Source organism: Nicotiana tabacum, chromosome 15, assembly GCF_000715075.1.
Source record: "Nicotiana tabacum cultivar K326 chromosome 15, ASM71507v2, whole genome shotgun sequence".
In the NCBI taxonomy this organism is placed as follows: domain Eukaryota; kingdom Viridiplantae; phylum Streptophyta; class Magnoliopsida; order Solanales; family Solanaceae; genus Nicotiana; species Nicotiana tabacum.
The window spans coordinates 73698944-73771032 of NC_134094.1; the positions used below are offsets into that span (position 1 = coordinate 73698944).

A 72089-nucleotide genomic window follows, 5' to 3' on the forward strand; every position below is an offset into this window, starting at 1 on the left:
CTAACCATAACGGGCACTATAAAGGTAGGTTCTGAGGTGACATATACAGGAGGAACATACCGCTCGTGTGTAATGGTGTGTGCCACAAGTATGTGTTGGGTCTGATTATTGGCAAAAGTAACACTTTCACAGGGAGGGGTATGAACTGAGTTGGTTGTGATTGGTGGGTTTTGCGGTGTCTGGATGTAATTTAGGACATAAGGGGTATGTATAGGAGGATTTGGCAGATTTGCGGGGTTACTTGTGGTATAACTTGGGTTGTGAGATTTGTAGTGACTGTGGTTAGGGTACTGTTTGTTTTTCGGGTGGTTGAAGGAAAGTGATTAGGGATTGAGTCTAATAAAGGGAAGCGGGGTGGTTGCAGAAGTGTTGTCACGTCCAAATACGCCAGCTCCCGAATATGTTGTACTTCTTCTCTTAGAGACTCTATTTCTTGTGCCATTCTAGCAACGTGCTCATCATTTCGGGTATCATTCTTTTCCCCGGATTGCCATGGGTTGTCGACTATTACTAGAGTGTTTCTAGCTGGTCGTCAGTTGCAGACATCTTCCCTTTTGATCTCCGGTTGTATGGTGGTTCAGCCAGTTTTATGTATCAACATAAACCAACCTTTGTTTTTGGGGAATAACAATAAAGTAATGTGAAAAATAAAAAGGAAAGAAGAGTAGATGTTAGTTTCAGCGATTGCACAAATATAAGCACATAGATTAGTTAGTTCACATTTCAGATAAATGTGTTTCCTAAAATGCATAGGGACCTCTCTTTGCCCGAGGTAGGCCTTTGTCGCAAATTTTTTATGAACAATCAGATCTTGACACGTTTAGATCCTGAGCAAACTTTGGCTTTTCATTGATAGGCTTTGGATTACAATAGGCTGGAGCGATGGTTACAACATTATCTTCCAACATCCACAAGATTACACGGGCTTACAGGCCTGCCCTTAGGAGATGAAAAAAGGTACAAGATAAAGGGTGCAAGATAGAGGGAAATCAACCAGCTACTAATAATCATCCCCGAAGTCATCACCTAAGCTTTCTTCTTCAGGCTCCTCATCAGGGTCCTCTTCAAATTCATCTTCCTCTTAGTCGTTGTTGTATTCAGGCTCTTCTTCAGGATCCTCTTCCAGCTCTATTTCTAATCAATCTATATGTACTCAATCTCTTGATCATTGTCCTTTGGAGGTGGTAGCATGTGGTCGACCGACCCTGGGACCACTAGCCGATGCATGGCTGTGGTAACAAGATAATGAGGCAAAATCTCGTGATATATTTGTAGAGCTACTGCTAAATCTTTTAATCTGGCCAATCCTTCTCTACTCGGTCGAGCTAACTCATCCTCCTCATTGATCCACACGAAGTATTCAGGAGTACACCAGGAATTCTGACCCATTAGCATCATGATCAAGTCATTCCACTCATCTTGAAGTCTCTTCACCCTTGGGATCAGGACTTGTAGTCATCTTCATATAGAGCTATCCTTGACCAGAGGGGTACATCTTGGATCAGACGAAACTACCTTAGAACCCACAGAGGCGCATATGGCTGAATACCTTCAAGTCCCACTAGCTCGATGAAGTATTTTTCGGGGTTCCTCAAAATTGCCCTGCCACTTAACCACGAAAGCTTCCAGTTCACCCATTCTCCGCTCAGGTGGGCCAGCATGTCTATCCATTCCTATTGCCCATCCGATGAGACCCAGTGCCTCATTCTCTCGTTGTGACTCCTGATCATGTTGCTGATTCCCACAAAATAGTCAATGGTCGCCTCCTTTTTAAAGAAGTGTTGTGTGTCCCATATCTGGAGCAGTAGGTTGCAGACTTTGAAAAAGTCAAATCACCTGGAACATGCTGACAGTGCTCGGAATGTCTCTGCTAAAATCATGGGGACCATGGTCACTTGGAGATTTCCCAGAAAAGTTTCCAAGACCTAGGGCAGCAAGTTGGTGTTGATTCGTCCTTTCCTTTGCGGGAAGACCGGCAATCCCATCAATGCAATAGAGAAGGTTAAGGGATAGAGACTCTCCCAGGTCACTTGATCACATTAAAACTTCTCCATGTGCCACTCGTAACTTTCCCGATGTCTGAACCCATCAAACAGTTGATCCAAGCTCACCCACCCATCTTCAATGTTTCTCAGGTTTATGTTTTTTGTCAGACCCAATGCATGAAGAAACCTATGGTCGGGCATGACAATTGGCAATATTGTCTTTCTCCCGGCGAACGGAAACTCCGTGAAGCTAGTGACTTCCTCCAATGTTGGTGCCAATTCACAGTGGACGAACTTGAAAAACACTTTGGTTGGATCTCAGAATTCTATCAACAATCTAGTAAGAACTTTCTCGGCCCAGATGTTTATCAAATTGGTTAGTTCTTCCAAGTGCATTCTGATCTCATCTCCATGATCCCAGCGAATGTTTCTCCACCATTGCTTCAGCTTGTGTGGTGCACCCATGACCATATTGATTTTGGGGAGGTTGTTGTTGATTTCCATTCTAAAGAGGTGAAAAAGGTTTGGTAAGTGTTTGCTCGGGATCTTTAGTGTCTCATCCAGATTGGTTCATCGTTCCACCAAAGTCATGTTGTTGAGTACATGACCCGTTGACATTAAGGTGGCATTACTTATCGTGAGTCAATACCAAGGACCGACTCACCTAAGGTTTATGCAGTATGACCTATGTTTGCTAGAGTAGAATGTTTCCTAATTCTTGGAGTTGGACTGAATATTGCGAGACGTTATGTCAGTTGACCTGACAAAGCCGTTCTCTAAAACTAGAGAATTTTGAAAGAAAGTTCGGAGGGGTGTAAAAGACAAACTTTGCATGCTATCATGTGTGATAGTGTACGACCAAGACTCGATAGGAAATAATATGATGACAGTATATATAAAGCGGTAACATATAGCTAGGATAACAGTAATAATACTAAAGCAGGCAAATAAGTACATGCTAAACAAGTAAGACAAGTAAGCACATATATGAAAAGTTAAGCACAGTTAAAGAAGTATATAGGCAAATATCCCTAAATTCCAGATCTAGTCTAAGTCTACTAAGGTCAAAACCTAAGGGTAAAATCCCCAGCAGAGTCACAATGTTGTTGCACCCTATTTTTCATAAGTCAAAACAAGATTCAACTAGTTGTTTCCCTGTTGTTGATGAAAAAGAGTCGCCACCTAATATTTAAAGATATACTAGGGTACCTATTTATTTATTAGATTATTATACTATTGGTCTGCTAACCGGTAAAATTTGGGTAAGGATTCTTATTCTTCTAAGAAAAGGTGTTAGGCACCCCCTAGAATCTACTTGAGGTAGCTCCATAGGACTTAGGAAAGTGGATGTCTATAATTTGATTAGTTTGGTGCTTAAGGTCCGTGGTCTAATTTTAAAAAGTCTACTTATTTTGAAGAAGTGATGGTATACTTTGAAAAGAGAGTGTAGGTTTCATAGGATTTTGTGAAAAGAGTCTTTGGAAACATTTATATCCACAAAAGTTTTGTAAAATATGGTTGTATTGTTTTAAAACATTTTGTCCTTTTTTAAATAAAAAGTGGCTATTCGTGTGAGTTAGTAAAATAGACATGTCATGAAAATACCTCAAGGTTAGTTTGAAAATGAAGTTGTTCTTTTAAAAAACTTATTAATTGCAAATTACCAGTCACGTTTGGTCTGATTTGTTGAAAGATCCGTTTTTGAAATATTCAATTCAGTTCTGTTTTCAAAGAGGAGAGCTCTAAAATCTGCTAATTATCAAAAAGACTTTGAAAGAGTTAGTGATAAATAAAGAATGAGACCCTTTTATTTATTACATGGGAATGATTGAAATACTCTAATAAACATAGTAAGTAAATTCAGGTTCTTCTTTATTTTACCTATGAGTTTGGTTTTGCCCGGATTCCTAGAAATGATTAAAGCATAAGTGAAGCATCCAATAATAGTGTTAGTATCATAATATGTACAGAGATTAAATGATAAGGTCAATTTTATTCTAAAAAACCGAGAGAGGAAAGGGACTGGACTCAAAATTGGGCCAAAGGGAGGGAAGGCCCAGCAGGCTTCGAAACGCGGCAACAACAGACTTCAGCAATGTAGATTCTAGGCTGGAACTTCGGCATGAGTCCTAGAGGGCTCAGCAGGACAAAATCCTAATATGCATGTAAAGACATAAAGAGAAATATTAGTGGTGTCGCATGAGGCCCAATAAACAAACTGTAATATATAAGTATGATAAAGAATACAATAAAGCTATCATGATGCCCAATAAGACAGGATTGTAGCAAATAGATACTGTTAGGATGATAATTTTTCCTTATTTGTATTAATCCTAAAATGATTAATGAAGGTCAATGCCTAAGAGATTAATATAAGACTTTAATCATGAACAAGGTACCCCTTGGAATCCTTGGCAGATCAGAGTTCACAAGAGTCTCAAGTAACCCGAGCATTACTTATGTCAAGGAAGGGGAACTTAATCACAAACTAAGTCCCATTCCAAATACCCTTAATCATTCACACTCATTCTTCCTTCAAGGTTTAGATATAGATAGGGTATTCACTCAATAACTATTAGAAAAATGGTAGTGAACATAGAGGTATAGATACAAGAACAATGGAAGCTATGAAAAATATCATCAAGATGCAGGAGCAAGAACACTTAAGACTGTACTACTACTCTTAGGATCAGAATATGAACACAAGGAGGCCCAAACATATTTATCAGGTCATCAATCAAATATCAAAGTGCAAAACTAAACCTCCACAAGCAGAAGACATCATCTAAACCTAGAGCAGTATCCATTTTAACAGGATAAGCAGGTGTTGGAAATTTTCTTAAGTGGTAATAATGGATTTCTATTCCAGATTCTTATATAACTCAGGTGGTTAGATTATTAAGGCAAATAAACTCAACTTGTTCCTCTGAAACCATTCAAATGTAGCATATAATAGCAGAAAATATGAGATTGCTTCAAGTGAAATACATGCAAATGCTTTAACACCCATTCAGACCATCTCCTAGGAAATCCAAAATCCCTATATAGTTGAATCTTACATACATTGCATATTTATATTAACAGAGTTAATCAAACTCTCTAGAGGTAGCAATAGACAATAAAAGTGCCTCTTAAACTTAGCAGCATATTTCTAACCTATCATGTTCTCAAACCATGTTCAGACATACTATTGAACCTTTACAACTAAGAGCATCCATTAAATATCGAGCAATGCATTCCCTTGAACCAAACACATAAGAATTTGTGAGTTTCCTTGAATCCACGGATGATGATAACTAACCTACACTCTTGATTCCCATACAATTATGTTGTAAAGTCATTAATGCAGGTAAGGTTCAACTTATTTCTATGAAGTAACTTTAAAGGAAAAGTGTAGCATCTTAGGCAAGAATCCTTCTGAAGGAACACACATGAAGTTCAGTAGTGTGACCAGGCAAACACATAATCATAAGAACTAACAAAAGACATTTCAAACTCACACACAGTGATGTTTTCAAAGAATAGCAGAGTTACAGGAAATATTTGAGGATTAGATATCCTAACAACAGAACTGGTAAGTTAAACTATAACATCAAACTTGCATTGTATCCTTGAATATGAACAACTAATCATGGTTCCAACATTGTAAATGTAGACAGGTAAAGTGTATGGCATAGGTCAACAGGTGGGATAATATTATCAACCCCAGGATTAGGGTGATGCAGATATGGTAGACACAGGTTCTCAGCAAGATATCAATTAAGCTTAGGTTATAGTTCTAGTCCAGCTAGCTAAACATGGTAGCATAGTTTAAATATGATGCCTCAAACATGAGTCTCTCTTAAATAGAAGACATAACATGAAGTTCATGAACAAAAATGTATAAGTGCAGGAGCTAACAAAGATAACATACATACAGTGATGCCACTAGAGATTATAAGATTACAAGATGTATCAGGTGAGTAGATAATATAATAGCCATGATGTAATGACCCGGCCGGTCATTTTGTGTGATTGCGCCCCATTACTCCTTTTTATGCTTCAGACTTATGTGTTTATGACTTTATGACTTGCGGGGTTGAATAGTTTTATTATGGAAAGCTTTCGGGTTAATTTGGACTATTTGATTCTTAACTTAGAAGTTTAAATTTGAAATATTGACCAAACTTTGACTTTTGTGAAAACGACCCCGGAATGGTATTTTTATGGCTCCAATAGCTTCGTATCGTGATTTCGGACTTGGGTGTGTGCTCGGAATTGATTTTGGAAGTTTGTAGGATGATTTGTGTTGATTTGCCGAAATTTAGCAATTTGAAGTTGAAACGTTTGACTGTAGGTTGACTTTTAGCTATCGAGTTCGGAATTTGATTTTGGTACTTGGAATAGGTCCGTTATGGTATTTAGAACTTACCTGCAAAACTTGGTGTCATTTGGAATTCTTAAACTTTACTTCAAAATTCATGCGTTTTAGTGTTCGATTTGTAGTTTTAGATGTTATTTTTGTGTTTTGATCACGCGAGCCAGTTTGTATGATATTTGTAGACTTGTATGGATGTTTGGTTTGGAGCCCCGAGGGCTCGGATGAGTTTCGGACATGTTTCAGAATGGTTTTGAGCTGAAATTGGACTGCTGGTGTTGTTGGTGCTGAGGTATCACAATTAGGAGCACCGGTATTACAATTGCGAAGGTGACAGTGGGGGCTCAGATGTCGCAATTGCGACTGCTAGATTTTGCCTTAGTTCGCATTTGCAAACATTTGTTCGCTTTTTGCAATGCCCTCAAGTTTGCAATTGTGAAGCCTCTATCATAAATTGCAATGATTTCTGAGGCTGGCAGGGTTCGCAAATGCGAGCCTTGGTCCGCAACCCTATGTCGCAAATACGACATCTGCAGCTGGTACAAAGGGCTGGGAGACGGATTTTTGAAAGCATTCTCTCATTTTTAAACCCTAGACTCGGTAGGAGGCGATTTAGAGAGGGGATTTTCACATACAAACTTTGGGTAAGTGATTATAATCTATTTCTAATCATATTCCATCAACATATCTTAGATATTAACATCAAAATCATGTCAATCAAAGTGAAAAATTGTGAAACCTTGTCAAGTTTTGAAAAATAAGAATTCACGTTTTGAGAGTCGATTTGGACTCGGATTTTGAAACTAATCACATATATAACTTGTGGGGTCATGGATAGTCGAAATCTACCATTGGACTCGGGTTTTGAAAGGCGAGCTCCGAGTTGACTTTTTTAGAAAAGTGTAAAGATCTTAGATTTATCTATTGTAATTGATTTCCCTAGCATTGTTTGATGATATTAAGTCAATTTTGGTTAGATTTGAGTTGTGTGGAGATAAAATTTAAGGAAAAAGCTATCTCCGAGTGTGGAATTGGCCTAGTTGAGGTAAGTATCTTGCCTAACTTTGTGTAGGGTAACTACCCCTTAGGATTGGTATTGATTGATTCATTTGTGCTACGTGAAAGTCGTATACGCAAGGTGACGAGTGGGTACACGGGTTGTACGTGGTATTTGACCGGTTTAGGCTACTTAGACTATTTGTATGCTTTAATTGAAATTCCATATCATGTTCTAAATTCTCATAGTCAATCTATTGTTGTTTGTGTTACTCTATCCTCACATTTCCTAATTGATTTATTTAACACCTGATCTACATCCTACTTGATAAATTGCTCTCATGCTTTAGTTGAACTTGTTGCCCCTTTATTTGATATGTGTTATCTCTTTCATTATTGATTATCATTACTTGAAGTCATTGAATGTGTTATCTCTTTCATTGTTAATTATCATAATTTGAAGTCACTGTTACTAGTTATCTCTTTCGTTGCTATTATTCTCATTTGAAGTCATGATATTCCTTCCATTGTGAGTTAATGGTATTTGGGTCATAGTTACACGGTATCTTTCTTATTGTTGAGTTATTGGTGTTGACGTTGTGGAAGCTATATCATTTGGAAGCGAAGTTGATAATTGTTAAGATATCTTTCTTGTTGAGAATTTTACATTCATTTTTATTGTTGATATTCTTGTACACGTTGTGGTGGAGCCATGGGATATTGTTGTGGAGACATTGATATTGTTGATTGTTGGCAAGTTGTGATATATGGGCACTTGTGGTGTGAGTTGTTACTATGATGTGCTATTGACGCGCATGCGGCGGTATAAGACTTGGGGGTTAATGTGCATGTGGTGGTATAAGATGGGACTAAGATGCGTGTTGCTTGTAGGGAAAAATATTTTCAAAACCTATTTCAAATGTAAGGCTCACGCAGCGGCATAATGAAGGATTGTGATTGAGATTGTGAATTGTGAATACGAGGCAGTACCTCAGTTGTGATTCTTGATATATATACACGAGGTGGTACCTTGGTGGTGATTCTTATTGTACACGATGTGGTACCTCGTTGTGATTCTTGTTGTTTTGTTCTTCCTTGTTTTTGTCAGTTATTGTCCGTATATGATCATTGTGGTTCTCCTTAGATGATTTTTTTATGTTATTTTCGTGCTTACAATTCCGGTATTAGTTCATGTTGTTAACTGTTTCGCAACAGTTATTTCTTTGCTTTCCATTATTTATCCTTATTACGTTTCATATTGTTTATGTATATCCTAGTAGGTGTCTTAATTTGGCCTCGTCACTACCCTATCGAGGTTAGACTTGATACTTACTGGGTATTGTTGTGGTATACTCACACTACGCTTCTACACATCTTTTTGTGCAGATCCAGGTACGTCTGTGCGTGTCAGTCATTAGTGATCATCTGTTAGCTGCTTTACGGAGACTTCAAGGTATGCCTGCTTGGCGTCCGCATGCCTTGGAGTCACCTTCCTTTACCTTTACTATTGTTGTATTTTTTTCATTCATACAGTGATGTAGTAGACACTCTAGTATCACTCTGTAGAGTTTATGACTCAGTTCAACCAGTCTTGCGGAGTGTATTGTTGTTGATTCTATTTTCGAAAGTTTATATCAATTATTCATCCTTGTTTAGTATTCTGTTAATTATTTTCGTCAAGTTATTATTAACTGTTAGGCCTACCTAGTCGTAGAGACTAGATTCCATCACGACATTCTACGGAGGAAAATTGGGGTCGTGACACATGAGTTTGTCACATGAGTCTAGATTGTAATGACATAAGAACTCTTAACACACATAGTTTCAGCCATAGATTATTTGTCCAAAGTAGACAAATTATAAGTGTGAAATGAATACTATGATGAGAGTCACTATATTGTATCAGACATGAGCTCTTAACAAGATATCAGGAGGGTCTGAGACATAGTTCAATTAAGTTAACTATAACTACATAAATACATATAGAATCATTAAAGGCTTTTAGCTAGTTACAGAGGTCTAGCAGGATTTAGAGCATTCATTATAGGAAGTATCTATTTGAAGTCTATCAGTATAGAATAGTCAACACTGGATTGATTACAAATTATCATGGGATGATTAACTCAAGCAGTAACAATAATATGTGAAAGCAAAGCATAATAATTAATCATAAAGCTATTAATGTGTATCATAAACGAAGGTAATTATCAGATAGAACATTTTAAACAAACACAAAATAGCATAGATAATCAAAGAGAGAGGGAGGGTCAATATACACTGACCTTCTATGGAGCAGCAAACCAAACAAAGCCTTTTGTTTTGCCATTGAGAATCTAAAAACTCAAGCTCGAACAAGAAAAGAAACTCAGAACCAGAGAGAAAAGAAAAGAGATCAATCAGTAAGATTTAAATTTTCTTAGATGTTGAATAGTATTCAATTGTATGTCAACTTGGTTCTCTGTTTTGTGAAAGCAATTAAAGCTTCAATTTATATTAGCATTGCCTAGGGTTCCAACCGATTTGAATTTTTAGTGGAAGATGATGATGGGATTGATGACAATAGGGAGGGAGTAAAATTAGTGAAGAACAGAGGGAAAAGCACAAAACGGTTTACCCGGGCACGAGGGGTGGCCGCTGAAGATGAAAAGCCATCGAACAAAACCCCAATGTTTAGAGGTCACTACGTTTGACCTCTGAACAAAGAATAATGATGATGATGCTGAAGAGACAATCATGAATGCCATGGATTTGAAATATCACAACGGAGACATTAGGGTCTAGGGTTTTTGGATTTGGGATTTCGAATTTGGGTGATGATAATGGAATTATACCGGCGGGATTCACGGCTTATGGGGAAAATTGGATGTTTTGAGGTCAAATCTTGTGACCTTGCATGAATTTGTGCAAGGTCTGATAAATGTTGATTCATGGCGTATGAGAGACGGGAGATAGGAAAGGGAAAGAGAGGTGGCCGGGTAGAGGGAAATGATATAGGGTTTAGGTCTATAGATTAATAACGAGAGATGGAACGTGAGTCGTTGGATCGTTTGATCAACGACTCTGATTTGTTGGTGAATTAATATTGATAAAAGGTTTAATATGGGAAAAGCAGTGACCATAGATTATTGTAATCCAACGGTTAGGATGAAATCTAGCAGGTGTTAAAATTAAAAAAAATGAAGATTAAATGTAGACCGTCGATCAATTGGATTAACGGTTCAGATGCATGTGTGTTTCTTATGTGAGTGAGATTGGAGAGCTTACTGGGTGAGTTTTGATTTCCAAGGTGGAATGAGAGGGGTGGATCTGGACCGGGTCACAGGTGTGGGTTGGGCTAATGTTTGGGCTGGAATTGATTTAATAACTGGCCACATCATTTTTAATTGGGTCTTTTGCAATTACAGCCTTTTAAACTTTAGACCCCCTTAAAATTAATTTAATTAAACTTAATTAAACCTAATTAAATATGATAAAAATATAATCATCAAATAATCTATAAATTACTATTATTAAAATAATTATTTGTTAAGATACTTAAATTATTCAAATTATAAAGTTAAATTTGGATTATTTAAACAGTAAGCGAATTGATTAAAAACAAGGATTAATTTGTTGAAATAATTATAAAACTTGTATATAAAAATATAGAAGTTATTTTAATAATTCAAAATAGTAAGAGTAACATAAATGTTTAATACCAAATTATTAATTTAGCGCTATTAATTATTAATTTCCCATTAAGTATGTAAAAATAGGTATAATTGATTGAAAAATATTTTCATCATATTTATTGTGAATTGTTAGGTATAAATAACTTAATTTTAAAAGGGAGGGTCAAAATTGATTGTCAACACCTGGGGTATCAAAAAGGTGAGGATATATTCCCTGCATCTCCTGCTCGGTTTCCCAAGTAGCCTCCTCGATCGGCTGACCTCTCCAATGAGCCTTCATCGATGCTATATTTTTCTACCTCAACTTTCAAACTTGTCGGTCCAAAATAGCCACCGGCTCCACATCATAAGTCAAATCCTCGTCCAACTGTACAGTGCTGAAGTCTAATACATGTTATGGATCCCCATAATACTTCTGGAGCATGAAAACATGAAATACTAGGTGAAATCCCGATAAACTAGGTGGCAAAGCAAGTCTATAAGCCACCTCACCAACTCTCTTCAAGACCTCAAAATGACCAATATACCGAGGGCTCAACTTGCCCTTCCTCTCGAACCTCATCACACCCTTCATGGGCAAAACTATGAGTAGAACATTCTCACCCACCATATATGCCATATCAAGTCTTCCGGTCAGCATAACTCTTCTGCCTGGACTGTGCTGTACGAAGTCGCTCCTAAATCAACTTCACCTTCTCCAAAGTATCACGGGCAAAATTAGTGCCCAACAACCTATCCTCCCCAGGCTCAAACTAACTAACCGGAGAACGACATCGCCTCCCATATAAGGTCTCATAGGGAGCCATCTGGATACTCGATTGATAGTTTTTGTTGTAGGAAAACTCTACTAACTATAGGAATTGATACCACTGACCCCCGAAATCAATGACACATGCTCGTAACATGTCCTCCAAGATCTGAATAGTGCGCTCAGACTGCCCGTCTATCTGGGGATGAAATTTTGTACTCATCTCGACTTGTGTGCCCAAATCACACTGCACTGCTCTCCAAAAATAAGATGTAAATTATGTGCCTCGATCCGAGATAATAGACACGGGCACACCATGAAGATGAACAATCTCTCGAAGATAAATTTGAGCCAGCTGCTCTAAAGAGTAGGCAGTCATGATTGGAATGAAGTATGCATATTTGGTAAGTCTGTCCACATTGACCCACACAACATTAAATCGCCTCAAGATCCGTGGAAGCCCAACTACAAAATCCATAGTGATACACTCCTACTTCCACTACAGAATATCAAGCCTCTGAAGCAAACCACCAAGTCACTAATGCTTGTACTTTCCCTGCTGACAGTTCAAACAACATGCAACATACTCAACAATTCTTTCTTCACCCTTCGCCACCAATAGTACTTCCTCAAATCACAGTACATCTTCGCGGCACCGGAATGAATGGAATACCGCGAACTATGGATCTCCTCAGGAATCAACTCTCGCAACCCATCCACATTTGGAACACAGATCCAACCTTGAAGCCTCAATACCCCATCATCTCCAATTGTAATCTCCTTAGCATCACCTGCTGCACCATGTCCCTTAGGACAAGCAAGTGGGGATCATCATACTAATGCACCTTGATGCGATCAAACAAGAATGACCATGATACAACACATGCAAGAACCCTGCTAGGCTGCGAAATATCCAACCTCATGAACCTTTTGGCAAAAGACTGAACATCCAAAGCTAACGGTCTCTCCCCAGCTAGGATAAAAGCAAGACTCATCATACTCTCAGCCTTCCGACTCAAAGCATCGGCCACCACATTGGCCTTTTTCGGATGATAAAGAATGGTGATATCATAGTCCTTTAATAGCTCTAACCACCTTTATTACCTCAAGTTTAGATCTTTTTGCTTGAATAAGTGTTGGAGACTCTTGTGATCCATGAAAACCTCGTAAGGCACGCCGTAAGATAATGCCTCCAAATCTTGAGTGCATGGACAATGGCTACTAACTCCAAATCGTGTACTGGATAGTTCTTCTCATGGAGCTTCAACTTACCCAAATCATATGTAATTACCCTACCATCATGCATCAACACACACCCAATGCCGACCCATGAAGCATCACAATAGACTCTGTAAGAATCCGATCCGGAAGGCAAAAAAAGAACTAGAGTTATAGTCAAGGAAGTCTTGAGATTCTGAAAGCTCTCCTCACACTCATCATACTACCTGAATAGGGCACCCTTCTGAGTCAATCTAGTTAATAGAGCTGCCATGGATGAAAACCCCTCCACAAAACGGCGACAATACCCACCCAAGGAAACTCCAGATCTCAGTAGCAGTAGATGGTCTGGGCTAACTTTGAACTGCCTCAATCTTCTTTGGATCCACCTTAATCCCCTCACAAGACACCATGTGGCCCAAGAATTCCACCGAGTCTAACCAAAACTCGTACTTGGAGAACTTAGCATATAGCTTCTTCTCCCTCAAACTCTGGAGCACAATTCTCAAATGCTGCTCATGCTCCTCTTAGCTACGAGAATGCACCAATATATCATCAATGAAACTATGACAAAGGAATCTAGATAAGGCTGAAATACATTGTTCATCGAGTGCATGAAAGTTGGTGGGGCATTGGTCAGCCCAAAAGATATCACCAAAAAGTCATAATGGCCATAACGGGTCTTGAAAACTGTCTTAGGAATATTTGAAGCCCTGATCTTAAAATGATGGTACCCCAATCTCAAGTCAATCTTTGAGAATACCCTAACTCCCTGAAGCTGACAAAATAAATTATCAATACACAGTAGTGGGTACTTGTTCTTGATAGTAACCTTGTTCAACTACCTGTAGTTAATGCACATCCTCATAAAACCATCTTTCTTCTTCACAAATAGCAACGATGCACCCCCAAGGTAACACACTAAGCCTGATGAAACCCTTATCAAGCAATTCTTGTAATTGTTTCTTTAGCTCCTTCAACTCTGCTAGTGTCGTGCGATATGGTGGAATAGAGATGGGTTGAGTGCCCGACACCAAATCAATACCAAAATCAATGTCCATGTCGGGTGGCATGTCCGGCAGGTCTGCAGGAAACACATATGAGAACTTTCTCACTACTGGAACTAACTCGACAATAGTAGTATCAACACTAACATATCTCACGAAGGGAAAATACGCCAAACATCCCTTCTCAACCATCCGTTAAGCCTTCAATTATTAAATCACTCTACTGGGAGTATGACCAAGAGAACCTCTCCACTCTACCCTAGGCAACCCCAGCATTGTCAATGTCACGATCTTAGCTGATAGTCAAGAATAGCATGGTACGGAGATAGCCAATCCATACCCAAAATTACCTCAAAATCAACTATACTAAGCAATAAAAGATTGACTTTAGTTCATAACCCCCAATGGTAACCACACATGATCGATATGCACAATCCACCATAATAAAATCACCCACCGGTGTAGATACATGAACAAGAATATCAAAAGAATCATGAGGCATATCCAAATAACGAGCAAAATACGATGACACATAAGAGTAAGTGGAACCAGGGTCAAATAACACTAAAGCATGCATGTGGACGACTGAAATAATACATGCGATCACGGCGTCGGAAGCAACTGTCTCTGGCCCGGTGGGAAATGCATAGAAACGGGCCTGTCCCACACCTGACTGACCTCCCCTTCTAGGGCGACCTCGAACCGACTGAGCCCCACCCCTAGCTAGTTGTACGGGTGGTGTAGCTATTGGTGCTGAAACCATAGGTTGTGTGCTATGCTATGGGACTCTACTCAGAAGTCTGGAGCAATCCCTCTTGAGATGACTCAAGTCTCCACACTCGAAATAACCCTTCCTCTAACGAGGCTGCTGACCCTGATAACCCGAATAACTACCTGTGCAGCCCTGAGTAGATAGAGCACGGTAAGAACTTTGTTCCAACAGCGCACTAAATGAAGATTGAACTGGGCGAGCATTGTATGAACTGTGGCTAACTGATGAACCACAAGGAATCTGACGAGCTTCTTGAGCGGGCCTAAAAGGACGGTCTCTAACGTGATGTGACTGGCCTCCAGACGAGGCACCACCAAAACCACCCAAACCACGGGGCCTCTTGGCCTCCCCCTCCTCTTACTCAAGTCTGCAAACATGCTCCAAACGCCTAGCAATCGCAACCACCTAGTCAAACCTATCATATGTCTCGGCCTCTCGAGCCAAACTATATCATAGTCCATAGTTGAGGTCATCAATGAACCTCCTGATCTTCTCCCTCTCATTTTGAACCAAAGAGAGGGAACCAACCAAACTGCATGATGTGTCAACTCCATGAATCTCATCTCATACTATGTCACAGTCATACCCTCTTAGCATAGATGCTCAAACTCCCTACGTAACTCCTCTATGCGAGTTCGTGGGACAAACTTCTCTAAGAAGAGGACTGAGAACTAATGCCATGTAAGTGGTGTTGCGCCAACTGGTCTGCCTGAATCATAGGTCTTTCACCACCTATAGGCTGGCCTTGTAAGCTAAAAAGTAGTGAAGTCGACTCCATTGGAATCCACAAGACCCACTGTGCGAAGAATTCGGTGACACTGATCAAGAAATCCCTGAACATCCTCCGACTCTCCTCCACTGAACTGGAGAGAACGAAGTCTCTGAAATTGCTCCAACCTCTTCTGCTCCTCATCAGTCAAAGATAGTCCAACCTCGACCCGAGCAGCAACAACTGGCTGAACTGGCAACACCACTAGTGTCTGATAACCCTGAGCTAGTTGCTCCGGTGTATGGGCGGCAGGAGTCTGGGCTCTCCCCCCCCCCCCTCTCCCCCAGCCTGTGAGGTAGCTGGTGAAACTTGTATCATAATATTTGGAACCTGCTCCTCCACTAGAGAAAATGGTGTCTCTACATGTGCTGCTTTAGCTGTAATGTGAGCCCCATCTCGGACTCTGCCTTGGCCCACGGCCTCTCGCGGCCCTGACTTATGGTACTGGTGCTTGCTCACCTAATCCGGGTGAATGTGTCCTCACCATATGTGAGAGAATAGAAGAGTAAGGTTCAAACTTCTGAATTAAGAAATCTGCACGACAAGAATGCAAGAAAGTGAAGTTTCCTAACAGTTCGGTAGCCTCTCGAAGATAAGTACAGACGTTTTCGTATCGATCCGCAAGACTACTAAACTTGCTAATGACCCGTAGGACCTATGAACCTAAGGCTCTGATACCAACTTGCCACAACCCAAAATCACCAATCGATCGTGATGGCACCTAACTTACTTGCTAGGTAAGCCAAACATAATAAAAGCATAGCAAGATAACATAAATAATGGATATAGTACAATTCTAAATCCAATAACATAAAATAACTGTGTCGATACATAACAATCCCACAGAACTGGTAATACAGAGTCATGAGCTCTAAAATAGAAGTATAGGTCTGGAATACAAAATAACAATACTATCTGAATGAAAATAACTATACTAAAATGAAAAGAAATGCCAAGACTACGATCGAGATGCAACTCTACCTCGTCTCTCGAAGATAATCACAGCAACAAGTCACAGCTACTGACGACTCGGTCTAACACCTAGATCTGCACAATTAAGTGCCGAGTGTAGTATGAGTTCAATCGACTACATGTACTCAACAAGTATCATAACTAACCTCGGCAAGGTAAGAAAATCAAGAATTATCAATGATACTCGCTAATAACCTATTCAACTCATAAACCTCACAAGTATAGAGCAATAATATGATCAAGGCATGAATCACAGATATAGCCACCTCGGTACACAAGATAATGTAACATGCTCTACTCAGTAAACAATCCATCATATAGAGAAGATATGCAAAATAAGGTATGTATACACTCATGATCTAGCATATGCGGATAAAATATGTATACAACCAAGGAAATTTCAAGTAAAAATGAAATGCAATAACCAAATCAAATGTTGGCCAGTTTTCCTCATACCGCATGTACACCATTAAGAGAGAAACATGAGAGGGTGACCCTAATGGGATGGATCCTTATCCACACGTTGCACGGATAACTCATGTGCCGCACGGACAACCACGTGCCAATAATATCAACCGCATGGAAAAATCACGTACCAACAATAACAACTGCATGGACAACTCATGTGCCAATAATAATAATATCTCGATCCGCACGGATAACTCACGTGCTATCATAACTCAACCGCACGGATAACTCACGTGCTAATAATCACAACTGCACAGACATCTCACGTGCCAATAATCATAATCGCACTGACAATTCACATGCTACCAGTCTAATCCATATCACACAGAAGGCAGATATTCAAGATTACATGTAAATGAATAATGAATATCGAATTTCACACTCATATATTGGTATATGTTATATGCTAAAGTGTATGCATGTGCAAAGTGTGCTACCATAGCTCAAATCAGGCAATTACATGACGAAAGTAGAAATTATCAGGTTCAATCAGGAGATTAACATCTATGTAACCTCAAACAAGGTTGAAATAGCTCACAAAAGGGTACAAACATAAGAAACAACACATCATGAAGCTTAGCAATCAATTCAAGATATATCATAGCCGAAGTACTACCCCGAGCATGAATAATATCCCGGTATACGCACATGGGCTCAACCCCTCACGTGTGCGCCACCCAAAGCACGTAGCCATCATAAATAACTCAGGCAACTAGTGCCTCAACCAAGTTTAGGTAAGATACTTACCTCAAGCAAGCCAAATCAATACTCTAAGAATTACTTCCCGTGTGAATCAACCTCCGGACGGCTCGAATCTAGCCAAAACAACGTAATAATATCAATAAAAGCCATAGAAAATAACCCCAAATAATAAAGTTATGATTTTCATTCAATTATGCAAACTCAACCCAAAAAGTCAACCCCGAGCCCCGACAAAACTCACAAATCCCGAACACCCATTCCAATATGAGTCCAAACATCTGTATTTCATCCAAATCCAACCTCAAATCGATCCTCAAATCATCAATTTTCACTCTCTAAAGCCATAGTCAAAATCTCCCAAATTTCACCTTTACTTCACACAAAACTAAGTGTAATAACCCATGGGTAATAAATATCAAACATCAAAATCAAGTAAAGTTTACTTACCCCTTCAATTGTAGTGAAATCCTATCCAAACATCACCTCTAGCCGAGCTCCACAACTTCAAATAATAAAAAATGACCAAACTCTCGAAATCATATGGTCTGCCCAGCGATTCTGCATTTGTAGTCCAAAATATCGCATCTGCGGCTCCGCTTCTACGGAGAAATTTTTGCTTCTTCGCATTCACTTAAAATCTTGACCCTTCGCATCTACGGTCCCTCATCCACATTTGCGGGATCGCTTCTGCACCTCCATCATCACAGATGCGGCATCGCATTTGCGCCAAAATTTTTGCATTTGCGGACACAGCTCCCAGGTCACCTCTTTCGCATCTGCGCACAAACTTTTTGCAGATGCGCCATCGCATCGCGCACCCCCCTCCGCAGGTGTGATTGCACCAGACCTGTCAACCATCAGGCAAGCTTAACCACCTTCTAAGTGGTCCAAAACCCACCTGAGCCCCTCGGAACCCCATCCAAATACACCAACCAATCCCAAAACATAACACGGACCTACTCGAGGCCTTAAATCATAAAACAATAACATCAAAATTACGAATCGCACCTCTATTCAAGACTAAGGAACTAATGAACTTTCAACTTCCAAAAACTCATGCCGAACCATATCAAATCAATTCGCAATGACCTCAAATTTTGCATACAAGTACCAAATAATACAACTACCTATTTCAACTGCCGGAATAGTAATCCGAACCTGATATCAATAAAGTCAACTCCGGGTCAAACCTTCAACTTTTCAACTTTCGCCAAATATAACCAAATCAATCTAGGAACCTCCAAATTCAAATTTGGACATACGCCTAAGTCCAAAATAACCATATGAACCTACTAGAACTATCAAAATACTATTCCAAGATCGTCTACATAAAAGTCAAACTCCGGTAAACTCTTACAGTTTAAGCCTCCAACTAAGGAACTAGGTGTCCCAATTCAATCCAAAATTCTCCCAAAATCAAACCAACCATCTCCGCAAGTCACATAATAAAAATTATACGTATCTAAAGCATCAAATAGGGGAAATGGGGCTAAAATACTCAAAATAACTGACTGAATCGTTACAATAGTGGATTTGGAAGCAAGGTAAGTCTCTTTCCTAATCTTGAAGAGGGAATTATCCTCGTAGGTATTTTAATTATTGTGTGCTATGTGTTATAGGTGCTATATACGTACGAGGTGACAAGAGTCCGTGCGTAACTAGATTTATATTTATGTCCGAGTAGATTTAGACCTACACCATGCCTTAACTATACTACTTGAATTAAACTTGTTGTTTGATTTCTTGAATTTATAACTGAGATTGAGACTAGAATTTATGTATTGACCGAGCCTCTTTACTTTGAATTTTTGTGGGATATGTGATGATCGGTAACAATTATGTTTTTCTCTTGCATTCCGATCCTCGTGTTATATTTATGTGATTGGTAGTTTCGTGTCTTCTCGACTCACACGTATCTTCGCGGGTGAAAAAGATTCTATATTCTTATGGAATCGGGTCGTTTGTCTCGGTAGTGTTGTGAAATATTCTTATGGGATCAGGTCGTTCAACTCGACAGTATTATAAAATATCATTATGAAATCGGCCCATTCACCTCGGCGGTGCTATGAAATAATATTATGGGATCGGGTTGTTCGTATCGGCGGTATTGTGTAATATTATTCTTATGGGATCATTTTGTTTGCCTTAGCAGACTCGTGCATGATATTCAATAGGGAGTCTGCGTACATATGTGTTTCCTGACTTGAGATTTGACATCGTACTTGATATTGGTTGTCCTTATTTTCTTGGTGGTAGTTTGTGGTATTTGATGATTTCGTAATTATTCTTACTTGAGAATTGTATTATTTACATCTATTTGTTTCATTGCTACTTGTTGTGTTTCGTACCTGTCTACTTTATGTACATTATTGCTGGATTACTAGTAAGTGTCGATGTCGACGCCTCGTCACTACTTCTTCGAGGTTAGACTCGATACTTACTGGGTACGCGTTGATTTACGGGCTCATACTATACTTTTGCACTAATTGTGCAGGTAATGAGACAGGTACTTCACGTTGTCACTCGGGCGCGTAGCCGCATTTGCTGGAAACTTAGTGGTGAGCTGTTTTTCATGCTTCGACCCGTAGCACCTAGAGTATCCTTCCCCCTATGTCTATTTTATTCTATCTATTTTTATTCCAGACAGTAGTTATAGTGGTTTGTATATTCTACTAGATGCTCATAAACTTGTGACGCGGCATTTTGGGGATTTTTTGAAGATATTTATGGTTGTACCTAATACTTATTTCATTACGCGTTATGTTTTGTTCATACTTTGTGACTTAGTAGCAATGAGTGTATCCTACCATGGTTTCTAAACTAAATTTCGCTTTATTAATAAAATTCTTTATTTTAAAAGTGTTATGAACGGATGATTGTGTTGGTGGTTTACCGTTGGCTTGCCTAACGGCAGCGGCGCCATCACGGCCTATGGTGGGAATTGGGTCGTCACATTGGCACTGGTGTGATTTTCTTATACTGTACCTGCTGTGATCGGTGACGTCTTAGTAAGAATTTTATTCTTCCTTTGCACAGCCTCAAAAGCTTTTTCCTGCATTCTAGCTTGTTCAATGGCATGACTCAAGGTGGTTAGTTTGAACATTTTGACAACATACTTAATTTCTTCTTTAAGGGCACCCATAAAACTAGAGAGAAAATGAGACTCATTCAAGGCTGGATTTCTAAGTATCATTTGAGCCTTCAGATCCTCGAACTTTGCCAAATATTCATCGACAGTGCATGTTTGTACTAGCTTATTGAATTCCTCCACTATATCTTCCATCAACACCACATCAAATCGTTTACATAATTCTTCTTTAAATTCAGTCCAAGTTACCACTCCATTACTTAAGGTATATAAATTGTACCAAATTTCTGTTATCCCATTCAGGTAAAGAGCGTCTGCTTCAGCCTTCTGATTTTTAGCAGTTTTATATAGATTAAAATACCTTTCACACTTTCTAGTCCATACCTTGGGTTCGTGGCCTTCGAAGCTTTGTAGTTCCCATTTAAGAGGTGGAATTGGTAATCCTTATCTGAGAAGCCTCACATCTAGTGCTAGTATCGGCAGCAACCCATCTCCAACTAGATTAGCATTCGCAGGTCCTCAAATTTGCCTTATTTCTGGTGCCGTCTAGCAATCTAAAATGAGCTCCAAAGTTCTCTGACTGCTGCCCACTTGTGTCTGACTCATTTCCCTTTAACTATTGCTCAGCTCTTCTATCACTTCATCGTGCTTGTCTATCCTCTCGTCCATGGTTTTCATCCTCGTCTCTTCCACCATAGCTTCTCACACAGGTCGCAGATTCGAGGCTCTGATACCAAATGTCACGTTCTAAAACAAAATTAAAGAGAATAACAGATTTTGGGATGATTTTCTAAAAACATTTATAAACGAATTGTAAATTCAAATTACAATCTAAATGAAACCAAAGTAACAAAAATGAAAAATAATTTCCAGCTGAGACTCCATTGGTATGCTAAGAATCTGCAGAGGAACAAAAGGTAGAAAGGATCAGAAGAAGAAGAAGAAGAAGAGGAGGAGGAGGAGGAGGAGGAGGAAGAAGAAGAAGAAGAAGAAGAAGAAGAAGAAGAGGAGGAGGAGGAGGAGGAGGAGGAGGAGGAGGAGGAGGAGGAGGAGGAGGAAGAAGAAGAAGAGGAGGAGGAGGAGGAGGAGGAGGAGGAGGAGGAGGAGGAGGAGGAGATGATGTGATAGAGTAAGAGAAGAATATACATTCTCAGGTCCTCAAATTTGCCTTGTTTCTGGTGCCGTCAAGCGATCTAAAATGAGCTCCAAAGTTCCTTGAATGCTGCCCCCTTGTGTCTGACTCATTTCCCTTTGACTATTGCTCAGCTCTTCTAGCACTTCATCGTGCTTGTCTATCCTCTCGTCCATGGTTTTCATCATCGTCTCTTCCACCATAGCTTCTCACACAGGTCGCAGATTCGAGGCTCTGATACCAAATGTCACGTTCTAAAATAAAATTAAAGAGAATAACATATTTTGGGATGATTTTCTAGATTTTTTTATAAACGAATTGTAAATTCAAATTACAATCTAAATGAAACCAAAGTAACAAAAATGAAAAATAATTTCCAGCTGAGACTCTATTGGTATACTAAGAATCTGCAGAGGAACAAAAGGTAGAAAGGATCATCATCATCATCATCATCATCATCATCAGAAGAAGAAGAAGAAGAAGAAGAAGAAGAAGAAGAAGAGGAAGAAAAAGAGGAAGAAGAGGAAGAAGAGGAGGAAAAAGATGAGGAAGATGAGGAAGAAGAGGAAGAAGATGAGGAAGAAGAAGAGGAGGAGGAGATGATGTGACAGAGTAAGAGAAGAATATACCAGAATTTTCGTGAATGACCCACCCTTCTGTCTCAGTTGGATGGTTTTGTAACATAATTGAAAGTGCCAGCTGGCGGAATCTGAACCCTTTATGCTTATTTATTCTAGTTTAATCTCACCCATCTATTTAATGATGTCCCTGTTATCCCTTCTCGGGTTTGAGTCTCAGTAACTACAATTTAAGTTTCAGCTCATGATAGGAAGGTTTCAGCTTTATGAACCAGCAAAGCAACAACAAAAATCAACATTTATCATTTTTCTCCGGACAAACTTTTTGTTGCTCCGGCAGCATCTTTAATGCTATTTTGACAAAATAGGTGTAGAGATGGAACAGAAAAGAAAAGAAGTAAAGCATTTGGGTTTTGCCGGAAAAAGTTTCCGCTAAAAGACTGCCAAATAAATGCTTTTCTGGTAAATTATTTTCACATAAATTTATTTATGAAAAATTAAAATTTAAGATGTAGGAAAAGAAATCAAGTGGATCTTAATTTGAGATTTGACCATGGATGAATATCACTATAGAGAGGAAATCTGTTGATTGTGTATATATGTGTTTCATGAAGGTCAAATCAATTTAAAGAGATAAAAGATGGTGAGACGTTGGAGATTAAGAACATGAAGCATAAGAGTTCTCACATGGTGTGGAATGAAAAAGGTTAAGTGGGTCACTAATGTTGACATTCAAGTTCAATAATTTAAATATTTTGATGGAAAAATTCTATTAGAGAGAATGAAAGTGAGGCAAATAGAGTTTGGTGAGATAGATATTAGAATATGGAATGGACTTTTGGTGTTTCATTGTGGTATATGGGTGTTGGTGGGTGATATGGAAGAGGGAGAAAGGTGATGGAAGATAAAGTGTAAAGAATGCAGAAGAAAAAAAAAGGAAAAAAGGAGAGAGAGTAAGAAAATTAGGTGTCATCTACTTTGAGCAAGAATAAGGGGTAAAAGGACGTCCGTAAAGTAAACTTCAACCGTGTAATTTTGGGACAAATTTGTATTTTCCCTTTTATTTAAAATATTTTATAACAGGTATCCCATCGATTATTCTATTGTATACCTTCTACTTTCCACCAACACAAAATGCTGGATAACTATGTGGTTGGGCAAATGGGAAGAAATCAACCGAATAATATTATCTGACCTGGAGAACTTCAAAAAGTAACTTTTTTTTTTTTAAATGTGGGAGACTCAAACAACTGAAGTTCACCTTGAAACATTGTCTTGAAGTTCATCTCTGGGCATTTAGCAGCTGAAGAAAGCAAATAAACAAAAAATTTACTCTGCCTTTACATATTTACACCACCGTGGCTTCTTCTTTAGTGTTCTTCGTCTCTCCAAACTTGCCGAAGCAGCTGATATCTAACAATATTCCTGTCACCCTTTCCCTTGGAGACCAAGTTCAACTTTGCTAGATTAGGAGAACCCCGGAATCTATCAGCTACTATTGAAGTCAATGGCGAATCCAATTCATCAAGCTCATCATCGCTGGTGTATGATTTCTTGAGTACTGATGAACCGCTTCGTTGTAAAGATTGGTTTCCTGTCTCCCCAAGAAAGGTTATAATGGACCTGACCGAAGGGGGTAAATATGATGTAGGAGACGCAGTGCATGGGACAGTCGAGACAGGCTCTTCAGGAGCATCTACCGCATCCTCCTAGATTAAGAAAAGAACATTCATGAGAAAACTGGTCTCTCAGTAAACTGGAAGCTGGAAAAGTTTCAATCAAAAGCATTAAATGAAATTGCAATGAGATAAGCAAAAACTCCAAAACTTCAAGCAAACACAACTAACATGCACTTGAACGGACTACCAACCTGAGAATCCAGTGCCCTGAGGACATCGGGTGGAACTGGGATCGGACAGAACTCATCTGGAACAAAACCATTGAGAACCCTCCTGATCAAAGTTGGACCAAGTATAGGACAAACCTTCAAACAGCACAGTAAGAACAAACTTAGAATGTAGCTTGAAACGCATCAATCAATGTTAATGCTGACGGACTCACCTCTTTTCTTGTTTGTGGATCAGCAAGCATTTCAAAGGGAAGCATCATTAGATCACTTAGAGCATTGAGGAGACGGAAAGGCTTGGCAGGACCTGGTGCCTTTTCATGAACAAGATCCTCACTGTCACCTGAGAAATCATTGTCTTCAATTCCAAAGAGATTAGATAGCCATCTAGACCAATCCCCAATCTGCCAACAACAAGTAATAAACCATGCTTATACACTATTCAAAAGCCAGTTCTTATTAATAGTTCTGGCATTGTCTAAGAAAAGGTGCAAAATCTCAAGCTTCCTTAACTATTTAATTTATTTATTTTTGATCAATTCCACAATTATTTAATTTATCACATGGAAAACGGCAACTAATCCTTATTTTAACCCGTTTTACATATGAAATTGATGCATATTTATGTTGCCTTACTGATTTGCTTTGCCGTCTCAGTGTAGGCAAGAAAATCTCTTAACATCTTTGGAGAACCTATTTGCTGGACTCTGTCAATAAGCATCTTGTTTTAAAAATATCTAGCTGAAGTATTGAGTCTATGTTAGGTTTCAAAATTCCACTAATTCAAGTGAAAGGAAGATTTTTCCCCCAACTCTGAAGAACGCCTCTATTGGGTAAGAAGAATAACATTGAGGATAATATCAGCATCTCAGATGGAATTACTCATTGAATGTTAACCCATCTTACATATGAAAGTGAGGCCCATTTATGTTGCCTTACTGAGGCTTGCATCTATGTAAAAGCAGCCAATCCGTTAACATCTTTGGGCAAAACTATTTGCAAATCAATAAGACCTCTCTCATTGAGCCTTTTGCTTAAGACATCTATCACGAGTAAGAGTCTCTGATAGATTTCCAATACAGGTAGATTTGTTTTTCTTTTTGGGGGGCCAACTTTGAGGAGATCTCATATTGGGTAAGAAGAATGACATATCAGTAATGCACTACTGAAATAAGCTGAAAACCATTGAAGCTTGACAACTCACAGCATTTTTAAGTTGTGCACCAGACCCAAAGCTTGATTTCCCCGCAGGGACTGGGAGAACCTTAGAATCACAAATGGGATCTGACACTGGATCTGTTGGCATTTCTTCAGCTGATTCACGAAGGATTGCATTGAACATGGCCACATCCAATCTACTCACCAACTGTTCCATTACCTATTACAACCCATAAACAAAGAGCTCAACAGTAAGAGCCAAGCAGCAGAATTGAGAAAGCAGTTATGAAAAGCTTGTTCAATGTTGCACGCGTCCAAACAAAGTAGTCCTAGTAACAAAAGTATAGCTTCTCATTTAACCGCAAAAACAGAAATTCCCTATTAACAATAATAACACCAAAATGCACATGTTCATACACAGGAAAAATGCTATTTCCATTAGAGACAATGCAGTGGAATGACTTAAGCCAGTTTCTAGTACATGTTCAAATAAGCCCTTCAAAGGAAGTGCACAATTAATCTGTCGAATGGGGGTGAGTGTGCAATCAACTTACCAATCTAGCCAGCAACGGCAAGCAGCCACACTCATGTCCTCCTGCCCTGACAGGGCAAAGCCTTTCACAGGCATCTTTGAAAGCCTTCTTCCAGAGCTCAATGGAGAAATTACCTTGCTCTTGATCTCCCAAACTACACCTACGCCCATAGGTTTTTTTAACACTTGTGCTCATTGATCTTCCACCAGAGTTTGCAGCTGTGTTTTGCATATGCGGAGTCAAAGTCTACAGGTCATAAAAACAAAATAAGTCACAGCAGCAATGTAGAAAAAGAAACATTATTCATTGAATCAAGAAACAGAAAGAGAGCAGCAGAAGCAAATTTTAGGATCAACCTGCCACCACACAGACTCAACAATGCGGGAGAAAATCCAAGCTTCGACTTGTTCCAAAGCAAGCATAAATGTTTCGGTATCCTCCCAGTCACCAAGTTCATCTGTTAGACTATTGTTGAGGTCTTTATTGGAAGAAAACTCATTCCTTTTTTTCAACGATCTTCCGTTTAAACTAGATTTGCCCCTATTGCTCTCTGCATATGATCTATCACCTTCTTTCCTTCCTCCAGCAGCTTGGCTAACAATTGCTCTCAACATGACTGAATTTGACAACCAAAAAGTCAACCTGTAAATCAAGAAACAGACAGTTGACATTTCTTCTGTGGTACAGAAGGGCAAGCACTTTCATCCCTCTATGCCTATTGCAGCTCATTAATGAAACTATCTTTATTCCATAGAAAAGCTAATTAATAACTGATAATGCAGTAGGATGACGAGACACCTGAATTTTGACAATCATGATTTCTGGGGAGACCCACCCATCATTATCGTTTCCATTTTTATTCCCGAGACAAAAGAAATTTGATATCTTTGACTAGTAACTGTATTAAGACACCTGAATTTTGATGTCAAGGCTTCTAGAGCTTTTACTTTTATTATTATTTCTTATAAAGTAAGATAATCAGGGCTTCTAGAATTATTCTTTCTTGAAAATATCTAGCACCCAACCCTCTCCCAAAACGAAATAAAAAATCAGGCAGTCGTCAGTCAGGTCCAGTGAGCAAATATGGTGATTAGCCTCATCAAAAGCTTCTCATTTAAGAAAGAAAAACATATCAGCACCCTTATCCAACATATTTATTCAGATATCAAAACAGTTTCTCCATTTCATTGACTTTTGTTACTGCCAGATTGTTTTAAGGCTTTACTTTGATGCTGAACTACTATTGGTGATAAATAATAGCGTTCAAGCCAATACAAAAGAATTAAGAATGCACTTCTCAAAGACAAAAAGGAGACTTGTACCAAGTTCTTTTACGTATTTGAAGATCACATACCTTGGAACATCATTTCCACAAGCTTTTGAAACCAAAACTAAACCTGAAACAGCAGCTCTTGCAGCACCAGCCTGTTTAGCTCGGGATTTTGCTGTACAAGCATGAGCATAAAATCGAGAAAGGCGCCGCGCTGGAGCATGGACCTTGTGTGCAGAACTTCCATGCTCAGCCACTACTGAATAAAGGCTAACCTCAACAGCTGCGGCTTCCCTTAATTCTTCCTCAAGTGTCTCAATTCTTGCCTTCCATTCATTTCTCCGGTCAGGAGATCCATTCATTGGTTTGTTACCTTTACCATAAGAACGAGCATCTTCCGAAACATGCAGTTTTGTTGCCTTTTCTGGATTCTGGCTGCTACCAGGAAGCCCGCTTCTGTTAGGTAAGTCAGTCAACTGATGAGACTTCACATGCTTCGATTTACCATTGGTGATGCTAGATCCCTGCAATCCAAGCACTTTATTCGAATTAAGAGCATCACCCTTCATAGTGCTGCGTTTCCTGCTGATTTCTGATTTGATTTCTGAAAAATGAGGAATCTCCTTCAAGATCTCATCCTCCTCAATCTCTAGATACTCCATTTCTTTTCCATTCACCACACCAACATGTGAATCTTTGAGTGCATTACTTTCAACATGGACCTTCGGTTTATCTTGGAAGTCTTGACGGCGATCAGAATTGGAACTGGCTGGCCTAGAGCTACCCTCAATAGATGCATCGAGATGGTCGATGGTGGATGGAAATCTATGGCCGCGACCATTTTCTGCTGAGACTTTGACATCATCTTTAGGAAGGCCTTTCTTGTCAGCAATATCTTCCTGAACATCATGCATCAGAATTTGCTGCTCGAGGACTGTCTCAGAGCTACTTGCCTTCCCATATTTACCTCCAAAATAATGGAATGAGGAAGAAGATCCTGTTAATTGAGAAGCAGGCTTCTTCTGTATTGACGTCATACTTCTTTCAGAAAATTTAGACAAAGAAGTGGCATTGTTCACTGAGTGCTCTCTGTTTAAAGATAAGCCGCCTGACAACTCTGGAGCTACATTACTAGCTGGTTTTCTAGAACTTCTTTTGGTAGAATCCATGAGCATTGCTGCAGAGTCCAGTCCAAAAAGTAGATCAGGTTCTGGATCGTCCCTCAGCAAGTTTTCAATTATGGATTCATGTGCAATCTACAGGTAGTCATGGTATAACGTTACTAAACAAACTGCCCTGACATACAGACATATGTAGTAGAACAAACCATACAACCTACAATACATCAGATTGAAACATAGAATGCTTCTACAGGTTTTCCATATAGTCTATTATCAAAGGGGAGTAGACTAGTAGGCAAGCAACTGCCGTACCGACTTCTACGTATAGCAAAACACTTATTAGTCAATATAGAAGGTGAATCCAAGACCCTACTAAATCAGTCATGGGGCAGTCAAGGAAAAAGAACAAGCTATTATCACCTAACACAAGTAAAGTAGAAACATGTTTCAAGCTCGAATTGCAAAGAATATTTTCAACTCCGTGGATATAGCCAAAATTCAAGAAATGACAATTTACAGTGTTATCTCTAGAGGCAGTACGCCGAAAAGGATGAGTCTAACGGCCTGTTAGGCTTGGATTATGAAAATTGTTCCTGAAGTAGGCATAATTATTGATTGTCATTTTTAATGACTGAATGAAACTGAGTAAATCAAACAAACCAATTAAGTTAGACGACATATTTTTTTTCTTTATAAGGAATTAGAAGACATAATCCAAACCAAAATGGCTAAATGGCCATTTTTAGTTTCTTGACGATGAAGTAATCATAAAAGTTTTGCAGAGGAACAGGAATGACAAAGAGAATATAAGTATTACAACTACCTTCCCTTGTTGAGATGGTGAAGCCTCAGAAACATTTTGTGATGAATGTGGTGACTCATCATCAGTAAAAGATGCAATCTCACTCTCATCATCATTTTTCTCATTCACCGAATCTGCAACAGATCCTTGCCCATCCTGTTCTATGGATAGACGTTGCTTCCCTATGCTAACATTAGGGGATGAATTTGAGCTACTCCTGTTATCAGCAGGATGTATGTTAACAAATAGAGCTGGTTGCTCAGAGTTCTTAGAACTCTTCTTGCAGTTGAGTGGAGTGTAAATGGATACAATCTCCTCGAGCAGTCCAAAATCCGCAAGATTTATTACAGACGTCCCCAAAAGTTGGCCTTTGGTTGTCTTATCCTTACGAAGCTCATACAGATAAAAGTCCAAGAAATTCTTCTGGAATTTGTCATTGGCCTTCTTTTCTCGACATAAAGTTAATGGAAGTGTGAAAAACTCCCTGAATTCAATGTTGGTATCCCCGACACTAGACACGATAGACCCAGAGTTCTGACCATCATTTTCCCATAGAAGTAACACAGACTGAACAGACTTCAGGGACTGTGATGGAGGCCAAGGCTTAATCTCGTCTACCTGAATAACGTACTCAACTTGCACAGAAGCACCCTTTTTGTGCCTTGACCTCAGCCCAAGAACCATTGCTTCAATTAAAATACAAGGCTGTTTGGTAGACAATGTTGAATTAGCTAGAATCAATTCAAAGGCAAGTAAAACCAAAACTTACTTTAAAGTCAAGAAATATAACACAATCCATGTTAGAAAATGACAACCTTGTACAATGTAAATGGAAGGTACTATATGACAGGGAACAAAAAGAGTGCAACCATGTATGTAATAAGACACATACTCTCAAATCAACAGCTTACCTAAAATCCATATATTAGATTGGTGAAGAAAATGGCAGCCAAAATTGATAACCTATTTTAAAAAATTATACAATTTCTCCATAAAAGGAATAAAAAAGGTTCTTAAGAGCAAAACCAAACATATTAAAATGCAGTTTGGGTATTTCCTAATCACTCGTTCAATTAATCTTTCAATCAACAAAAGTCAAAAAGAAAGAGACCCTTTTGATATCTTATAATCAAAAGCACAAACTCAACAATGGAACTAACAAGAGAGTAAGAATTTGATTAGAAACATGTAAAGAACCACAATTACAGGATCCAAGATTGGATAGTTCTTTTCAATGAGTTCTTTTCCAACTATAGAAGTAAAGAGCAACATTCTGGTATTTTTACCTACACCGCTTTGAGGACAATAAACACAACTCAAATGTACTAAAAACTTGATCCTTTTTTGCTTTTTAGATCTTCTTAGTCACTTTTTGCTTGTGGGTATGTTTGTAGAGAAAGTAAAGGTGAAAACTTCAATGGGAAAAGGAGAAAGATCTGTAATAATAATATTGAAGAAGATGCTAGGCGTGTATATATTAGTATATATTATTTGGAAGTTTACAAGTCTACTTCACTCACTTTCAAAAGAGTTTTTTATATTCTTCTCGCATGCTTTTTTTTATCTTTTAAAAAGATTCCTTAAATTATTTAGCTCTCTGGATTTATTGCAGGGTTACAGAGTGATCTGTTTCATTTTGTTTCTTTTTTCTTTTGTTTTTTTTTAAAAGTAAAATACATCAGTCCGGAAAATGGATACAGACAAACCAAAGACTTTTTTCTTTTTTGCATAGTTCTTACTTTAAACTTACAAAATTTATTGTGAATAAAATAAGCATGCAAGCAGATAAATTTACACTTACACTTAGGTGAAAATCATACTCGGTATCAATTTATGACATTGTGCTTATCGATGATCTGCTTTTGAAGTTAAATTAGACTAAACTATTTTTTAATGAATGTTAAATATTCTAAAATTATATGAAAAGTAATAATATCGCCATAAATTATATTTTTTTCATTATCAAATAAGAAAATAATACACCTAAAATGTTGGTCGAAAATTTGTAAAAAATAATCTTAAGGAGCAAAAAGCAATAAAACATCAAGCACTTTGGGACAAAGACTGCTATATATATATACGGTTATATATTTAAATTATCTAATTGTGTGATATCAAAAGCCATTATCATAAAGTTTGACTTGTAATCCTCTTATAAATGCACCAAAGAAAAAGGGAACAGTGTCATTGATGAAATATAAGGCAGATCTAACCATGTTACTTGGCAATTTAAAGAACAAAAAATGGTTTGAGTAAAAGAAAAAAAGAAACCCGAACAACATACAATCAAACCAGCAACTTCGATTGAGAAAATTGAAGTTGTAGGAGGTGGAAAGTTGGGTTTCAACTAAAATCGTTGAATATTCATATGAAGTAACATGCACATTACCTCTGTATAACAATAGTGTGCATGTTTTGTACACTTCTACTAATTTCTCATATATTTGTTGCTTTTATTATCATACCTATCAAGTAACTTTGCCTATTAATGATTTTGCTTCTGCTCTATTGAACCGTAATCTAACAATTTGTGTCTATATTAAATTTGAACCATTATATTTGAAACTTCTCTGAGCCGAGAGTTTCCCGGAAACAACATCTATGCCTTTTAAAGAGGCCTACGTACACTCTACCTTATCCAAATCCCACTTGTCGAACTGCACTGGATCTGTTGTTGTTGTATATTTGAAATTAATTTCAACTTAATTAATTATTGGGCCAAAAAGTCCCTGTGTGCAAAGGAAAAGGTACATTCTTGTAGAAGGAGATTTTTTAGTTCCTATATAATATTTCAAACTTATATATTCGGTGTCTAAAGTTTGCTATTTATCAAAATTAATTTGATTTTTTCTTCAAATTGTATACATTCTCTGTTAAAAGGCTCTCAATCCATTATTAGTGTTTTTAAATCAAGTGATTTAGTTACCCAATTTTTCTTTATTTTCTCTCCATCTTTTTCTGTCGCCTCTTTCACTCTTCTGATGTCATCTCTCCGTCTTCTTCTACCATCATCTCTCCTCTCTCCCTCTTTTTCTGTTGAAATAGCTTTGTTTTCTCCATATTCGTGGCAGCAATGGTGAGACGGAGGTAATTGTTGGTCTTGAATTAGCAACTATCTTCGTAAACAACAATTTTGATAACAACTGGCGAATCTATATATATTTGAGGGACATAGTCCGGTGATGTGACACTCTCCTAAGCCACGGTTTCAACTTATCTTTTTTCTCAACTTTTCTTTTTTCTCAGCTTTTTACCTTTTCTCAATTATTTTGCCTCTTTCCTCTTTGTTTCAGTTTTTTTGGCCTTTTGGTTAAACACTTAAAAGTCACGCCCCTTCATTAACCATTTTTATTAAACTTCCCTCTATTAATCATTATCTTAATTAAGAAGAAGCAAAACGTTTCATAAGAGCCCAACCGTCACATAGTTCAAAAGTCTTTTGCCTGAATAAGTAAGAAAAAAGTCAAACTCGAGTTTGGTCTTTCAATATTGGACAAACAACTTTTCTGCCGTTAAAGCTATTTTTCCTCAACCGTGAAAGATGGATTCAATGTATCACAGGTTTTTATTGAAATATTTTTCCTTCTACCACTTTCTATATATCGTAAAAGAGGTCAATTTTCTCAATCATCATAAAAATATTATATGTTGTCTATGCTGCTTCTATTGTGTTGCTAACTCGACATATCTTCTGATCATTAATAATGAATTTTTATATTGAAAAGTAAATCCTTAAACTTAACTTTCAATCGTGTGTACAATTTGCTAAATAGTTAAAAAAGCCAAAAGGACTTGGAAAATGAACAATGTAATATTATTGTTTTTGATAAATTCAAAGATTGGTAGATTTTTTTTTTTGGTTTAACAATAAGAATAAATATGTGATTTTACTGAACTTCAACTGTTTGAAACTTGATAAATCAGTAAATTATTATGGCTATATATACTAACAGTTCTACTTCCCTTAACTTTTTGCACAGAGAAAAAAAATTGCAACTCAAATATATAGTTTCAACTAACAGGGAAAACCTTCGTAAATTAAAGTTACGTGTTGCAAATTTCAAAATGCCTTTGTTTGCATGATGCATTATGTGTTGTCGAGTGATACACATACTCAAATTTAAGTGCATGTATTTTGAACCAAGTAGTGTATACAAGATACTCCTCTAATGTATTTCTACTTGTAGGCTCGTCCTGATGGGATAGATGAGCCATTTGCATGGCATAAACAAATAATTTTGAGAAAGCTATGTATGTAAGAGATGTTATTTGGTCAAATTATAGGACTCGGTTGCACCCTTTCCTTTGTTTATTTTCCCTTTTGAATAAAGATTTGGTAAAAAATTAGTCACACGGCTCACTTTTGTCTTTGCCTGAAAACTCTTCATGTTTCCAAGCAAAGAGGGGCAGCTGTGAGCACCTAATCTTTTACCATACTTGTGATTTTTTTAACACTTTTTAGTATGTAAATAATTTTAAGTTTAATCTACATATTTTAACCTTAACTTCATTTTTAGTAGGTTTTATTTAAGAAAATTAAAAATCACAAAAATTATATGTTCTTGATTTTAAAATATTTAACTAGTATTTTTATTTTACACTCTTAAAAAAAAATATTAATTAAAGCAAGAGTCAATGAGTCATTTCCATGTGGCAAGATTCTTCCTTATCTTTTGTAACAAACTCACATGCTCTCTCTCAAAAAATGCACATGCCCATACACACTCTTTTTCTTGGCCACCAATTAATCCCTATACCTAGACCTATATATTTTCCACTCATCCACACTTTAGGGGGAGAGAGACGGAAATAGGAGGATAAATAGTGAGAAATAGAGTGGAAAAAAGGGCACAAAAAGAGGGCAGAAAATAGATCCCCCTTGAGAATAAAGAAAGACCCTAGCCGCCCCAATTAGAAGAATGCTCTAAAATTCCTCACGCACGCTTTCTCTTCTCATCTCTCTCTGAATTCATAGACACTCACACACATAGTACTCATTCATCCTCTCACTGATCGTCGCATATTCACTCTCTCATTTCACTCATTTGATGCATTAAAAACGAAATTAGAAGTTTCGAAATCTAGAAACAAAAGCTTCTGAAAAACAAGAAGAAATAGAATTTTTAAAGCTCTAAATACTCGTTTCTGATTTGCAAAAGGTTTTGAAGTTGATCTCACTGTTGTTTCATCGTTGATGTGCTGTTTCTGCTGTGCAAGCTTCATCCTCTAGTTTCTTTAGATCCTTACTCGGTCCATTCCTGTTGCATTTGTGCAGTTAGGTATGTAAATCCTCGCATGTTCTCTTCTATTTTGAGTTTATGAATAAAAATTGATGTGTTCGTGTTGAATTCGTGTTTGACTTTAGGTCCGGTTGCCTAAGCCTCAAATTCTTCTTGTCTTCCCTTTCCTGTTCAATATTTAATGCCGAATATTCTTACATTAATTGTTCAAGTTATCAGATAGTTATTGATTAGAATTGAAGGAATTGAAACTCTGTTTGATGTTTAGGAATTTATGAGGTTTGATTGCAATTCGTTTGAACTCATGTGGTTGTTTGTTGTTAGAGAATATATCTCACAGATTTAGATTCCATTCAAGTCATTTGAATCATTCAGTTTAGTCCCTGTGGTACTGTAGAAGCTGCGGAATTTCTGGATTTTTATCTTATAATGACTTGATAATGTAGGCCTAACCATTTGCAATATGTACAGTTTGTATTCTTGATGTGAGTTACTCGGGCAAGTATACAGGTTTCTTTGTTGCATGCTAAGAACAATTAAAATAAATAATCTCCGTCGATGGCTGATAGTGTAATGCTTTCTGCGAAATTGAGTTTGAGTTAATGAACTAGCCATATAAGCTGTTTATTCATATGTTGATATTTAGAACTTTGTGTAACTGTTGCTGATTTGTATTTGATGTTGAAATGCAAAAATGTTAAGAGAGGCGTTAACAGAGTTATTGGGCTACTGTCTTTAAAAATATTTAAGCCCAAAAGCTTGCCTAGAAGAGATTTGTGTGGGGCTCAATTTCTTTCATTAATTTAGGTCATTGTTTATAGCATAGCGAATCTGGCTTTCAAGTGAACTCCAATGCAACAAAGGTCCAAAAATTAGAATCAATTAATACTTGTACACTTACCCACAAGTGATTTCCATAATTTGTGACCCCCACAACAAATTTCATATTAGCCTAGGACAATAATTTATGAACACGCGCTAGTTGCTTTAGGCCCGATTAATAAATTATTATGACTATGGGTACGGTTCCCTTGGCATGGTAACGATACGTAAATCCCATTCGGGTGTGCATTTCATGTGACCCGACCATAACTTCTAACAATAATAAAAATAAACATGTCGTCAATCGCGGGTGCATTTTATGTGGTGCGGTTTGCGACGTGTGCCAAAACGACAAGTGTACGTCATCGTGACTTGTTCCAGAGATAATTCCATAAATAATTAAAAGCGATTTAGAAGATAAAAATGCACACTAGGTTTTAAAACATGTATTAAATCAGATAATTAAGCCAATTATTAATAGTTGAGCGACCGTGCTAAAACCACGGAACTCGGGAGTGCTTCACACCTTCTCCCGGGTTAACAGAATTCCTTACCCGATCTTTTGTGTTCGCATACCATAAATAGAGTCAAATTTTCTCGATTTATACAAATAAACCGGTGACTTGGGACACCATAACTTATTCCAAGTGGCGACTCTGATTTTAATAAATAATCCCATTTCAATTAATGTCACTTTAATTGGAAAAACTCCCTTATCCCCTATCCCACTGCGGAAAAAGGAGGTGTGACAGCTCTAGCGACTCTGCTGGGGATCGAACCCAGAATCTCTGGTTCAGGGTTCAGAATTCGAGCTTAGAATAACTGTTATACTTGGTTTTTATCTATTATCTGATTTTTACGTGTTTGAGCCTAATGTGCTAAATGCCGCTTTTTACCGCTTTGATATTGTTTGAACTGTATATAAACTGCTACGAAACCCTCCTTCTCTCTGAGTCTTCTAAATCTTCTGAGGAGCGTGCGCTTCGCGTGGCTTCTTTTCTGTTAGAGTCATATCCTAATTTTAAAACGAGGTTCGGACAAGTTGCAAAGCCGGTGAAGCTTCTGTATTCTCGGTACGCTGCCCCCCTCGGCTCGAGTTGTCCGCTCGGGTAAGCCAGGTCTAGAACAATACACCCAGGATTTAAAACTTAGAATAACACAACCTCATGCCGGATCCCTAGTAGGCACGCTTGCTTGCATCACGTGCATTTGACTTAGGGGACTCAACATAGGGGTTGGGTCCGTTTAGGATAGGTGTACCCGAAAATCAAAAGACCATCCTAATGCATTCTTTACGTGCTACTTGTGCATTAATTTCCTTGGCTTGTATGTTGACCGGGTTCTAGAGTAAGGAAAGAAAATTAAGAAAAAAAGAAAAAGAAAAACCAAGAGTGAGGTAGGATAGAAAAATGCCCGGTTTTGATAATCCCAATATTCAAAAATCTCGTTACTCTGCCAAAGTTTCAAAAAAAAAATCATTTCAAAACAAATCATATTTTTCTGCGCATCAAATTGACCGAACTACGCGGGTTTGATTCTCACCGGATGTGAGATACGTAGGCAACCCTCATCGGGTCCGGCCCCGTTTTTGCAAAAATAACCAGAAAATATAAAAATGCATCATTTTGTCATAAATAAATTTAGGGGATGTCACTTTCTGTCCAAATAGCCAGAAACGTCCCGACGGGACGCAGAAAGTTTGTTTTACCAGAATAGCCACCTATGGCTCTTTTTTTAATTTTGGCCACTTAGCAAGCACAGCTTTAAAATCTTCATTTTTGAAGGGCTGAAGGGCCGTATTTGCAAAGGTGGCCTTGAGTTGTTTGAATTTTATTTTGCACAAATAATATTTCTTTTGGGGTAAAAAAAAATCAAAAATCACTTGTTTTTAACCAATCGCCTTAAATAAAAATGTGCAGGATGAGCACTGTTGAAAATATACCTTTTCGAGTCGTAGACGAGATTTCACTAGGACTCCATATGTGGTGGAACGACCTGGGGGAGGTCAGCAAGCGTTCTGTGACAAAGGCTTTAAGTGGGTTCACTGGTCTTCTGGAAATTAAACCAAGGGTTGATATAATCGAAGCTTTGATACTGTTTTGGGACCCGACACACAATGTTTTCCACTTCTCTGATTTCGAGTTGACCCCTACACTAGAGGAGATAGCAGGTTATGTTGGTTTCGAAGGGAAGTTAAGGTATCAATATCCAGTAGCACCAAGAACTGTAACCCCTCATAAGTTTTTGGACCTCCTCAGTATTAGCCGGCAGGTTAAAAATTAAAATTTAGCCGGAGGATTCTGCACATTCCGTTTCTTATACAGCCGGTATGGGGAACCCCAAGGATTTTAGGCTCCGGACACTGGTTTGAATCATCAGGAAAATAAAGACAAATGGGAAGCACGCAGGGGTTTGGCCTTTGTGGTGGCATTTTTAGGCACTCTGATATGCCCAAGGAGTGACAGACATATAGAATTGGGGATCGCAGGAGTGGCCGACTTTATGGTCAAAAAGGCCAATGGCACTATCATACCGATGATTCTCGCAGAAATTTATCGAGCTTTAACCGCTTGTCGAGCCGGGACAAAGTTTTTTGAGGGTTGCAGCTTGCTTTTACAAATGTGGTTAGTAGAACATCTTTGTCATCGCCCAGGTTACATGAAGTACGGTCTGACTGGACTCAATTGCATCGAAGAATATGAAAACCGAGTAAACAATCATGAGTTGCCAGAAGGTACTGAGGCATGGTTCGCGTATTTGGGTTCTTTAAACGCAAATCGAATTAAGTGAACTTTCGGTTGGCTCCCGGTCGATGAAGTTATTTACATGTCCGCCGGAGTGTGCTTTCTTTTATTAATGGGTCTTCAGAGTATTCAGCCATATGCCACACATCGGGTCCTACGCCAATTGGGCAGATACAAAACAGTCCCCTATGACGAAGATTTGAGTCCACAGGTTATTGAACTATGCCCAAAAGCCACATTTCCAGAAGAAATGGTTCGTCAAATTTGGCACCAATGTAGGTTTTTGGAACCACAGACTCAAGTACGAGATTTGTCCATGGGTGAAGTAGGATCCAACTATGCCATATGGTATGGTAAAAGAAGTCGGGTCAATCAAGAACCAGAACTCCCTGCCAAAAGGCCCCATGTCCAACAATTCACCGATGGAGCACGAGAGTAATGGGTTTGGTTAGCTAAAGAAAAAGAATACTGAACTACAATAAACAAACTAGAAGAACAAATTGAAAAAATCAAATTTGATAGTAGTTTGCAGGCAGCTGAAGATGAAGGGGAAAAGAAGAAGTTGGCTAGGGAAAATGAAGCCATTCGAGCCCACATCCAGAGAATGAAAATAGCCGCCGAGACACCGGTAAGAAGTGAGAGAGATGAGAAAATTATAACCAAACTAAGCGGAAAGTGCATGATTATGGTTTTGACTTGACAAAGGCCGAAAAAGACTTGTTAAATGCTCAAGCAAAGTTGGCCAAAAGTGCAGAAGAACATGCTAGATTAGCCCACCAGTTGAAGCAGAAATATGACAAAGAAGTAGCAATTTTACAAAAAAAGCTGGTTGCCCTGGAAAATGAAATGGTCAAGCAAATAAAGGATTTCAAGACAGAAAGAGAGCATTGCTATGCATTGATTTACCAACTATAAGAAAGCCTGCAACAGTTACAAGACCAAAACAACACAGATACACAAGTGTTAGAGGCTCCGGCCCAGCAGATTGGACGTTTGCTTCAAGAAAAGGGTGTCATCAGAATGAGGATTAAAGAGATAGCTGATTATGTTGTAATGAAATGCCATGAATGTGAAGACATGACCAAGTCTATGTTTTTTGCTTCTGTAATGACATTCGTTCGACAGGTGATGGTTGACCTAGACCACCTTCAAGAAGATATTGCCCGTAGGCCTGTGCAGAGACCGGCTGATATCCCGCAAGCCCCCGGAGTACCAGCAGAGGCTCTTATGTATTTTTGATTTTTTTTAGTTAGTTTTTGAGTCTGTATTTTACTTTCCTCGAGTTTTGTTCATCCTTGTCAAGGTTGCTTATTGCTTTATTTCGAGTCTGTAGATTTTTCTTTTGTAGTCATCACTACTTTTAAGTCCTTGTAATAGAAAATTCAAAAGATGTCTTTTATTAATGAAATATTAAAAAAAAATCATTTCGCATTTATTTCCCTGAACTACATAATGATCTGATTCATGCGGCGTCATGATATGTAGGCAATCCCCATAGGATTCGATCATAGTCTTAAAAGAAAATAGAGAAAAGAAAACAAAAAACAAAAAGAGAGAGGAAAATAAAAAAGGAGGGAAGAAAGAAAAGAGGGGTCAAACAAAAGAAAAAAAGAGAATGAGAATTAAAAGAGCGAAACACAGCAAAAGGAGAGAGGAAAAAATCAGGATTCGAAATTTGGGAAAAGAGCCGGGATGAAACACATAAGTCGTCGCAAAGCATTTAGAAACGTTTAACTGCTCAGGTGCATTGCATCCCCAATATGCGATTCCCTATCTGTTAAATGCTTCAAAACTGACCAAGTTATTTTGTGTGCATAATTAGACAGGTTCTGTTTAGGTGGTTAGTTTGTTGGCATCCTGGAAAGTCACCCCTATAATACCAGATCAAAGCGCAAGGCAGCCATGACTAGCAAAGAGTCAGACACGGGTGTTGTTGACCCGTCGAGGGAGATTGTAGAATCAAAGTCTGAATTGAAAGAGGAGGTCCACAGGTTGAAGCATCAAATGGCTGAAATGTATCAAGCCTGGATCAGGGGGCATCCTCCACCTTCATTTCCCGCTAACTACACAGAAAATCCCGCTTTTATCCCACCACTGGCACAAGCCCAGAATCCCACTACCGTTGATCTTTCCCCTCAGCATGCACCGGGTTTTACACCTTTCCACCACTACCCCGGCACCTCGTCCCAAACTTTCCATGCTCCACCAGCCAAAACAACCACATACCCGGCTCCGACATCTGCTCCTGTTTTCGTAGCCCCTCCGCGAGCTACCCTCTACCGATCTTCTAGTGAACCCACGTTCCAAGCTCCAGATACCCAATATTATGCTCCGGAACCAACTTTCAAAGTCACGGATCCTTATTCCTACACCCCTCACTTTGAACCTCCTGTTGAAACTGATAAACCATCCCGGAACGTGGAGCAGGATGAGATATTTAGGAAAGTGAAGAGTCTAGAGCAATCTTTGAAGAACATGCAAGGGATAGGAAGCCACGTAAGTGTGGCTTATAAGGATTTATGCTTATTCCCTGATGTCCAACTGCCCGTTGGGTTCAAGATGCCCAAGTTTGACCTGTACGATGGACATGGAGATCTCGTGGCCCATTTGAGAGGCTTTTGCAGCAAGATGAGAGGCGCCGGTGGGAAAGATGAATTATTAATGGCGTATTTCAGTCAGAGTCTGAGTGGGGCAGCTTTGGAATGGTACACCCGCCAAGACGCTAGCAGGTGGTACACATGGGACGACTTGGCTCAGGCCTTTGCTCGGGACTTTCAGTACAATATAGACATTGTCCCAGATCACCTATCTTTGACCAAGGTAGAGAAGAAGCCTAGTGAGAGCTTTAGGGAATATGGTTTCAGATGGAGAGAATAAGTTTCACGGGTCAATCCTCCAATGGAAGAAGATGAGATGGTCGAGTACTTTCTTCAAGCCTTAGAACCTACTTACTTTGGCCATTTGATCTCAGCCATAGGTAAGTCCTTCAATGATGTGGTAAAGATGGGAGGAATGGTGGAAGAGGGACTTAAGTCAAGCAAGATCATGAGCTACTCTGCCATAAAAGCAACCACACAGGCAATTCAAAGTGGCACCGGAAGCCTGTTAGGCCAAAAGAAGAAAGATGATGTCATTATGTTTGTCTCTGGATCAGGGCGTGGCCCAAGGGGTTCGCCTCCCCAGTACACCCAACCTCGACCCCAACCTCAAGCCTACACCCAAGCTCCATATAATCCATCCCAACATTATTTCCCACCACAAGACCCTCAATATTCAGTCAGACCACCCCAATACCATGTCCACCATGCACAATCATATGCGCAACCCCCTCCTTACCCGCAATGGCGTGCTCCAACTCCACAAAATCCTTAACCACCCCCACAACCATACTGAAACCCTACTGGTCCAAGCTTTCGATCGAGGCCGGATTATAGAAAAGAGAGGCAACAGCGGAAAAAAACCTTCACCCCTCTTGGAGAGTCATATACCAGTTTGTTTCAAAGGTTGAGGCAGTTGGACGTTTTGAGGCCGATTGAGCCAAAGACACCAAATCCACATCCAAGGAACCTTGATTATTCCCTTAGATGCGCATATTGTTCTGATGCCCCAGGGCACGATACAGAGAAGTGTTGGCATTTGAAGAGGGCGATCCAAGAGCTTATTGATACAAATCAAATTGTGGTCCAGAACCTGAAGGCACCAAACATTAACCAAAATCCTTTGCCGGCCCATGCAGAGACACATATGATTGAGATAGTTCATAAGGATGGGGAGCCCAAGAATTCTTCCAAGTCTGTCATGATGATCCGGGCTAGCGAAAGTAATCCAGTTAAAGCTCCAGATTCTGCAAAAGCAATGTCGTTGACAGTTAAAGGGGTGTCGGAGAAGCTAAGCACGCTCAACGTGAAGCCATCTGTATTGGTTGTGAAAGGGCCTCCGATTGATGTTGAAGCGAACCAGGAAAAGCAAAACGTGGTCGTGCCAGGGGTCCCGGGCAAGCCTGTCATAATCGTGGAAGGGGCTCGTATTACCCCCGTTATTATTAAGCCAGTGACCCAATCACCAATGGTTGACACAAAGGTCATCCCGTGGAATTACAAACAGGTAATAGTAACATATAAAGGGAAAGAAGTAGAGGAAGAAGTCAATGAAACCGGAGGACTGACTCGTTCTGGGAGATGTTTTACCCCAGAAGAACTGAGGAAAGCCAAGCCATTCAAGGATGGCCACATCCCAGTAAAGAAGCCGGTCACCGAAGAAGAGGCTGAAGAGTTCCTAAAAAAGATGAAAATGCAAGACTATTCCATTGTAGAGCAATTAAGGAAAACACCAGCTCAGATCTCTCTTTTGTCTTTGCTGATACATTCAGATGAACACCGCAAAGCCCTGATAAAGATTTTGAATGAGACCCATGTTCCTGATAAGATCACGGTGAACCACTTGGAAAAGATTGATAACAAGATTTTCGAAGCAAACAAGATCACTTTCTCAGATGATGAACTTCCTATGGAGGGTACAGAACACAACCGAGCTCTTTATCTCACAGTGAAGTGCGAGGATTCTGTTGTCTCAAGGGTACTGGTTGATAACGATTCTAGTGCAAATATTTGCCCTCTGTCCACTTTGCAAAAGTTGAAGATCGGCACTGAAAGGATCCACATGAACAATGTATGTGTTCGAGGCTTTGATGGAGGAGGGAAAGATTCTGTCGGTGATATAATGCTCGAATTGTCAATAGGGCCATTTGAGTTCACTATGGAGTTCCAAGTGCTAGATGTGGGTGTCTCCTACAACTTGTTGTTGGGCAAGCCCTGGATACATACTGCCAAGGCAATCTCGTCTTCTCTACATCAAATGGTAAAGTTTGAATGGGACAGGCAGGAAATAGTTGTGCACGGTGATGAGAACTTATCTGCTTATAATGACACAATTGTTCCATTTATTGAAGTTGAAGATGATAAAGGGCCTTGGGTGTACCAAACGTTTGAAACAGTGTCTGTCGAGAAGATTCCTGAAGGAGAATGCATTCCAGGTCCAAAGCTACCCTCCGCGTCCGTCATGGTAGCAAATGAAATGTTGAAGAATGGTTTTGTGCCAGCCAAAGGCCTGGGTTCGTCTCTTCAGGGTATTGCACATCCGGTGTGTCCACGTGAAAGTTTTGGTACATTTGGTTTGGGATTCACACTCATAGGGAAGGACATGGAAAAGGCTAAAAATTTGAAAAGAAAGGCATGGTCACTTCCTAAGCCTGTTCCACATATCTCCAAGTCTTTTGTCAAGCCAGGGGTCGCAAAACGCCCAATATCAGCGGTCACAAAACCTGTGGTCGACTTTTATGAAGAGCTGATCAAGAGGTTCCAGAGTTTGTTTGAGGAGGTTAACATGGTGGAAATCGGGGAAGGTTCCAGTAATGCCGATGTGCAGCTCGTTGGGCCAAATGTGAAGCTTAGCAATTGGAAAGCTACTCCTCTCCCCACCCGGAAGGAGTTTTGGTAGTTTGCTTTGTTTTCCTTTCTGTTATCTGGGTTATTCCAGGGTTGTAATCCAGATTTTTTATTTTTTGCTTGTTTTGATGTACAAACCCTTCTATCCTTTTATTTTTAATGAAATACAATTTCCCATTTTCCATTATTCCTGATAGCGTTTTATTTTTGTTTTGTTTCTTTTTTCTGTACAGTTCTTTTTATGCTGGTTTCAATGACATGACATGCATGAGAAATTTTCAGCCAAATCTTAAAAGCCAATCTAATTCCGAAACAACAATCCAAGAAGTAGAGTGTGATGATGAAACAGAATATGATGAAGAAGCAGCATTTCAGGAAATCAGTAGAGAACTAAATCACTTGGAAGAAAAACCCAAGCCTAATTTGAATGAAACTGAAGCAATCGATTTAGGAGATCAAGATAATCTCAGGGAAACCAAGATAAGTGTGCATATGGAACCACAAATCAAGGAAGAAATAATCAAAGCACAGTTTGAATATAAAGATGTTTTTGCATGGTCGTATGACGACATGCCGGGTTTGAGCACTGATTTGGTAGTTCATAAATTGCCAACTGATCCGGCATTCCCTCCAGTCAAGCAAAAGTTAAGGAATTTTAAGACTAACATGAGTGTGAAGATCAAAGAAGAAATCACAAAGCAGCTTGACGCAAAGGTCATTCGGGTCACTCGATATCCTACTTGGTTAGCTAATGTCGTGCCAGTACCAAAGAAGGATGGTAAGACCAGGGTCTATGTTGATTATCGTGATCTCAATAAGGCAAGTCCAAAAGATAACTTTCCATTGCCGAACATCCATATTCTGATCGACAATTGTGCCAAGCACGAGATTGGGTCTTTTATGGATTGCTACGCAGGATATCACCAGATCCTGATGGATGAGGAAGATGCAAAAAAGACAGCATTCATCACACCATGGGGGACATACTGCTACCGGGTAATGCCATTTGGTTTGAATAATGCTAGGGCAACTTACATGAGGGCAATTACTACCATATTTCATGACATGATACACAAGGAAATTGAGGTTTATGTAGATGATGTGATCATAAAGTCAAAGAAGAAATCCGACCATGTTGGAGACTTGAGAAAGTTTTTCCAAAGGCTCTGCAGGTACAACCTCAAGCTCAATCCGGCAAAATGTGCATTTGGTGTCCCGTCCGGAAAACTGTTGGGATTCATAGTCAGTCGACGCGGTATTGAGTTGGACCCATCAAAGATAAAAGCCATCCAAGAATTACCACCGCCAAAGAACAAAACCGAGGTGATGAGCCTTCTCGGAAGGTTAAACTACATCAGCAGGTTTATTGCTCAACTCACGACAACTTGTGAGCCCATCTTTAAGTTGCTGAAGAAGAATGCTGCGGTTAATTGGACTGATGAGTGTCAGGAAGCATTTTATAAGATCAAGAGTTACCTGTCAAACCCACCTGTGCTGGTCCCGCCAGAACCAGGAAGACCTTTAATTCTATATTTGACGGTCGTGGATAATTCTTTTGGTTGTGTGTTGGGTCAACGCGACATCACGGGCAAGAAAGAGCAAGCCATTTATTATCTCAGCAAGAAGTTCACTCCTTATGAGGTTAAGTATACTCTTCTTGAAAGGACATGTTGCGCCCTGGCTTGGGTGGCACAAAAGTTGAAGCATTATCTGTCATCCTACACTACTTACCTCATTTCTCGCATGGATCCTCTAAAGTATATCTTTCAGAAGCCTATGCTCGCAGGAAGATTGGCAAAGTGGCAGATTTTACTCATAGAGTTTGACATCATCTATGTGACTTGGACCGCGATGAAAGCCCAAGCCCTAGCCGATCATTTGGCCGAGAATCCGGTGGATGAAGAATATGAGGCACTGAAGACTTATTTTCCTGATGAAGATGTGATGTATGTTGATGAGGCTGATCATGATGAAAAGCCAGGTTGGAAACTCTTCTTTGATGGAGCTGCTAACATGAAAGGTGTCGGAATAGGGGCTGTACTCATTTCTGAAACAAGGCATCACTACCCCGTAATAGCTCAACTTCGATTTTATTGCACTAACAACATGGCTGAATACGAGGCATGCATTCTGGGTTTGAGGCTAGCTATAGATATGGGAGTTCAAGAAATATTGGTTTTGGGAGATTCAGATTTGTTGGTTCACCAGATTCAGGGAGAATGGGAGACTCGTGATTTGAAGCTCATACCGTATCGACAATGTCTGCATGATCTTTGTCAACGATTCAGGTCGGTAGAATTCAGGCATATTCCTAGGATTCATAATGAGATTGCCGATGCCTTGGCTACTCTGGCATCAATGTTACACCATTCGGATAAGACTTATGTCGACCCTCTACATATCCAAATCCGTTATCAGCATGCCTATTGCAATGTGGTTGAGGAGGAACTTGATCGTGAGCCTTGGTTCTATGATGTCAAGGAATACATCAAATCGGGGGTATATCCGGTACATGCCACAAGCGATCAAAAGAGAACTATTCGACGTCTGGCTAGTGGATTTTTCTTAAGTGGGGGAATATTGTACAAGAGAACTCCAGATCTAGGATTACTAAGGTGTATAGATGCTAAACAAGCCTCGACTATCATGGCCGAAGTGCATTCCGGGGTTTGCGGGCCACATATGAGTGGGTATGTCTTGGCGAAGAAGATTCTTCGAGCAGGTTATTATTGGCTCACCATGGAACGTGATTGCATCAGCTTTGTTCGCAAATGTCATCAATGCCAGGTGCACGGTGATTTGATTCATTCCCCGCCATCTGAGTTGCACACAATGTCTGCACCTTGGCCCTTCGTTGTTTGGGGCATGGACGTCATTGGACCAATTGAGCCGGCAGCGTCAAACGGGCATAGGTTTATTCTGGTGGCCATTGATTACTTTACCAAGTGGGTCGAAGCTGTAACTTTCAAGTCCGTGACCAAGAAGGCGGTGGTAGATTTTGTTCATTCAAACATCATTTGCCGGTTCGGAATTCCCAAGGTAATCATCACAGATAATGTTGCTAACCTCAACAGTCATTTGATGAAAGAGGTATGCCAACAGTTCAAGATTATGCATCGAAACTCCACTCCGTATCGTCCTAAGGCAAACGGAGCTGTTGAGGCTGCTAACAAGAACATAAAAAAGATACTTCGTAAGATGGTGCAAGGTTCCAGGCAATGGCATGAAAAGTTACCTTTTGCTTTACTGGGTTATCGCACTACTGTTCGCACTTCAATAGGTGCAACTCCCTATTTGCTGGTATATGGAACCGAGGCAGTTATACCTGCGAAAGTTGAGATTTCATCCCTACGGATCGTTGTTGAAGCTGAAATTGATGATGATGAGTGGGTCAAAACCCGGCTAGAGTAATTGAGTTTGATTGATGAAAAAAGATTGGCAGCAGTATGTCATGGTCAATTATATCAGAAAAGAATGGCAAGAGCATACAACAAGAAGGTGCGTCCCCGAAAATTTGAAGTGGGTCAGCTGGTATTGAAACGCATCCTTCCACATCAGGCTGAAGCTAAAGGCAAGTTCGCCCCAAACTGGCAGGGGCCGCTCATTGTGACAAAAGTGTTGCCCAATGGTGCTTTGTGTTTAACAGATATAGAAGGTAAATGTGTGGATATGGCTATCAATTCCGATGCAGTCAAGAGATATTATGTATGATTTCTTTGCTTATCTTCAATCGCATTTTGTACTAGGCATGTTCAAAGTTGGAATGACAAAGACATTTTATTCTGCTATCCCAAATACTTTTATCATTTGTTACCCCTTTTTGAGCCTTATTTATGTTCTTTCATACCCCTCTTTTGGAATCAGAAGTAGAGTTGGAAATAAAAAAGAAAAAAAAAAGCAAAAGAAAGAAAAGAAAAAAGAAAGGAGAAAAAGAAAAAGAAAAAGAAAAAGAAAAAGAAAAGCAAAGTAACAAAAACAAAACAACTTTTACTAGTTTGAACTACGTTTGACCTGATTCCTTTTAAGGATACGTAGGCAGCCTTACACGATTCGGTCCCATCAAATAAAAAATTCAAAATTTCCCAGATTCGATGAAACTGGGGCAGAAGTTTTAGCTATGTAAAAAGATCTGATTCCAAAAGTTGTAATTTTGAACCCCTTCATCTTAAATTATTTTGAGCCTGCATGCCACCCTTTCTTTCTAACCCTTTCCAAAACCTACACTACAGTCCAAAGAAAGACCTTCTGATCAACTTTGAGGATGCCAAGTCAAGTGAGATGGACGTATTATTTACATCATGGGTAGCACCTTTGTTCATGGGCACAAGGAAAAGTGAATAAATGAGAGAGTCTTATTGGTGAAAACCCTCGCAGGCACCATAGGGTGATGATGAGTCGAGAGAAAATTCAAATGAGAGAGTCTTATTGGTGAAAACCCTTACAGGCACTGTAAGGTGACAATGAGTTGAGAGAGGAGCAAATGAGAGAGGTTTGCTGGTGAAAACCCCTCGGAGCATTACAAGCCGAATGGGGTTCATGACTTTACAAAGAAAATGAATTATGGAAACCCCGGTTTTGAAGTATGAAGACATGGCATGAACTGAAATGTGATTAGTTGGAGGGATTAGGTTGATCAATCCGAAATGCATGTCATGATCATTGGAGCCAGCTGCTTCATTCAGATAAGTCTCTTTTCTATTTTTCTTCAAATAGTCATTTTTTTTTCTTCCAAATTCTCGAAGTCACTTCGCTTCGTTTCTTTTGGGTCTATTTTTCTAAGTCTCTATCAAATTAGTCTTTGTTAAGCAAGCAAGAAAGGACTTCAAAGCTCATTAACAGCTTTTTATTTGCACCAAGCGAAATTCGGCCAAGCACATCACAAGTGACATGATTTAGAATGAGCAATGCGGTGGTAACTGAAGTTCAGGTGGTCAAGTGATTCGTGAATTTGTAGAAAACGCAAAGGTTCAACAGTTGTCAGAATGAAAGTGCCATATGAAGAGTTGAGCGTAAGGGATTCAAGTCATTCAGGGGTTTTGTGGTCGAGGTCCGATCAAAAGGTCAAACTAATTCTTTGTAGCCCGAAGCAGCTAATCAGAATGAAGCGGGATAGTGGCAGAAGCAGACACCTTCAGCAAGGATGCCACAAACTAACCGCCACAGTTTCAAACTGACAAAATTTTCTTTGTTTCAAGCAGGGTCAAGAAATCTTGTTTGCTTTGCCAGGAATCCTCCATGAGAAAGCATGTTCCAGATAAGTTCAGTTTTAAGTTTTCAGGACCCTCCTGGATAATGGGATTTAATCTCAAGTTTTCAGGACCCTCCTGGATAATAGGATTTAATTTCAAGTTTTCAGGACCTTCCTGGATAATGGGATCTAGTTTTAAATTTCCAGGACCCTCCTGGATAATGGGATGCAACTAACAATCAATGAATATTCCTGGTACAAACTGGGGCAGAAAATTTTCTCTGTTTTGTCTGTGTTGTCATGATTGCAGGCACCCACCTGAAGAACGAGGGAATTCATTTCAGTTTTAAGTCATCAGGCGCCCACCTAGAGAATGAGGGAATTTATTTCAAGTTTTAAGTTATCAGGCGCCCACCTGGAGAATGAGGGAATTTATTTCAAGTTTTAAGTCATCAGGCGCCCACCTGGAAAATGAGGGAATTTATTTCAAGTTTTGAGTCAGCATCAGGCGCCCGCCTGAAGAACGAGGGAATTCATTTCAGTTTTTAAGTCAGCAGGCGCCCACCTGGAGAATGAGGGAATTTATTTTAAGTTTTAAGTCAGCATCAGGCGCCCACCTGGAGAATGAGGGAATTCATTTCAAGTGTAAATCATCAAGCGCCCACCTGGAGAACGAGGGAATTTATTTCAAGTTTTAAGTCATCAGGCGCCCACCTGGAAAACGAGGGAATTTATTTCAAGTTTTGAGTCAGCATCAGGCGCCCGCCTGAATAACGAGGGAATTCATTTAAGTTTTAAGTCATCAAGCGCCCACCTGGAGAACGAGGGAATTTATTTCAAGTTTTAAGTCATCAGGCGCCCACTGGAGAATGAGGGAATTTATTTCAAGTTTTAAGTCATCAGGCGCCCACCTGGAGAACGAGGGAATTTATTTCAAGTTTTAAGTCATCAGGCACCCACCTGAAGAACGAGGGAACTCATTTCAGTTTTAAGTCATCAGGCGCCCACCTGGAGAACGAGAGAATTTATTTCAAGTTTTAAGTCATCAGGCGCCCACTTGGAAAATGAGGGAATTTATTTCAAGTTTTGAGTCAGCATCAGGTGCCCACCTGGAGAACGAGGGAATTTAATTTAGGTTTTAAGTCATCAGGCGCCCACCTGGAGAACGAGGGAATTTATTTCAAGTGTTAAGTCAACATCAGGCACCCACCTGAAAAATGAAGGAATCCATTTCAAGTTTTTAAGTCAGCAGGCGCCCACCTGGAGAACGAGGGAATTCATTTCAGAATTCATTCTAAGTTTAAAGTGAGCATCAGGAGCCCGCCTGAAGAACATGGTCAACTTTCAGTTTTCAAGTTCAAGTCAGAGACGACAGGATCCCGCCTGAAGAATAGGGGCAATCTCCAGTTTTTGTTTTCAATTCAAATCAGAAGTAGCATGAGTTGCTTGAGGAATAAGGTTTTTACCTCGAGGCACAGGGTTCAAGATGACCAAAAAAGAAGTCTCAATCCAAAATAAAGAAAAGAAAAGGAAAAGAAGTGAATCCGAAATACAGAAGCGGATGAAAGGATGTGGACTGCTCAAGACATGACTGAAGTCACAAGCTTTGCATGTCGCGGCTTGATCCGAAGAAACCATAGAAAAATAAACTAGCACCTGCAGCTAGCAAGCATCAAGGTTCAAATCAAAAAGTCTGCATGAAGAACCATTCAGGACTCAAGATCAAGCTTCAGAAGACTTATAGATAGGAATCTTGTAACTCATAGCTGATAGGGTTGTTTAGTTCCTTTAGATTTTGATTTTTATGTAATAACAGGACCACGGACCGGAGGCTCGATGAAACCTCACTCGACTCCTCAACTCATAATTCCATCACTCCCCTTGAACTACACGCAATCTGATTCCCTTATGATCCGGGATATGTAGGCTGTCCAAAACCAGGACTCGGTTGCACCCTTTCCTTTGTTTATTTTCCCTTTTGAATAAAGATTTGGTAAAAAATTAGTCACACGGCTCACTTTTGTCTTTGCCTGAAAACTCTTCATGTTTCCAAGCAAAGAGGGGCAGCTGTGAGCACCTAATCTTTTACCATACTTGTGATTTTTTTAACACTTTTTAGTATGTAAATAATTTTAAGTTTAATCTACATATTTTAACCTTAACTTCATTTTTAGTAGGTTTTATTTAAGAAAATTAAAAATCACAAAAATTATATGTTCTTGATTTTAAAATATTTAACTAGTATTTTTATTTTACACTCTTAAAAAAAAATATTAATTAAAGCAAGAGTCAATGAGTCATTTCCATGTGGCAAGATTCTTCCTTATCTTTTGTAACAAACTCACATGCTCTCTCTCAAAAAATGCACATGCCCATACACACTCTTTTTCTTGGCCACCAATTAATCCCTATACCTAGACCTATATATTTTCCACTCATCCACACTTTAGGGGGAGAGAGACGGAAATAGGAGGATAAATAGTGAGAAATAGAGTGGAAAAAAGGGCACAAAAAGAGGGCAGAAAATAGATCCCCCTTGAGAATAAAGAAAGACCCTAGCCGCCCCAATTAGAAGAATGCTCTAAAATTCCTCACGCACGCTTTCTCTTCTCATCTCTCTCTGAATTCATAGACACTCACACACATAGTACTCATTCATCCTCTCACTGATCGTCGCATATTCACTCTCTCATTTCACTCATTTGATGCATTAAAAACGAAATTAGAAGTTTCGAAATCTAGAAACAAAAGCTTCTGAAAAACAAGAAGAAATAGAACTTTTAAAGCTCTAAATACTCGTTTCTGATTTGCAAAAGATTTTGAAGTTGATCTCGCTGTTGTTTCATCGTTGATGTGTTGTTTCTGCTGTGCAAGATTCATCCTCTAGTTTCTTTAGATCTTTACTCGGTCCATTCCTGTTGCATTTCTGTAGTTAGGTATGTAAATCCTCGCATGTTCTCTTCTATTTTGAGTTTATGAATAAAAATTGATGTGTTCGTGTTGAATTCGTATTTGACTTTAGGTCCGGTTGCCTAAGCCTCAAATTCTTCTTGTCTTCCCTTTCCTGTTCAATATTTAATGCCAAATATTCTTACATTAATTGTTCAAGTTATCAGATAGTTATTGATTAGAATTGAAGGAATTAGAACTCTGTTTGGTGTTTAGGAATTTATGAGGTTTGATTGCAATTCGTTTGAACTCATGTGATTGTTTGTTGCTAGAGAATATATCTCACAGATTTAGATTCCATTCAAGTCATTTGAATCATTCAGTTTAGTCCCTGTGGTACTGTAGAAGCTGTGGAATTTCTGGATTTTTATCTTATAATGACTTGATAATGTAGCCCTAACCATTTGTAATATGTACAGTTTGTATTCTTGATGTGAGTTACTCGGGCAAGTATACAGGTTTCTTTGTTGCATGCTAAGAACAATTGAAAGAAATAATCTCCGTCGATCGCTGATAGTGTAATGCTTTCTGCGAAATTGAGTTTGAGTTAATGAACTAGCCATATAAGCTGTTTATTCATATGTTGATATTTAGAACTTTGTGTAACTGTTGCTGATTTGTATTTGATGTTCAAATGCAAAAATGTTAAGAGAGGCGTTAACAGAGTTATTGGGCTACTATCTTTTAAAATATTTAAGCCCGAAAGCTTGCCTAGAAGAGATTTGTGTGGGGCTCAATTTCTTCCATTAATTTAGGTCATTGTTTATAGCATAGTGAATCTGGCTTTCAAGTGAACTCCAATGCAGCAAAGGTCCAAAAATTAGAATCAATTAATACTTGTACACTTACCCACAAGTGATTTCCATAATTTGTGACCCCCACAACAAATCTCATATTAGCCTAGGACAATAATTTATGAACACGCGCTAGTTGCTTTAGGCCCGATTAATAAATTATCATGACTATGGGTACGGTTCCCGTGGCATGGTCACGATACGTAAATCTCATTCGGGTGTGCATTTCATGTGACCCGACCACAACTTCTAACAATAATAAAAATAAGCATGTTGTCAATCGCGGGTGCATTTCATGTGGCGCGGTTTGCGACGTGTGCCAAAACGACAAGTGTACGACATCGTGACTTGTTCCAGAGATAATTCCATAAATAATTAAAAGCGGTTTAGAAGATAAAAATGCACACTAGATTTTAAAATATGTATTAAATCAGATCATTAGGCCAATTATTAATAGTTAAGCGACCGTGCTAAAATTACGGAACTCGGGAGTGCCTCACACCTTCTCCCGGGTTAACAGAATTGCTTACCCGGTCTTTTGTGTTCGCAGACCATAAATATAGTCAAATTTCCTCGATTTGGGATTAAAAATAAACCGGTGACTTGGGACACCATAACTTATTCCAAGTGGCGACTCTGATTTTAATAAATAATTCCATTTCGATTAATGTCACTTTAATTGGAAAAACTCTCTTATCCCCTATCCCACTACGAAAAAAGGAGGTGTGACAGCTCTGGCGACTCTGCTGGGGATTTGAACCCAGAATCTCTGGTTAAGGGTTCAGAATTCGAGCTTAGAATAATTGTGATACTTGGTTTTGTTTATAATCTGATTTTTACGCCATGCGTTCTATTAAAACATTGGACAAACATTGCTATATCCTCTCACAAAAGCTCTGCCAAATTAAAGCATCATTTCTAGGAGCGGGATGGAGTTTGAGATTACTGAACACGAAAAGTTGTCCTTCAGCCCCTTTCTCATGAACTATACGTATGGTATGACTTATATTTTTTTTTATAGATCTTTTATCTCTTTTGTTATTAAAAAGTGACATAACTTTATTTTTAGGCATTTTATTTTTATCATGCATAGTTTTGGATCGTCTAAAATAAATTGCATTTTCTGATTTGTTTTAGCTTTGCTTCAAGTTGAACAACATACCGTAGGATAGTATATATTGTAGAACTTTCAATTGCAAATGGTAGCACATCAGTCTATTGAGCTTTAGTTTTCTATTTAAAGGGGGAGTATAAATTTTAAATGTAACTTCAACGATCTTCTTTACGGAAATAAACTCAATTATTTGTAGCTTTTAATATGATAGAAGTTGTACATTTTAAATTTAGTACAAGGGGTGGCATGGATTTCAAATTCATATGGCATCTTCAAGATGTTTCTTTTGCAATTTTATTGCATGACTTATCTCAAGGCCATGACCGTATAAATTGTATTTTTTTTAGTCTTCTTAGTTAATTATTGACCAAGCGATGTCAAGGAAAAAAATGCTCTTCTCCATTTCATTTAGTAACACATTTAATTGATTAGTAAAGCTTGGTTTTGCTTAGCAAAAGTTCTGATATTAACTATTTGGTCATATTTTGATTTCCTCTCATAATCGCGCGAAGCGCGCATATTCACTAGTTTCATATAAATTTGGTACATTGATTTCCGGTTATAAAGCTATTAAATTATACTAAATTTGTATGAACTTTAGCAACTGACAACTTTCAGAGAATATGAAATTTCGTATGACCTCTGGATTTCAATCACCAAGCAATTGTACCAAATTTATACGAATTTCATAAACCTTTGCATTCCAATCATCAAGCTATCAAATTGGTTTCTTTTGCTATTTATCTGGTTTGAGGACCACATGACCTCTACATTTCAATCACCAAGATGTCAAATTGGTTCAGCAGTTATATAACTTATTTACAACTTTCACATAATTTTGATAAAATTTTAATATATCTATAACAACTAACAATTTAAAATACAAATTTCATATAACTAATCATATAATATATAACTTATTTATAACTTTCATACAATATTGATACAAAAAATAATACAACTACAACACATACAACATAAAATATAATTTTCGTACAACTATATAATACAACTTTAATATAATTTTGATACATATGTATAGCTTTCATACAAAACTAATATAATTATAACATAATATAACTAAAATATAATTTTCATACAAATATAATACAACTTTAATACATAAGGTGAGTCTTTATAACTTAAATACAAATTTCACAGGACGATTCATACAGAATATAACTTATTTCACATTTTCATACAATATATAAATAAATAAAAAACTACAACAGATTATAACTTAAATATAATTTTCATACAATTCTAATACAATTGTGTATGACCATAAGGTTGGAGGTAAATGTGTTGGTACCAAGTGAAACATGCTTGAGACTCTTTTATTCATTACTACTATATTTGCCTAAACATAAAAGAAAACGGACTCAATCCCTTAAGAAGGTTGTCACGCCATCCATCATTGGGAAGAGCCACCCGGTTCACACAAAATCCACCTTTGGAAAGAACCGTGGCATTAAGAAAATCAAAGGCTTATTGATCACTCAAACGTAAAAAGAAGCTAACAAATCAAAAAGAAACTACCAAAGTAAAAAAGAAGTTATACTACTAAGAAACACAAAGTAAAGAAGCTACGAAATAAACTACGGAAAGCAAGATAAATGAATATACAAACCGAAGTAAAATAAAATATACATAGAGAGAAAGAGAGAGAGAGAGAGAGTGAGAGTGAGGAAGAGAGAAGGAAAATTGGATAATTGATATTGAGAGATATTTATTTAATATTAATTTGTATATAATTGATAAATTATAAATTAATTTATAATTAAATTAAAATTTTAATATTAAGGGTAAATAAATTTTAAAAGTAATATTGCTAAGTAAAATTTTCTTGTCAAAGAGAGGAAGTGGATCTATCACACTTGCGCGTTAGATGCAGTGATTATTTATGGGCCTATTTGTACCTTTCCTTTGGCAGCAGGAGAACTGACTTTTTTTTTAAGGGTGAAATTAAAAAATAGCTAGATTTATAAGTGGTAATTGAAAAATAGTCACAGTTTTAAAAGTGAGCAATTTTTATGTAAAGATAAATCTAAACGAAAATATTGTTCAAAATTCAGAAAATATCCCAGCATAATATACTGGAGTTCAAATTTTTTACATGAGTACTTCCAGCATATTATACTGGAGTTCCAGCATAATATACTAGTCCAGCATAATATGCTGAAAGTTCATAGACAGGTGCTCCAATCTCCAGTATATTATGCTGGAATTTTTCGTGTGCTGGAGTTCCAGCATAATATGTTGGAAGTTCATACACAAGTGCATCAATCTCTAGTATATTATGCCGAAACTTTCCGTGTTGCAGCAAAATAATGGTTATTTTTCAATGACTTTGCAAACTCTAGCTATTTTTCAATTACTAGTCCGAAAACTGGCTAGCCCGTGCTATTTTCTCTTAGGACCCGTTTAGTACGTAGACTAAATTATTTCGGGATTATAATCCTAGGATTATAATCCCAAGACTATTTATACTATATGAGAAGTGAGATAAAATAATTCCAAGTTTGATGGGATAACATGAGATAAAATGAGATATCCTGGATTAAGTCTGGGATAAATTTATGCCGCCAACCAAATATGATATGGATTTAATCCCTCATCTTATTCCACCTTATCCATCGTACCAAACGACCCTTAATCCACTTTGAGAGAATCAAGGTGTCGATGTCCTTATCTACTCTGAATTCTGAAATCTGAATGACTCGAAAATGAACGTTCAATCTACGTGATATTTGTATCACTAGAACCAGATTCTTCGCATATGGAAGCTAGAGTTTGGAATTGTAGTTTAATAGTTTGTATAGTACTATTTTTTTTTTTCATCGTTAGTACTATTAGATAGAATTCAAATCTCACCAAAGACTTTTCTTTTTCTCTTTTTCCTATTCGCCAACTACTCTTTCCCGATTCTTTTTAGAAGACTAGCATTAGGAATTTAGGATACGTGCTTACCCATACCGATAAGTATAAAAATTTTAAAAAAATTACGTAAATATTATTAAATTATGATTGAGTAATAAAATAAAAGTTTAAAAAATTACAAACTCTTAAAAATAATAAATATTAATTATATTTAGCTAATTTAATAAATAAATAAAAATTATGTCATACTTAATGCCTTGTCAAAATTTCTCTCTCTATATATGAGTTGTCCATTTGCCCAAAATATGTAAAATTTGAAAACCCACAGCAGGTAATTATTAATCTTGGTCAACAAAGCTATTAAATTTGGATGCAAACGATCAAGTACATAACAAGGGAATAGGGATGATGGTCAAAAAACATAATTCCACCCTACAAAGTCAACTTAAGACCGTTAATTTAGGTTACAATAATACAGAATATGGGTAGTATAGGAGTACTATTTAGGTTACTGCAGAAACGATATTTTGCATTCATTACTACGTACTCAGTTGCAAGTTTAGTGACGGGACCAATGAAGCGGACGTGGACGTCAGGCTTGATACACATGTAATTCCTAAGAGAGATAGTTTTAAGTACCTTGTGTCTATTATTCAAGGAAATGAAGAGATTGACGAGAATATTACACACCGTATTAGAGCAGGGTGAATGAAATGGAGGCTCGCATCCGGTATTTTATGTGATAAGAATGTGCCACCTAAACTCAAAGATAAGTTCTACAAAGTGGTTGTTAGACCGATTATGTTATATGGAGCAGAGTGTTGGCCAGTCAAGAACTCTCATATCCAGAAGATGAAAGTAGCAGAGATGAAGATGTTGAGATGGATGTGTGGGCATACCAGGATGGATTAGATTAGGAATGAATACATTCGGGCTAAGGTGGGAGTGGCCCGGGTAGATGATGTGAGGCTTAGATGGTTTGGGCAAGAAGAGAAACACATATGCCCAGTAAGGAGGTATGAGAGGTTGGCCATAGTGGGTGTGAGAAGAGGTAGAGATAGGCCAAAGACCGCATGACCCCTTGTATGTCATGGGAGGCCTTCCAGCCATGCCCCATGACCCCTTGGATGCACCCCATGGCGTCCTGGCAAGCCTCTCAACGCCTAGCACCATGGACGGCCCCGTGGTCTTGGTCATGCCAAGTGAAAAGCGCGCATGTGCCTATGTCGCCCCACCGATAGCCCTCGCCAGCACCCAGCCGCAGGCAGATGCCAACATCGTCACGCGCGCAGACAGCGTCTCGCGCATAGACAATATCGCGCGAGCAGACTCTGATGCTAAAGATAAGGTTGTTGCCAACAGACCTGCTTCTACTTTGTAGAAATCTAAGTCCTTTTCATTGTAAATATAGAGTAGTTTTATTTCATGTATTTCCATTATGTCTCTCTAGCTTAGTTAGGTCAAGTCCTGTAACTTTGATTTATTTTTTTTAAGCACTATTAGGGGGGATCAAGCAATCAAACTTTCTAGCAAGCAAATAATTCTCAGTACTGGTGTCTCTCCCCCTCGACACCATGTTGCTTTTCTCTAATAGCTTTCATTAATGCAATCAAGCTCTCTTTTATTCTCAATTCTCTTTTCGGTTCTCTCAATTTCTCTTGACATTGATTTTCACGTACGGCATTGACGATCTCGTCTAGCGTATGGAGAGAACCTCAGTTGGCGGATAGTAACTATACGGATATCGGTTGTTTAGCCTTATGTCGCCCTTCCAAGGAATCTCAGGAAGGTATCGCGTAACAGTTGATATCAGAGCCTAGGCTCGATATCGAATGAGGGAACACATTGCCATTACCACCATTTCTGACCATGGTGAATCATGGGGACCGCATTGCGGCCCTTGAAGAGACAGTAGACGTATTACGACCCATCGTGAATACTGTGCCTGATCTAAGAACCAGCCTAGTGCAAAGGTTGGACGACCTGGTTGTTTTCCAAATGATAAAAGATCTAGGGTCGTGACTTCCACCTAGGTGGTTACCTAATGGGTTGTAAATTCCAGGGCAAGTTTAAATGGTTAGGGTTGTAATATAGCAATCACACGCAATTACCCACTCTATACCTCTCAGTAGTTTGAGTGATTTTGCCCAATTTGGCTTTCTCAAGTCCAAATGGGTATTACACAAAACAAGTGATAAATGTTCAAGTCGGGTCTTACTATCTCTAGATTCAACCCTTTAATTGGGGCTATCAATTTCTTGAGTTCTCCCCAATTTCTTATTAGCTAAGTTTTCCTAGACTTAGTCTCTCTTTCTCAAGTAGAGACTAAGTCAATTAGGTATGAATCAATATTTGCAACCATTAATTCTTGAATTAAAGCAAGAACTAGGCTAAATATCACTAACCCAATCACAAACAAGTCCTAAATCAAACACCCATTAAGTACCCACACTAGGGTTGGGCCACAACCATAGCTAGAAATTTAGCTACTCATGAAAAATAAAGAAATACAAGAAGAAATTAAGATAGAATGCATAATAATTGATTAGGGAAATAAAATCTAATGTTTAGAAGCTAATCTAGTACAATATTACTCAAAACAGTAAAGAAAAACGGCTCAGGTGCTCTCCCAAAACAAAACTTACCCTAAAAATGACAAAAAGTTTTATTTATACTAAGCTGAAAATATCTGACAAAAATGCCCCTGCGGAGGTTGTGCGGCCGCATAATTCTGAGTGCGCTCCACACTCTGAGCATGACTGGTCAACTGGGCCTTCTGCGGTCCCATAAAAGTGGGATGCGGCCGCACTACATCTAATTGTGCGGTCCGCACATTTCTGAGTGCGGCCGCACACTTGATTTGGACTGGGACTTGGACCTTCTTCTGTGGACCACATAATTATGAATGCGTCCGCACCTTTGAATTCTGCGGCCGCACAACTTCAATCAAGGCTCTCTGATTCTGGTCATTTGCGTGCCGCATAATAGTGAGTGCGACCGCACTTGGCATCCTGTGGCCGCACAATAATGGTGCAATCCGCATTTCTTCAGCTTGCCTAAAATTCCAACTCTCTGAATCTCTCTTCTACGGCCGAACCAAAATTATGCGGTCCGCATACTCTGAAGCTAATCTGACAGAGCTTCTTCATTGTTTGCGGCCGCACACAGTATTTTGCGGTCCGCACTGTAAGCATTTTTGCCTTGTTTTGGTCTTTGTCCAATTTTGACTCATTTTTAGTTGATTTTCACTTCTTTGGCTCGTCTCCCAATATTCCTGCACGAAAGCACATTTTATTAGTTCCCGGAAATACCTTTAAGCATTTTTGAGCTAAAAGGCAAGTAAAAGAGAGCAAATTAGCGGTCAAAATTCCTACTTATCAACTCCCCCAAACTTAAGCTTTTGCTTGTCCTCAAGCAATTAAGGCAATTCCCACCTCCACTAGAAAAAGGGATATTTCAGCTGGCCTAAGGTGAATCAATCACACATCAATTGGGACCAACAATTACCCACAACACGTATGAATTATCAACAATGCAATGATTTGACTTTTTGAGTACAATAGTTCTAATGTGACACTAGAGCATCAAGAGTTGACTTTATTCATCAAGGAAGCTCGGTCTTTCATGTAGGTCATTGTGGATCCCAAACTCCTCCTCCTCTACTCTTCATTAGCATATCTCACTTTATAATGTAACACTCGATGCAAGGATTGTGAAAAGCTCGCTCATCTCTCTCAAAAGAATGCCACAAGTTTGGCTCTAAGTACCATAAGTTTGCCCCTTATGTAAATCACCACTAAAGTAAGCTCACTAAACTTGAAATCATGTAGGGCCTTTGCGGGATGTAATGAAGGCTTTTGGACTAAGGTAGGACTTGTTGGAATAGAATGGTTTCATCTTTTCCTTAAGCACTCCATTTTCTCTTTGGCTCATACTTTGTCGACTCTTTGAGTCAATTCCTTTTTCCCCGGGGGAACTAGAGAGACGTAACATCACTCTTTCTTGGTTATGACATTCATTTTTCTCCTTTTCTATTTACTCCATGCCCTTCATCATTGTTTTCTTTGAATCCCTTCAACTTTCTACCTTATTCACTTTCTTTTTGGCATTTCTCTTTTTATTCTTTCTTTCTTTTCTTAGCCTTCTCTTTTCTTCCAATTTTTCTCTTCTTTGTACTTTTTTTTCACATTCAAACTCCTCGTCTCTCCTCCAAACTTATGTTTTTGCCAATTGTTTCTCAAGAATGCTAAGGAAAGATTGGGTGCCAAGAGAGGGTCATTACAAAACGGATAAAGGCTTGTAATGTGGTTATTGAGAGAAAGAGGGCTTAGGCTCAAATGGGTTGACTATGGATATCACATTGGTAGGCTATGGAAGATTTCAAACTTCAAATCGGATCAAGGAGAGCCTACAATCATTTCTCAAGCCAAGCTACACTTAGAATTTCGCCTAGAAAAACATTCGGAGCAAGTTCTAGACTATTAGCACGGGAACTTGGACTTGAAATTCAATACCTCCCCTTTCATGTTGCTGAATTGCAAAAGAGACCAGAGTCGAGGGCCCACAACAACCCTAGTTAGGGTTGACAATCACAAATGGCTCGACTGAACCACTCGATGACTGTTTAAGTCAACACAAGAGTCAAAAGGTTACAACTAGAGCTATTTTATGCCAACAACTTCCAGCCCAGGCACCACCTGTGCCTATTGTGATTCCAGGACTTCAGGAGGCCTTAGCTCAGATTCTGACCGCGTGTACCAGTCTTGCTCAGGAGGTCTCTATTGCGGCTGCAGCAGCCACTTCTCAGGCCGGGGGAGGCGCTCAAACTCCCGCTGCCCGCACACCAGAGCAGGTGGTATAGGGATTCCAGACACTGGGGGCACCACCAGCCCAGCTGGTTGTAGCTGCTTAAGACTATGTGGTTCCTGTTATGCCTGAGGATAAGCAACATAGATTGGAGATGTTTGGGAGACTCCAGCCTCCATCTTTCAGTGGTACCGAGGGAGAGGATACACAGGGTTTCTTGGACAGATGTCAGAGGATACTCCATACAACAGGTATTCTAGAGGCCAGTGGGGTCTCGTTCATTACTTTTCAGTTCTCTGGGGCTGCCTTCAGTTGGTGGGAGGCTTATGAGAGGCGTAGGCCGGTCGGCGCAGTACCCCTTACCTGGCAGTAGTTCTCCGGTCTATTCCTGGAGAAGATCGTACCATAGTCCCGCAGAGAGGAGCTGCGACAGTTCGAGCAGCTTTGTCAGGGTGATATGTCTGTGATGTAGTATGAGATGCGATTCTCGGAGTTGGCCCATCATGCTATCTGGTTAGTTCCCACAAACAAGGAGAGGATCAAGAGGTTTATAGATGGCCTCACTTTTCAACTGTGATTGTTTATGACTAGAGAGAGAGTGTCTGGGGCTACTTTTCATGAGGTTGTCGACATTGCGCATCAGATTGAGATGGTTCGCAGTTAGGAGAAGGTTGAGAGGGAGGCCAAAAGGCCTCGTGGATAGGGTGGATTTAGCGGTGTTCCTTCTGGGGGACAATTCCATCACGGTAGGGATCGTCCTTTCAGACATGCTCAGACGGCTCACCTATCTGGCCATGGTTCACACAGTTTTCAGCAGGGCCATTTATCTCTCAGTGCCCTCCCAGCTCAAAGTTCGTCACGTGCTTCATCGGGTCATCCATGTGCTCGGGGCTCCCTTCATTCCCCAGCACCAGCACCAGGGAGTTGCTATGAGGAGACATTGTCCCCGCCTTACGGGAGGTCCGGCTTAGCAGAGGAGCTAGTCTACGACATCAACACCAGTCTCTTCACCACCCGCTCAGCCATCTCGAGGTGGAGCCCAGTCAGTTAGGGGTCGCCTGAGAGGGGGAGGCAGATCAGGGGGTGGACAGGCCCGTTTCTATGCCCTCCCTTCCAGACCAGATGCCATTGCTTCAAATGCTGTGATTACAGGTATTGTCTCAGTTTGCTACATAGATGCCTCTGTATTATTTGACCCTGGTTCCACTTATTCATATGTTTCCTCGTATTTCGCTCATTTTATGGATATGCCCCGTGAGTCTTTAGTTTCATCTGTTCATGTATCTACTCCTGTGGGCGATACTATTATTGTGGACCGCGTATATCGGTCTTGTGTGGTGACTATTAGGGGTCTGGAGACCAGAGTGGATCTTTTGCTGCTTAGTATGGTCGATTTTGATGTGATATTGGGTATGGATTGGTTGTCTCCATGTCATGCTGTTTTAGATTATCACGCTAAGACTGTGATGCTGGTGATGACGGGGTTGCCGAGGGTTGAGTGGAGCGGTTCTATAGACTATGTTCCCAGTAGAGTGATTTCACACTTGAAGGCTCAGCGGATGGTTGAGAAAGGTTGTCTATCCTATTTGGCTTTTGTGAGGGATGTTAGTGCAGAGACTCCTGCCATTGATTCTGTTCCGGTGGTGTGTGATTTTCCTGATGTGTTTCTTGCAGACCTGCCGGGCATGCCACCTGACAGGGATATTGACTTCGGTATTGATTTGGTGCCGGGCACTCAGCCTATTTCTATTCCACCGTATCGTATGGCACCGGCGGAGTTGAAGGAGTTAAAGGGACAGCTTTAGGAACTCCTTGATAAGGGGTTTATTCGGCCTAGCGTGTCACCTTGGGGTGCACCGGTTCTATTTGTAAAGAAGAAAGATGGTTTTATGAGGATGTGAATTGACTACAGGCAGTTGAACAAGGTCACAGTCAAGAACAAATATCCTTTGCCACGTATTGATGATCTATTTGACCAGCTTCAGGGGGCGAGGGTGTTCTCCAAGATTGATTTGAGGTCAGGGTATCACCAACTGCAGGACCCGATATGGCCATTATGATTTCCTCGTGATATCTTTTGGGCTGACTAACGCCCCTGCAACGTTCATGCATTTGATGAACAGTGTGTTTCAGCCTTATTTGGACTCATTCGTTATTGTATTCATTGATGATATCCTGATGTACTCTCATAGCCAGGAGGAGCATACTCAGTATTTGAGGATTGTGTTACAGCGATTGAGGGAGGAGAAACTTTATGCAAAGTTCTCCAAGTGTGAGTTTTGGCTCGATCTAGTGGCGTTCTTGGGGAATGTGGTGTCCAACGAGGGTATTCAAGTGGATCTGAAGAAGATAGAGGTGGTGCAGAGTTGGCCTAGACCATCCTCAACCATGGAGATTAGGAGCTTTCTGGGTTTGGCGGGCTATTACTATCATTTTGTGGAGGGTTTTTCATCTATTGCATCGCCCTTGACCAAATTGACCCAAAATGGTGCTCTATTCAGGTGGTTGGATGAGTGCGAGGAGAGCTTTCAGAAGCTCAAGACTGCTTTGACCATTACTCCAGTTCTAGTTCTGCCATCAGCTTCTGGTTCCTACACAGTGTATTATGATGCCTCGCAGAAAGGTATTGGATGTGTTCTGATGCAGGAGGGTAGAGTGATTGCTTATGCTTCACGCCAGTTGAAGACCCATGAGAAGAACTATCTTGTCCATGATCTTGAGTTAGCAACTATTGTTCACGCCTTGAATATTTGGCAGAACTACTTGTACGGGGTCCATTGTGAGATTTACACTGATCATCATAGTTTGCAGCATCTATTCAAACAGAAGGATCTTAACTTAAGTCTGCGGAGGTGGTTGGAGCTTCTTAAGACTATGATATCACCATTTTGTACCATCCCGGGAAGGCCAATGTGGTGGTCGATGCCTTGAGTCGCCGGGCGGAGAGTTTGGGGAGCTTAGCATATCTTCTAGCAGCAGAGAGGCCATAGGCATTGGATGTTCAGGCCTTAGCCAACTAGTTTGTTAGATTGGATGTTTCTAAGCTGAGTCGAGTATTGGCTTGTGTGGTCTCTCGGTCTTCTCTTTATGATCGTATCAGGGAGATCCAGTATGATGACCCCCATCTGCTTGTCCTTAAGGACACAGTCCAGCACGGCAATGCTAAGAATGTCACTATTGGGGATGATTGTGCATTGAGGATGCAGGGCAGACTATGTGTGCCCAATGTAGATGGTTTGCGTGAGTTGATTCTTTAGAAGGCTCACAGTTTGCGGTATTCTATTCATCCGGGTGTCGCGAAGATGTATCAGGACTTGAGATAGCATTACTGTGGAGGAGAATGAAGAAGGACATAGTGGAGTATGTAGCTCGATGTCTAAATTGCTAGCAGGTGAAGTATGAGCATCAGCGACCAGGTGGGTTGCTTCAGAAGTTAGAGATTATGGAGTGGAAATGGGAACGGATCACTATGGATTTCGTTGTTGGGCTTCCACGGATTCAGCAGAAGTTTGATGCAGTTTGGGTGATTGTGGACCGGGTGACCAAGTCAGCTCATTTCATTCCTGTGATGACTACATATTCTTCCGAGCAGCTGGCTCGAGTGTATATCTGCGATATCGTCAGGCTTCATGGCGTACCGGTATCTATCATTTTTGACCGGGGTACGCAGTTTACATCACGAATTTGGATGGCCGTACAGCATGAGTTGGGTACTCGAGTGGAGTTGAGCACAACATTTCACCCTTAGACGAATGGACAGTCCGAGCGCACTATTAAGATATTAGAGGATATGCTCTGTGCATATGTGATGGAGTTTGGGGGTTCGTGGGATCAGTTCTTGCCTCTAGCGGAGTTTGGTTACAACAACAGTTACTAGTCGAGCATCCAGATGGCACTGTATGAGGCTCTGTATGGTAGGCGGCGTAGGTCTCCAGTGGGTTGGTTCGAGCCGGGCGAGGCTAGATTATTGGGTACAAACTTGGTTTAGGATGCTCTGGAGAAGGATAGACTACATACAACCCAGTGCAGACAGAAGAGTTATGTGGATCGGAAGGTTCGCGATGTTGCATTCATGGTTGGAGAGCGGGTCTTGTTCCTGGTGTCACCCATGAAGGGTATTATGAGGTTCGGAAAGAAGGGCAAGTTGAGCCCGAGGTTTATTGGTCCATTTGAGGTATTGCGACGTGTTGGGGAGGTTGCTTATGAGCTTGCCTTGCCTCCCAGTCTAGCAGGAGTTCATTCAGTATTCCATGTTTCTATCCTCTGGAAGTATCACGACGATCCGTCTCATGTGTTGGATTTCAGTTCAGTCCAGTTGGACAAAGATTTATCTTATGTTGAGGAGCCGGTGGCGATCTTAGATAGGCAGGTTCGAAAGCTGAGGTCGAAGAGTATTGCTTCTGTGAAGGTTCATTGGAGGGGTCAGCCGGTCGAGGAGGCGACTTAGGAGACCGAGCATGATATGTGCAGCCGTTATCCTCATCTTTTCACCACTTCAGGTATGTCTCTATGCTCGTTCGAGGATGAATGATTGTTTTAAGAGGGGGAGGATGTAATGACCCGGCCTGTCATTTTGAGTATATTAGCCCCGATCCCCTATTTACTATTTTCCCTGTATATGTTTTTTCTTAAGTGACTTGCCGGGAGGTCTTATTTTTTGTTTCGGAGTGTTTCGGGACACTTAGTTCCTAAAATAGAAGCTTAAGTCTCAGGATTTTGACCGTAGTCGGAAGTATGTGAAGATGACTCCGGAATGGAATTCTGTCGGTTCTGTTAGCTCCGTTGGGTGATTTTGGACTTAGGAGTGTGTCCGGACTGTGAATTTGAGATCTGTAGCTAATTTAGGCTTGAAATGGCGAAAGTCAAATTTTGGGAAGTTTGACCGGGGGGTTGACTTTTTGATATCGGGGCCGGATTCTGATTCCGGAAGTTGGTGTAGATCCGTAATTTCAAATATGACTTGTGTGCAAAATTTGGGGTCAATCGGATGTGGTTTGATAGGTTTCGGCATCGGTTGTAGAAATTGGAAGTTTCAAGTTCATTAAGTTTGAATCGGAGGGTGATTTATGTTTTTGATATTATTTGAGGTGGTTTGAGGATTCGACTAAGTTCGTATAGTGTTTTGGGACATGATGGTATGTTTGGTTGAGGTCCCGGGGGCCTCGGGTGAGTTTCGGGTGGTTAACAGATCATTTTTGGCCTTGGTGAGATAGCTGATATCTGCTGTTGCATTTTTTTGGTTTCCTCTTATGCGTTCGCAAGAGGAGCCTCACGTTCGCGAAGAGTGTTTCTGAGTTGGTGAGATTTTTCTCTATGCGTCCGTGAAGGAAAGGACATGAATGCGAAGGTATGCTAGTGTGTGCATCGCGAACACGAAGGTATGACAGTGTGTGCATCGCGAACGCGTGAGTGGTGTAGCGTTCGCGAAGGGAAGTGAGGTAGCTGGGGACCCCCAGTCTTTTGTTCTACGTGTTCGCGAGGTGAGGGACGTGTTCACGAAGGTCTGAGTTTCCAAAGCTTCACGTTCGCGAAGCGTAGGTCGTGTTCGCGAAGAGTTAAGTTGAGAGGTAGTTTGAGTTGGTCTACGCGAACGCGAGAGGACGGTCGCGTTCGCGAAGAAGGAAATCTCGGCAAACAATATTAATTTCAAAAACAAGGGTTTGAGCCACTTTTTGCATATTTTGAGCTAGAGAACACGGAATTGGGCAATTCTTGAAGGGACTTTTGTGGAATTGATTAGGGTAAGTGATTCTTACTTGGTTTTGGTTAAAACCCATGATTATATCTTTAATTGTATCATCTAATTTGTGATTTGGGGTGAAATATTGGGGAAGAAGATGAAGTGTTCTTGAGTTAGATTTTTGGGGTTTTGAGTGAGATTTTGTTATCGGATTGGAGTAAATTTGGTATGGGTAGACTCGTGAGTGAATGGGGTTTCGGGTTTTATGACTTTTGTTGGATTTCAAGATGTGGGCACGGGGGGGAGGGGGGGGGGGCAATTTCGGATTTTTGGCTTATAATTTCGTGTTTTTCTTGTGGAATTGATTCTTTTAGCTTATATTAATTATCTCGTACTGCTTGTGGCTAGATTCGGGGCATTTGGAGACTGATTCGAGGGACAAAGGCATTGCAGAGTTGGATTTTGCGCGATTTGAGGTAAGTAATATTTTTAAATCTGGTTTTGAGGGTATGAAACCGCGAGGATTGGTATGATGTGAGTGTTTGGAGGTGACACACATGCTATGTGACGGGCGTGTGAGCGTGCACCGTGAGGGATTGTGACTTGGTCCGTCCTGTGAGACTGTAAAGTCGAATAGCCATTGTTATTACTTATTTTTCCTTGCCTTTGAGCAATTGACTGCCTTTCATATTAGAAACAATGCTTAGGCCTTATGATATCACTTTTGGGACCCGCAACGGTCCTATACTTGTTGAATTGACTGCTAATTACTGTCTTGCACTCAATCACAGTCTTACTTGTGTATTATATCTCTGTTCCCTCTCATTTCTTGTTGATACTTGTTGTATTCTTTGTTTGGGCCGATTATCATGATATTCTGTGAGCCCGAGGGGCTGGAGAGGTTAGTGACTGAGATAGGGCCTGGGTGTCGAGCTGTGAACTATGTGAGGGTATATGGATCGGGTTGCACGCCGCAACAAACCTTATGGCTATTTATGGACTTTGGATTGGGTTGCACGCCGCAACGAGCCTTATGGCTACTTATATAATTGCGTCGGGCTGCACGCCACAACAATATAATGCTTGGCCTGGAAGGAGCCCCTCCAGAGTCTGTACGCTCCCAGTGAGCGCTGGTACATATTGAGAGTGTGTATTGAGGGCTGAGAGCCGAGAGTATGAGCTGATGAGATGAGTTGAGTGACTGCTGCCTTGAGAGGCTATACTTGTTTTTATTTATTGTTGCACTTAGTTGCTATCCGATATTGTTGTGAAATTTTTGGAAGATTCATATCTGTTTTACTTGGGCTCGAACTGATATGACTTATACCACTGGATTTGAAAGAATGTTCACTCTTTACTGAAAACTTTTGATATGAACTGTATTTTTATAGCTCGTCACTGCTTCTCAATTCCTTATTTAATTCTGTTACTTGCCGAGTTGGTTGTACTCATGCTACACCCTACACTTCATGTACAGATCCAGGTGTGTACGGTTCTGGCGGTCGATGAGTTCGTGCGGGGGCTGATTATCGGAGACTTATGAGGTAGTTGCCGGCATCTGCAATCCTTGTTTCTCCTTTCTTATTATCTTTTCTCTCTTGTATTGGCATTTGGCACAGACTGTAGTAGACTTTATTTCTAGATTGATTATTAGATGCTCATGACTTAGTGATACCCGATGTCGGGCTATTTTTTTCTGCACTTATGTATTACTTGGGTTTTACCCCCATTTTTATGAAAAACTTCGGTTATTTTTAAATGTCTTAATTCATTTCTGTTAAATTTTGAAAGTGTTTTGGAAAGGTCGGCTTGCCTAGTATCACGATAGGCGCCATCATGACGAGTTTGCCTACAATAACAGTTAGCATCTCAAGAATCTCAAAAGGCCCGTTATACCTAGGGCTCAACTTTCCCTTCCTACCAAACCTCATAACACCCTTCATGGGCGAAATTCGGAGCGAGACACGCTTCCCAAACATGAATGCAACGTCGCGACCCTTCCGATCCGCATAACTCTTTTGCATGGATTGGGCTGGATGAAGTTAATCGTGAATCAATTTAACCTTTTCCAAAGCATCATGAACCAAATCTGTACCCAATAGTCTAGTCTCACCCGGATCAAACCAACCTACTGGAGACCGGCACCGTCTACATGCAAAGCCTCATACGGGGACATCTGAATGCTCGTCTGCTAACTGTTATTGTAGGCAAACTCCACTAGTGGCAAAAACGGATCCCCAAGTGGCAAGAACTATTCCCAAGCACCCCCAAAATCCATCACACACGCATGAAGCATATCCTCCAATATCTGAATAGTGCGCTCGGGCTATCCGTCCATCTAAGGGTGAAATGATGTACTCAACTCCAGCCGAGTACCTAATTCATGATGTACGGATCTCCAGAACTGCGATCTAAACTGTGTACCCCGATTAGAGATAATAGATACCGGCATGCCATGAAGCCTGACAATCTCGCGAATGTAAACCTGAGCCAGCTGCTCCGAAGAGTAAGTAGTAACCACATGAATGAAATGAGCTGACTTGGTCAATCTATCCACAATTACCCAAACTGCATCAAACTTCCTCTGAGTCCGTGGGATCCCAACAACGAAATCCATAGTGATCCGCTCCCATTTACACTCTGGAATCTCTAACTTCTAAAGCAAATCCACCCGGTCGCTGATGCTCATACTTCACCTGCTGACAATTTAGGCACCGAGCTACATATTCTAATATATCATTCTTCATCCTCCTCCACCAATAATGTTGCCTCAGGTCCTGATACATCTTCGCTGCACCTGGGTAAATGGAATACTATGAACTGTGAGCCTCCTGGAGAATCAACTCACGCAAACCATCTACATTAGGCACACATAGCCTGCCCTACATCCGTAACACACCGTCATCTCCAATAGTTACTTCCTTGGCATCACCGTGCTGAACCGTGTCCTTAAGGACAAGCATATGGGGGTCATCATACTGTCGCTCTCTGATACGATCATAAAGAGAAGACTGAGAAACCACACAAGCCAAAACTCTGCTCGGCTCGGAAACATCCAATCTAACAAACTGGTTGGCCAAGGCCTGAACATCCAAGGCTAAAGGCCTCTCCGCTACCGATAGATATATTAAACTGCCCAAACTCTATGCCTTGCGACTCAAGGCATCGACCACCACATTGGCCTTCTCGGGATGATAGAGAATGGTGATATCATAATCCTTAAGCAGCTCCAACCATCTCCGCTGCCGCAAGTTAAGATCCTTTTGTTTAAACAGATGTTGTAGACTCTGGTGATCGGTAAAAACCTCACAAGGGACACCGTACAAATAATGCCGCTAGGTCTTCAAGGCATGAACAATAGCTGCTAATTGAAGGTCGTGGACATGATAGTTCTTCTCATGCACCTTCAGTTGTCTAGACGCATAGGTAATCACCCTACTGTCCTGCATTAATACCGCACCGAGACCAATATGTGATACATCACAATATACCGTATAAGACCTCAAACCAGTAGGCAACACTAACACCGAGGCTATAGTTAAAGTAGTGTTGAGCTTTTGAAAGCTCTCCTCACAATCCTCGGTCCACCTGAACGGAGCGCCCTTATGGGTCAATCTGGTCTTAAGTGCTATAATAGACGAGAAACCCTCTATAAATTGACAGTAATACCCCGCCAAGCCAAGAAAACTCCAGATCTCCGTAGCTGAGGATGGTCTGGTCCAACTCTACACTGCTTAAATCTTCTTCGGGTCTACCTTAATCCCCTCACTCGATACCACATGACCCAAAAATGCCAGTGAATCTTGCCAAAACTCACACTTCGAAAATTTTGCGTACCAACTTCTTTTCTCTCAAGGTCTGAAGCAAAGTCCTCAGGTGCTGCTCATGATCCTCCCGACTCCGGGAGAACACAAGAATGTCGTCAATAAACAAAATGATGAAAGAGTCAAGATAGGGCTGAAATACACTGTTCATCAAGTGCATAAATACTGCTGGAGCATTGGTCAGCCCAAAAGACATCACAAGGAACTCGTAATGACCATACCGAGTCCTGAAAGTAGTCTTCGGGATATCTGGCTCCCGAATCTTCAACTGATGATAGCCTAAATGCAAGTCGATCTTAGAGAACACTCTGGCACCCTGAAGCTGATCAAATAGGTCATCAATACGTGGAAATAAATACCTGTTCTTCACTGTAACCTTGTTCAACTGGCGATAATCAATACATATTCACATAGAACTATCCTTCTTCTTTACATACAAGACAGGAGCACCCCAAGGCGACACACTGGGCCGAATGAAGCCCTTATCGAGAAACTCTTGCAACTGTTCCTTTAATTCTTTCAACTCTGCTAGGGCCATACGATAAGGTGGAATAGAAATGGGCTGGGTGCCCAGTAACAAATCAATGCCAAAGTCAATATCTCTGTCGGGCGGCATGCTCGGAAGATCCACCGAAAATACGTCTGAATAATCACTCACTACCGGAACTGACTTGACGGTAAGAGTCTCAACACTAACATCCCTCACATAGGACAGACACGCATCACACCCCTTCTCAACCATTCGTTGAGCCTTAAGAAATGAGACAACCCTGCTAGGAACATGATCTAAGGTACCTCTCCACTCTAGCCGAGGTAGATCTGGCATAGCCAATGTCACCGCCTTGACGTGACAATCAAGGATAACGTGATAGGGCGACAACCAGTCCATACCTAAAATAACATCGAAATCCACCATACTGAGTAATAATAAATCGGCTCTGGTCTCAAAACTACTAAGAACAATAAAACATGATCGGTACACATGGTCAACAATAATAGAATCACCCATGGGTATAGACACATAGTCAGGTGAACCCAAAGAATCACGGGATACAACCAAATACTGAGCAAAATAATATGACACATAGGAATAAGTGGAGCCTGGAACAAATAAGATTGATGCATCTCTATGACAGACCGGGACAATACCTATGATGACAGAATCAGATGCAACTACCTCCGTCCTAGCAGGAAGTGCATAATATCTGGCCTGGACTCCCCCTCTAGGGCGACCTCTACCTGTCCGACCTTTACCTCTAGCTGGCTGTGCAGGTGGGGTGGTAGTTGGTGCTGTAACCATATCCTGAGGACCTGGTGGAGCACGCGGTGCCTGAGAAATCTGTGGAGGTGTACCCCTCCTAAGTCTGAGGCAATCCCTCACCGTATAACGAGTGTCACTACACTCAAAACA

The 72089-nt window shown here is 39.9% G+C and overlaps 1 protein-coding gene across 3 annotated transcripts; it reads right to left on the bottom strand.

The window, feature by feature from the left end:
* Positions 1-23616: 23616 nt before the first annotated feature.
* On the bottom strand, positions 23617-30694 carry LOC107791943 (uncharacterized). 3 transcript variants are annotated; one of them, XM_016614105.2, is made up of 9 exons: positions 30480-30694; positions 29215-29898; positions 27355-28526; positions 26357-26642; positions 26022-26246; positions 25514-25687; positions 24525-24713; positions 24334-24447; positions 23617-24172 (listed from the first exon to the last, which is right to left on the bottom strand). In XM_016614105.2, the coding sequence occupies exons 2-9, from the start codon at positions 29875-29877 to the stop codon at positions 23834-23836; spliced, it is 3162 nt and encodes a 1053-aa protein (XP_016469591.1). In that variant the 5' UTR covers positions 29878-29898; positions 30480-30694; the 3' UTR covers positions 23617-23833. The 3 variants fall into 3 exon arrangements, with proteins under 3 accessions (XP_016469591.1, XP_075086977.1, XP_016469592.1); XM_075230876.1 differs by having other exon boundaries at positions 27355-28447; positions 30480-30633; XM_016614106.2 differs by having other exon boundaries at positions 30484-30612.
* Between the last annotated feature and the right edge of the window lie 41395 nt (positions 30695-72089).

What these genes read in the sequence shown, in the direction of transcription:
- LOC107791943 (XM_016614105.2), bottom strand. Translation starts at nt 29,877, where the DNA reads ATGGTTCTTGGGCTGAGGTCAAGGCACAAAAAGGGTGCTTCTGTGCAA. An exon ending in CACCATCTCAACAAGGGAAG is followed by an intron (nt 28,527 to 29,214) that starts GTAGTTGTAATA and finishes GACTACCTGTAG; the next exon opens with ATTGCACATGAATCCATAAT. An exon ending in TGCCGTTGCTGGCTAGATTG is followed by an intron (nt 25,688 to 26,021) that starts GTAAGTTGATTG and finishes GGGTTGTAATAG; the next exon opens with GTAATGGAACAGTTGGTGAG.